The sequence below is a fragment of the Gossypium raimondii genome, chromosome 7, assembly GCF_025698545.1.
Source record: "Gossypium raimondii isolate GPD5lz chromosome 7, ASM2569854v1, whole genome shotgun sequence".
In the NCBI taxonomy this organism is placed as follows: Eukaryota; Viridiplantae; Streptophyta; class Magnoliopsida; order Malvales; family Malvaceae; genus Gossypium; species Gossypium raimondii.
The window spans coordinates 30742229-30814317 of NC_068571.1; the positions used below are offsets into that span (position 1 = coordinate 30742229).

Consider the following 72089-nt stretch of genomic DNA (forward strand, 5'->3'; position numbering starts at 1 on the left):
TGGGGCCAAATTATGTTATGAACCTGAGACATAGATCCCCTCGAAGGCTGTGTTTAGTAATATTTTTTAAAAGCACTTTTGATATAAAAAATACTTTTGAACCAAAAATAATGCTAAATAAGTAATTTTTGAAGGAAATTTTTGGTTGTTTAAAAGCACTTTTTCAAAATAGGGAAGTTAAAATTTTTAGTTTTTTTCTCCCAAAAGCACTATTGATAGTTTAATTACGTTTTCATCCCTCCAACACCTCTCTGGTTAATTACTTAAAAATATTTAAAATTAAATTTTCATATATTAAAATATTAACAACAAATTATAATAAATTATTTTTTTATATTTTTATTAAAATATTAATAAAATATTATTTAAATACTTATTTATTGCTATAAAACACTATTCTTTTTTAGAGTATTACTAAATACATTTAAAAAAATATTCCCGAAATCACTTTTCCAGAGAAGTTTTAAACTCAGTTTTCAAAAACAATCCTAAAGAGTCTGATTTTTAATTCATCCCACTTAAATCCCGTAAATGTTTGGTGTTTCCTCCAGATCCTTACTTTTAGCGCCATCTTTCGTCTCAAAATCTCGTGTGTTTGTGCTAGGGTTTGAAGTTCACAGTTCTTCAGAAAGAAAAATATAAAGCAGGTACGAGTTTTGATATTCTTTCTGTTTTATTGTTTTCCTTATACGAACCCATCTCTAATTTGAATAAAACCTCTAGCTATCCTGTTATTAATTCACAATGTTTATCTAATCATTGAATCCAATTTTTTAATCATATTTAGCAATGAATCCGGTTCACTTCCAACCCGCGCCGCCTCCACCTTGGTTCCCAATGTTACCGCCGGAACCACCGAATTCGAGTACATTTTGGGAGACCAGAAATGTGCGTGATCGCCTTAGAGAATTGCAAGATACCCTCAATCTTGCCAACGCCGTGTACGCTAGTTTTGTTTTCTTATATAGTTCGCTAATATCAACTATAAGTGCCGTATGCCTTTGAATTTCCTTTTAACTGTGAGTAAAATCGATTGGTTCCTTAGGCAAAAGGAGTTGGAAATACTGACGATGATAAAAGATGGGTCGATGGACCCTTCAGTTTCTGAGTTCTTGAAGTATCTAGAAGATAGGAGGATTGATTTGGAAACTCAAGAGCTACTGTCTGTGGAAGCGGCGAATGCATTGATGTCAAAGCTAAGAGCTCAGTTAGAGCCCTTTAGATATGTTGCAGATGAAGGGATCCCGTGGGAGGAGAAATCAGCAGTAGCTAGACTGACCAATAAAATTAAGAAGTCTAAAAGGAATAACCTTTGGAGGAAAAGAAAGCGGAAACGAATTGCAGAATTGCTTGCAAAGGTTGTTTTTCTTGGTTTCTCATTGTAAGCTTTCTCCTTATCTTTCTTTTTTTCCCCTATTGGCCTGTGTGGGAAATAGCTAATATTTTCAGCTTGTTATGCATGTTAGGAGCATGAACAATTTGATCAAGCTGACCGAGAAGCTGATGAGTGGAGAGCTAGGGAGATTGCCAAGGACATTGCGAGCCGCAAGGTACTTGTTGTGTTCTAGGAGGGTTTTCTTGCTATGAACATACTGACAGATTTTCGTTGATTCTTCCATTAGATGCCAAGAACTCAAAAGTCCTTTTTTGTCTTGTTTTTGTAAGCTCACTTGGTAATGACTACTAAGTTGATTTGCAGGTCGAAAAGATGAAGGAAATAGCAAAGCTTAAAGCCAAGGAAGAAAAAAAGAGACTGGAATCTGAGGTAAAGGATTTGAAAAACGACAAGTTTCTTTCATCTATGCTGTTAGTTTATACTTATATTGTCGACTTTACAATTTGGTGGAAACATAACAGTTTGATTGTAAAAACCTCCTTGATGCTTCTCCCATGTACTTCTCATACAATACCATTTTTTGTATTATCTCTTAAACTGTCTTTTCTAGGAAGATTAACATTAGAAAAGTGCTAATTTTAGGGGTTTCTTTTATTTTGATTTTTAGTTATTTCTTTCATTTCTTTTTGTTTATTAATATTGTACGTCTTATGTGTCAGCTTGAACTAGTTTTGATGGTGGAGAAGTTGCAAGAGTTGCGCTCAATGAGGATCCAGAAATTGAAGAAACAAGGTACTGTAACAAAATTATACTCACTTTAATTTGTCAGACTGAATTAGCTACTGTCACTTGTGATAAGATTTTTTGATTCTTTTCTATCTAATTATTCAAGTAGTTTCTAAGTGCAAACAATTAAGATTGATTTTAACTGCTAAATCCAGCAACTAATATGCAGGTTATCATAGATGCTTTCCTTTTATATTTCTCTAGGTTATCATAGATATGGTTGATTGGAAACATCCATCACAAGTATATTAGCAAATAGTCAAGACTTTCACATGCCAAAAAGGAAGGGGGGGCGGGTTGGTTGGCATTACCTTAATTTTCCTGCTGTGTGCAGAATGATTATGTATATGTGACCTCAACAGGTTAAACTGTCCTAGATTCTACTGAAAATTTAAGGTTGCTTTCGACTTGTGCAGGCCATTTTCTTCCAGAGGAGGATGACAAGTTTCTGGAGAAAGTTCGAGCTGCAGTTGAGGAAGAGGAGAGACAAGCTTTGGCTGCGGCAGATACAGATGCTGCTAAAGATGCCATTGCAACTGCTGAGGAAACTAGGAAGGCCACTCAGAATCAGAGACCCCTCTCAAATGATCCTATGACTGATCAACATGAAAACAAGGAGAGAAAAGACCAAATAACACCAAATGAGGACAAAAAGGGCTCTGGTACAGTCACTGATATGGAATCTGGCAAAAATAAATTGGAAGGACATGGTTACACTCGGGCATATGATCCTTTGACTAATTTACCGATTGAGTTCTATCACTATTACCATGGAAGCAATTCTGACATGGGCACACTTATTGAGGTATTTTCAGCTATTTTTCTTCAAATTCTAGATGCTCTGTGCATGGTGCTATGTTTTCCTTTCTAGCGGCATATGTAGTAGCTAGTATTTGCATTGCTTTCTCCACTTGCATGAATGATGCATGTTGGATGGTGATTAATTTACCAGCATCCGTGTTCAGGTGCATTTACTCAAATCTCCTATTAAATCTTCACGTGCAGGTTAGAAGGACATGGGATGCTTATATCAGACCAGGAGGAAGGTAAGTACAGCAAGCCCTTTCTCCAATTGCATTTCATTAACCATGAGCAATTGTATACATATGCAATGCCCCTATCTTTTTTATTTTTGGTGTTATTATCACTGTCAACTGTTGCAACTTTCAGTACCACCACTCTACTAGGTGTCTTTTTCATCAATATGCGCTTATGGTAAACTGCTATTTGACACTGCATTACAAGACAAATTTGCATGATCATTGGCTGCTAGCTGTTTTAGGATGCATCATACAGCATAAGAACATTTGAGTAGCTGACTTATTATACAACTTGAGTGCAGCCGCATTCCAGGCCACTGGGTCCAGCCACCTCCTCCAGCTGATGACATATGGGCATCCTACCTGGTGAGGCCTAAATGACATCTTACTCTGTAAAGTTCTATTAGCACTTTAGATCATAGGGTTAGAGCAGTAGCTATTTTAAACTTCAAAACATCGAATGATGTTTGTTTTCTTTATAGTCTTCCTATTTCCCAACCTTTAGTTCTTTGTCATGGATACTTTTCTGGAACATTGCAGATAAATTAAGTTTAAAGATTCCCGAAAGTCTTGTTTTAGGCTGTCTGTCTATTGAAATTTAACGGTTTAGACTGTGAGGTAAGAATATTTATTTCTAGCATGCATTTTTAGATGTATGGCCATTCCAAATAAATCCTTATTTTTCATAAAAAAAAAAAAAGAAAGAAGAAAGGACCTTGTTAGTTCCAGCATATATATTCTCCAATGTTTAGGGGATGACTTTTGTAGGAGTACTCAGCAAGGGAGCCAACAATCTTCCTGGGAAATTAAATCCTCCAACTTCGTATCTGAAGTATGGCACTAGGAACTGTTGTATGTCCTTTTTTAAGTACAATAGAAACCGAGGCTCCCAATGACATCAATTTCTGGTGGATCCCTCCGACTGATCCACGAAAATTCAGTTTAGTTTAAAGTCCTTTTGTTCAAGTAAAAAGAAAATTGTAGTTTTTAGGTTTAAATCAATGTAGTCGGTCAGTTTCACACTGGTCCGGATCGCACTGATTGGTGCAGACCGTTCTAGTAGAAAATTGGAATAACCAACTCGTTCCGCATTGATGAAAATTTCAATTGTACTGGTTGCATCAACTTATTCCCGGTTGGAACATTGTTCAAGTGGTGTATGAATAATGTTAAAATAATATACTAAAAACCATAAAAATTAGAATTTTTTTTATAAGAATTGTTAGAAAATAATTAAAATAATAAAATTTTATAAGAATTAATTTCTCATTTTTATTAAAGTATAGCCATTGATTATTAATTCAAAAGAAAAAAAAGCCATTCATCATTACTAAGGCTTAACATTTTAGAACTTTCAATAGTTTGAGTGAGAAAACGAATTTCAATGTTTGGTATCTTCATAAAAATAATTTATTTTTATAAAATTTTATGGTTTTTAATTAATTTATAACAATTTTATTATTAATGATATTTTCCTATTTTTCTGGTTTTAAATAAATTATTTTAATTAAATTTTATGGTTTTAATTAATTTATAATAATTATTATAAATTATTATAATATTTAATGTCTTTTTATAATTATAATTATTTTTATTTTTATAAATCTAGAATGAATCTAAGCAAATGCTTGTCCTGATTTAAATGAACATGGACAACCATATGTTCAAATTCATTATGTATTATTTAAAAATAAATTTTCTATTTTTAAAATTTTTATATTTTACTAATATGGCAGTCGATGATGATGTCATACTATCACGTTAGCCTTTGGTGATGATGTGGAAGAACTACATCAATGATTAGTGATGACATGGCACTGTCACATAAATAAATAGTGTTGATGTGGTGTTTGTTAATAGTCATGTCAGTGTTACCATTAATTACTAATGATGAACATTAGTCAAGAACCTATTTGACGGTGTTAGGTCAAGAGTTCAAAAATTTTGTAGGATTTAGTTGATTTTTTTGGAAGAAGTTAGATGGCGAAAATACCATTAAGTCTAAAAAATAGTAAAAAATTCAACCATCCAATACAAACTTTAAAATTGAAAGTAAAAATTAATAAATAATAAAACAAGTTAAGAATTTACCTTTTCTTTTTCTCTTTTGTTTGTTATATAAACACACACGAAGCTGTTTAATTAAGAAACTAATAAATTTATACATTAAACAAGTGTTTTTTGAAGAACATTAAACAAGTTTCAGCTTCATCTGTATGTTTATATGGAATTTCCATTTTATATTAATAATATGAGATAATTTTGTTGTGAATAACCTTTGTTTAATGTATGTAATGATTTATTTATTTGTTTATTTTGAATTTGTTATTAAATTTTTACGAAATTTATTGATGTATATTTTATATAATTGATGAATATTTTATTCATTTTTTATGTATATGTATATTATTTAATATTTTATATGGTGCGAGGGAAGTTGATGAGAATGAACTGAAGTATATGTAGAGAAATGTATGATAAAAACAAAATAAAAGAGTAGTAATTCTTTAAATTTTATAATATTTTAATAATTTCTAGTAATTTTATTAACTATAATTTTCTATAATTTTTATAATGTTAAGGTGATAAAATATTTTTTTATAAATTTAATAAATCTTAAAAACTTAAGATTTAAAAAAATTAAAATTAGCAATTAAGCCGATCATATTATATTTTTAAAATTAGCTGCCACGTTAGTATTTAATTGCTTGTTAAGAACTTCAGCTGAAAATTATATCTTAATGAGAGCCAACCAAAAGGTTTAATTATGTGTTTTCTAAATTAAGGATTGAATTGATTTTCATTATTCTATGAGAGTTTTTATATTATTGATTTTCCTATTATTTTATGATAATTTTTGGTATTCTACTTGGAAAAATATATGAGAAATGAGTAGTTTCTATTCTAATGCATAAAATTAATCATTTCAGAGTGAAGAGAAAATAAAAGATGTATATGAGTTTAAAATCATACATTTTATTTTCTCTTATTTTCAATTTCTACTAAAAGGTAATTTTCTATCTCTACTACCAACCACACACCTATGCAAAATTTTTTACTCCCTTCAATCTTTCATCATTTTAATTTTCTTTCCACCGCAAAACCTTAAGTTTAGGTTTTAAGAGAATAAACTTCTAAAAACAACCATACTAGACAAGTAAAACGTGAGGTGACAACTGTATCTATATTTAAACCCTTGACCGAGTTAGTGTCACGTGTCAACTAGGCATCAACTTAATTAAGGGAATTAAGAAAATATTTTTCTGTATTTAAAATAAATTATATTATTTTAAGGTATTTTATTTTTTATATTTTAAAAAACAACAAATAATTTGCACATGGTGAAATTTAAACCCATAACGTTTGGGTTGATAAAAATTTTACTTTGTCACTCAATCAAAGCTTTATTTTAAAATGTTTTGTATATCTTAATTTTATCATGCACACTTTATTACTTTCATCAATTGTATATATTGATAATGTTATTTATTGGTTTAGTGTCACAAGTTAACTCGACAACATCAAGATTGATAACAACACTATGATAAACAATAGTAGTATGTACATTTAATATTCTTAAGCTAACGAATTTAGATGTTTAAATTTCAATTTACTCACTATTTAATCTAATTTTTTATTTTAATATCATACATGTATTATTATTAATTAGTTTCAAGCTATATGTTTCATATGTTGTTTTTTAAACACACCTAAATACGTAGTTTCCACACTTAAATTTTTAGTATAATAAAAAAGCTGATTGTTATTCAAATAAAACAAGTTTTACGAAAAAAAAAAAAAAAACAAACATCACCTTCTGGTGCAACCTGCAAGCTTGGCCTATTGCTAACAACTGATTTGCATTTAGAGATGTAATTTGAAATCAAAACTTTTGTAAACAATTGATTGAGGAGGAAGTGTCTCCAGCTAATGTGAACAGACAACACTACAACAACCAGGACACCCAGAACTACCGAAGAATTTTTAAGGGTTTAAACACCTGAGCCTTCTAAACCTTTTTGCTCTTCAAGGGACCTGTAGGAATTTTACTCAGAACATTGGCATCAAAAACTGCATATTGCTTTTTTATCTCAATCACTGCCTTCTCTGCAAATGGGTCAACCTTGTCCTCATACTTCTCATACAAAACAGGTACCGTATGCAGCAACACGAAAGCTGATTTCCATAGAGAAGATGGATCAAAATTCAGTATGAAATTTGTATAGATAAATGAACTTGGCACTAAAAACAAGAGACCAGTGTCATTACATGTGTAGAACAAGGTCAAGAAATTGCACCAACTCCCCACAACCGAGAGGACCCAAAAAGCTGCTACAACCTGAAATCAAAGAGAAGGATATAGTGACTCCCTAATCAAAATGCAGTTCAGATTAAGACTTAAACCCTAAACACACCACAAGAAACTTCTTCAGATTTCTTCCAGATGCAATATCTCGCAGCAGTTCCAATGCCTGGTTAAGTTCAATTGTCAGAGCAGAGGCGATCTGAAGGAATGGCTCCTCTGGCAAATGAACTTGTGGGATGCGAGGTGGAGTCCTGTGAAGAAAAAGGTCATATTATATTCTTTAAGAAACCATCAATATGTTAAATAGATTAAAGCTCCTGCAAAGACCCCCAGAACTTACTTGTGGATAAAGGTATGGACATTGGACCAGAGGAACAATACTGCAAGAGAGAGTATCGAAATGTGACAGAGCAGAGTAAGTAGGTGGTATTCGATCAACTCAAAAAGGACCCAGATTGCAGTTGCTCCACCAAGAACCCCAGCTGATATCTTCTTGTTCCTCCACAAGAACACATCAGCAGCTGCACCAAATCATTACCCAACAAATGAAATGGAAAGAGAACACCATTATCTAATTCTGACACAAACGAGAACCATTAATCTAAGACTTTTCTTAAACTCCTTGTGTGCTTAAATGATTAGATAATCTTGCTTTTAAAGGACTGGTCTAGAAGATGTTATACTTTGCTCCGTTCCCAGAATGCAAACAATAAAAGGCAAAAGCAAACCCCAAATATTAGTCTGAAGTAGTTTGGTCCTTAAGCAAATTTCAAATTCCACTAACAAATACAAGAACCAATCAAATCGAAAAATGAAATTCATTTTCGTAACTACCAAACAGATCGTGAAGTGGCAAATACTAAAACACAGATGAATTGATCTTCCATAAAATTAACATTTCATTTTTAAATTCACTCTAACAACTGCATTTTTGTATTTTTTACTCGCATTTCCATCAACTTCGTTAAAAACAAACCTAACAATAAAATCCTGATCACACTAACGAAACTTGCAAAAAGAAAAGAAAAGTGAAATGAGAGCTTAGAGGTCGTACGCTTTCCACCACCGAGAACGTGATGAAGAGGTCTCTCCCTACCAAACAACCGATAAATCTTAGCCTTAACGGAGCTAGGGGAAGCTGGTTTCTCATGATCTGAATCCGAATCCGAATCCGAAGAAGACGATGAATCATGGCCGTGGATCTTCTCGCTGATCTTCTCCATCACCGACTCCACCGCCGATTGCATACTCTCCGTTTCCTCCGCCATTGGTTAAAAAAAGTCCGGACCAGTGCCCTAAAAAGACGGATTCTTTATTGACTGTCAGGGTGTCCGAACAGTATACAAGTGAGTGCGAATGCCAGTAGAACTGTAGGGTTTTAATAAAGAAGGGAATGTATAAACCTTAGGCTTAAATTTATCAAAATGGTTATATTTTTTGAGTTTTTTCTATTAACTTTTTTTCAATTTATTTTTAACATATTTAATGAATAAATTCAAATGTTTAAAATTTTTGTTCTTTCAAAATTCCATCTTCTATAGGTTTGTTTATTGATAAATTTTTTATTGAATTATTATTTTAGATAATTATGTTTATTTTCTTTAAATTAAGAGTTATTTTTTATTTAATATATTATTTATTTATTTTATTATTTTTCAGTGTAATTATCTTATTAGATTATCTTAGTAATAAATTATATCTCATTAAAAGTTTTATATATGAAATTCTAAATCAACCCCATTAATTTTTTTAATGATATTTTTATTAAATTTGTTAGGAAAAATAGATTAAAACAAATAAAAATGGATGGATAAAAAAAACTTAAAAATACAATTAAAATAATTTTGATAAAACAGTGGCTAAAAAGCGGTTTGGAGCCAAAGCTGATGGTTGGGGGAGAATTTGAAATGTTGAATGAGGTATGGTACAGTGGGGTCTAGAATAAATTGGATTCTTTCAACTGATTTACTGAGGAGTGATGACGCAGAGAGAGAGAAGGGTGCATTTTGTTCTTTGAAGAGTTCATCCTAATAGGACACGTGGCGACAATTTAATGGGACAATGGGGTGGCATGGACAGCAATCACTTTTCAGTGGTCGTTTTGGAATTTTTACTTTTTTGCATCAGTTGGGCTCCACGTTAGCTTCATATTTGTTTGTTCCGCTAGTGTTTCTTTTTTTTGGAAATAAGTGTTTACCATCATGTGCTTTATTTTTATGAGTGAAGATAAAAATTTAAACTTTATGATTAAAAAATGAGATAAATAATTACTACATTGTATTAATAAATTTTATTTTATTATTTATTTTTAAAACTATTTAAATTTAGGCTTCATTCTCCTTTACTTTTGCAATAAAAATACTTTTTTAAAAGCATTAAAGAACAGATATTATTTCAAAAAATTTCAACTTAAAAAATTCTTTTAGCATATAGAAAAGTTAAAATTTTAATTTTTATTCAGCCAAAAGTACTTTTGACTTCTATTTATCTTTTAACCTTTGTCTTTTCCAAAAAAACTTCTTTCCTCTAGTTCTTTGGAGCTAAATCTATACCCATTTTTTCACATTTTCTCTTTTAAAGAACTTTCCTCTGGTTCTTTGTTCCTCTTATAATTCCTATGGTTCTGGTTCTTTGTTCCCTTACTCGGTTGTTCTTCCCACATACAGGTATGAATCTAGCTATTTATACAGTTATCACAAAAGTGAAGAAACTTTGATTTGTAATAAAATAGTCTATGGGATGGATTTATTGGGTAGCTATAGTAGACCAAACTTTGGCAGTCTGCTGCTATTATGTAGTTAACTGAGATGAATAGATGATGAGAGAATTGAAAGGGGGGAATCATAGTGGAAGAAAGTGATACTGAAACAGAGATCTTGGTTGAGAAATTTGGAAATAATATTGAGGTAGAACAGCAGTGGGGTATGTTTTGTTGGAGGCTTTGGGGATGGTTAATATTGTTTTGTGAGTTTAAAGTATGCGACAGTTTTGGTGTGAATTTGGTTGCTTAGCTGGTCAAGAAAAATTACTTACGGAAACTGTCGATAGGGTTGTGAAAAGTATCTTATTTAATGCAATTGGGTTTTTGTGGTTAAAATACTATTGTTAGGTAATGCTGGCTTGGTGATGGATTGAAAAAGGCTTGATCTAAGATTTAAAGAAATAAATGAGAGCCTTTTGCCAAGTGTGGAATCAACAAGACGGGTTACTGAACTGGATTGCAAAGCAAGAGAAAGAAAATAAGAATTGAATCCCATGTAGTTTTCATGGATGTGATTCCTATGGTTATTTCATTATGAAATTATAATGGCAATCACAACCCACTGAAAAAGCCTTCGAAGATGTGGAGCTCTAAAATATTTTATCCGAACGGAATCTTATCACTCCTACAACACAAAGATCTATCTTATTAACACCTAACACTAAACACGCCTGATATATAAATGAAAGAAAGGTACACTGATCTTTCTCAGCAAACTGCCAATAAATCACCGACTTTTCAAAGACAAAAGCAATACAACTAACACTGCTAAATTTTATTGTAAGTTAGATTATGTATAGATAGGACTCATTTGTGTACTATCAACTATTGAAACTCTTTAACCACTTTTTATTTTAGAAATGTACTTAATTAAATCCTGGTGCTAAGAACAAGCTTTGGCAAACCTTTGAAAGGCCCTTCAAAACCTGCTTTTGAATGCCACTCCAGATTTTATTTACAGAGTAAGGAGCAGTAGATGCCCAAAAGTGGCGTGTATATCTGTTGTCACGATCAAAAATGAAAAATCTACAATGGTGTTGTTTTTGCATTTCTGGACATTGTTTCGGCTGTGAGAATGCTTCTTTTCTAATATATTAATGCCAATTGTTGAAATTGGTGCATGCCAACTTGGTGTCATTTATGGTAAAAACCTGTGACTTTCTTAATCCTGACTTCATAACAACCAAAGGTGCAATGCTTCCATACTTTTGTTTCATGTCTTTTTATAGGACATTTCAAAAATTACATCTATCCTATTTTAATTTTCAAGATTGTTTTCATCTATATTTTAGACAAGTTTTATTGGGTTTATTTTTCAGTCAAGTGGCTGTGTTGGGGTTTAAGTTTATTTATACTTGCATTTTATTTGTGCAGCTCAAGAGATACAATTGTGCTCACCTTGAGATTATTCATCTTACGGGTATTACTCTCCTCTTTCTATACTTTTTTTTCTCTTTGTACTCTGAGAAGTGTGCGACTTTGTTATGCTCACATGCACACATCTACATAGAAACGTAAAACTGATGAAGAGGTTAACTAGTTTCAGAACATGCTGAGTACAGATGGCGACAAAGATTAATCATGGCGACCAAAATTGAAGTAAAAAAAGTTTATGCATTTGTGGAGTTGGCAACCATTGATATAAAACAATGCATTTTCAGTTTTAGAAGTTGACAACTAGTGTCAATCTTATAGTTGCGTTTGGCTATAAATCCACTAAAATAATAAACAATGAAAAATTCACAATATTCATGACTACATATTTTAATTGCTTTGAAAAAATCAATTAGAAAATTGTTTGATTTTTTTGATTGCTTTACTGGCTGAAACGAATCTGTTCGTATACACAATAGATGAGTACTTCGACGGTTGAAGTTGGTGGTGAAAAAGTGAAAGCAATGTTGGATAAGAGATTGATAGAAATATTTTGTGATATTTGTATTAAAAAGATATTGAAAGGCAATAGGCTTGATACTCATTTCACAAAAGATGGATGGTTGAAAATAATGACCAACTTTGAGAAAGAAACGGGCAAGGGTTTTTCACAGAGACAACTTAAAAATAGGTGGGATGCCCTAAAAAAAGAATGGAAAGCTTGGAAGAAACTTAAAGGCGAAGATACTAGTCTAGGGTGGAATCCTATAAAAAGAACTGTTTATGCATCGGATGATTGGTGGGAGAGTAGGCTACAGGTACATTAATAATTTTGAATATTTTTGTTTTTTTCTTATTTATGAGGTTACTGATAATTACTGTTATTAAACTATTATTTTATATGTAGGTTGTGCCTGAAGCTTAAAAATTTAGAGCATCGGGCATTGATCTTGAATTCGAAGGGAAGTTGGACCAAATGTTCATGGGGATAGTTGCAACAGGTGATAAAGCATAGGCACCTTCTTCTGGTACACTCCGTAGTGATTTTTTTGAGGATGTTAACAACGAAATACCTGAAGAGAATGAAGAAGAAAATGTGAGAAATGATGTTCACATTTCAAATGATGTTCAAATTGATGGAAACGATCAAAAAAGAAAAAAATCCTGAGATATCAAGTTCACATTTTAAAACTGGAAGAAAGAAATCCTCAAAGCAAATTGGAGGGGCTGCAAGATTGTCCAGTCAAATAGAAAAATTATGCAATGCAGCTGACAATATGAGTCAAGCCACATCTAGTTTGACTCCTGTTATGGATCCATATGGTATTCTACAAGCAGTCAAAGTGCTTGACAGCATGTTGGGAGAAGTTCCAAAAGCTAGTCCGCTATACTTTTTCGCACTTAAATTATTGCTCAATAAGGACAAGCGAATTATGTTTTTATCAATTAATCCCAAGATTAGAGTTTTGTGGCTTAAGACGGAAATGGAGGATAGTTGAAAATTTTCTGATTTTCTAGGGTTCAGAGATATCTATTATGTGACTAAACAACAATGCTAAACTAGTTTTATCAATAGTTATTTATGTTTGGTTTTTGGATATTGAATTTACGTTTTACTTATTTATGTGTAATCTAGTTTTATCAATGGTCGTTTATGTTTGGTTTTGGATATTGAATTTATGTTCTACTTATTTATGTGTAATCTAGTTTTATTAATAGTTGTTTATGTTTGGTCTTTAGATATTGAATTTATGTTCTACTTATTTATACTAAATTAGTTTTATCAATAGTTGTTTATATATGATTTTGGATATAAAATTTATTCACAGGTGATGAGTATAGTTGAGAATTACAGCGGTGATGAAAGTAATGATGAAAGGGAAGATAAAGAGATTTTACAAAGCATGAAATGTTTTAACCGATTATTTGTTGTTGCATATTCTTCCGTATAATTATATTACGAGAAGTATATATTGAAACAACCATGCATGGATTCAAAACAGTCAGATGAGACATGGATCCGAGAGATCCTTGACGGTCACGAATCACGTTGTATGATTAATTTTAGGATGTCTAAAATGGAATTTGTACAAACCAATTTTTGACCCGGGCCTAGTACCCAAACTAAAGCCCACTAACCTAAAACCAAACTTAAACCCAAACCTACCCCAGCCCACAAACTGAAAAATTTTCAGTAAGAAAACCCTAAGGCCGCCGCTCCTATCTCTGCCCAGATCCAGCACCTCCAAACGCCACCGTCGCAACTCCGAATGGCCGATTTCGTGTCTGTTACGTCTTGTCAGCACCTGCAAAGATGCAATAGACAATATGCAACCAAACAAGGCACAAAACGACAACAATAGAGGAGAAATATAAAAACAAAAAAAATGATTATGAATCGTTTTTTTTTGAAGTCGGCTATAAAGGCCAAAGTCTTGAACATGTATTTCTTCGGCTTGGACATTTTCACGAGCATTCAGAAATAAATAAAAAACAGAATAGAAGTTTTAAAGGTTGAATTTTTACTGTTTATTTTTATTTTTATTTATTTATTTATTTTACAATTTCGTTTTAACGAAAATAGCAAAAAAAGGAAGGAGCTCACCTGAATCGTTCTGTGGCTCCGTCGACGGAGGTCCTCTCGCCGTCGTCGAAATCGGGTCTAAATGGGGTGCAAGGCTCTTCGTTCCCTCCGTCCAAGCCTGACCCCATAGCCCGCCTAGAACCGGGCTTTAAAAGACCTTCATCACGCTTCGTCGACCGTCGGTTTAGTGGCGGTGCGGTGGACGGATGAACGGCGGTGTGAAGCCCAACCGTCGGAAGGCATGGGGGAGGCTTTGAAAGGGTTGCTGCAGTTTTTTTAGTGTGAAGGGTGGGAAAATAAAAAAAATAAAAAAAGGGTTGTTTAAATAAAGACATTAAAACGGCGCCGTTTGGAGGAGGAAGACCTGTGCATGCTTGCCTTGATGGGTAATTTACGCCTTTGGTCCCTCCGATCCTGCGGCACATTCAATGCTGCCTTTTGTTTCATTTTAATTTTGGCCACATAATTTCTCGCTTGTTCCAATCTAGTCCTGCGCAAGGTGATGCACATAAGGGACGGGGAATTCTCACAGTCAGTCCCTCGTTTCCTCAGCGCGTTTCATTTCGGTCCCTCGCTCCATTTTTTTTAAATTTTCAATTATGCCTCTCAATTTTATTCTGATTCCAATCGTGCCCTTGACCTTTTAGCCCTATCTTTTTTTTATTATATATATTCTTAACTGTTTCTTTTGTTATTTAGGATTTTTTTACATACATTATTTTATTTCAAATTGTTTAGATCAATTAGTATTTATATTTATTTCAAATATATGTGTATGCACTACCCATTTTAAATTTATATATACTATGTAATTTAAATTGTTTCTTATGCTATTTATTTTGATATTCTTTATATTGTTCATTTCAAACTGCTTTATTTTTATTTATTTCAAGTTTTTGTAAATTAAGAACTTTATACATGAAATATGTTATATATTATATATATGTTAATTATTTTGAAATTGTTTTATCCTTTTTTTACTCTATTTTTTCCTTTAAATGTTTTATTTATTATCCATTTTAAGATTATTTGTCCTTATTTCACGATTTTTGCATGTACATATGCATTATTCATTTTAAAATTTTTCATATATAATATTTTTGAATTATTTTATATATAGTTGATTCTCAAAATTTCCTTTTTACAATATTTATTTAAAACTCGTTTATTATTATTTTAAAATTGTTCTACATTTTATTTATTTTAATTTGTTCTATACCACTCATTTTGAAATTGTTATATATGTTATTGAATTCATTCGTCTTTAATTATTAATACTAGTATTCAAATAATGTATGTTGAGTGTGTATTGTCATTGTGTGTACCATAATTAGTTTACTCGTATTTTCATATTATTGTCATACATTTGTGTAATTATCCATGTATCATTATTCCATGTTTATTATTATATTGTTATTTCACGTCATCATATTGTAAATTAAACTCCGACATAGTTATCCAACTTAGGTTACTTTATTTTATTCCAAACAAAATAAATGCTTACCTTCAAATAGATTACTCGCTATTATTCAAATGGAATTTTGCTAAATAAGACAATATTTTGAATTTTGGAAATTTGAGAAATTGTACCCTAACTTACTGGGTCTCGATTTTCTTGTTAAACCTAAATAGAAAAATATCCTTTTAAATTTCCAAACACATAAAATTTCAAAAATAAAGGTAATATTCTATATTTAGAAAATTCGAGAAATCGTGCCCTAACTTACTGGGCTTCGATTTTTCTCGTTGATTATAAGTAACCGAATATCCTTTTAAAATTAAAATAAATGAGGTTTAAACAAAAAAAATAAAGGCAAGCTTACTCTCGAAAATACGAGGTGTTGTGTCCTAACTTACTGGACGTGACATCTTGTTACTTCGAGATAAGGAGGCACTTTCCATTTTGATTTATTCGAGTAATTTTAAAATAACACAATATAAAGAGGGATCGTATTTTTAAATTTTTTTCGAGTTCTTAATTTTTGACACCAAGACATTAATTAATCAACTAGGTACCAATTTTGGGCGTTACGAGGGTGCTAATCCTTCCTCGTACGTAATCGACTCCCGAACCCGTTTTTCTGAATTTCGTAGACCAAAAGCATTGTTTTAATAAATCTAAACCGTTTATTAAAAACAACCGTTTTACGAGGTGACCCGATCACACCTTATAAAAAAGATTGGTGGCGACTCCCATTTTTGTTTTCATTTTTAAAATCCAAGTTGACCCCGTTTCACAAAAAAATGGTGTCAGCAGTATTCACAAGTTTGTTGAGAGTTTTGGAGACAAGATACAACTTGCAAACTTCAAGAAACATATCTTCTAGTGAAATGTTGAGAATTTTTTTATACATCTTGGGCACCGGTGCAAAAGTGTCCCAATGTCGAGAAAGATTTCAAAGGTCTAGATCAACAATAAGTCGACACTTTGCAATTGTGCTTGAGAAAGTTTCAAGGATGGCCACTGATCTAATTGCATCCAAAGATCCTTTTTTAGCTCAATATCCGAACAAATACGTAATGATTCTAGATATATGCCGCATTTTAAGGTTAAAATTTAATTTTATATTATTATATTTTAATATATTTGGTCGACTAAAAATATGCACAAGACTAATATGATTATTTGTTCAGGATTGCATAGGTGCACTTGATGGTACTCACATTGCCGCTATTCTTCCACCAAATGAACAAATTCCATATATTGGAAGAAAATGTATCTCGACTCAAAATGTTATGGCAGTATGTGATTTTAATATGTGTTTCACCTTTGTCATGGCTGGATGGGAAGGATCGGCACATGACACTAGAATATTTCTTGATGCAATTCGAGATCCAAAATACAAATTTCCGCACCCACCAAATGGTTAGATATTTTATTTATATGTGATTTTTTAAATAATAAAGTATCTTTAATTGATAATTTTTATAAAAAAAATTCTTGAATTAATTGTTTGTTATATTATGACTTGTAGGAAAATATTATCTTGTTGATTTTGGGTATCCTCAAATGAAAGGTTATCTTGGACCATATAGAGGTCAGCGATATCATTTACCTGACTTTCGTAGAGGTAGACCGGTATCTAGTGAAGAAGGGATATTCAATCATTCACATTCATCATTACGTAGTGTGATTGAACGAACTTTTGGTGTTTTGAAAAAAATGGGCCATTTTAAGGGATATGCCAAGTTATAGTTTTGAAAAGCAAACGATGATCATTGTTGCTACAATGACGATACACAATTTTATCCGAAAACATGTCGGTCGAAATGATGCAGATTTTATGGAATACGAAGATTTAACTGGGCATATGAGAATATTATTGATTAAGAAAATGCGCATGGTCGAGAAAGTGATGATGACAACGACGAAGATGATGATGGTGATGATGACGGTGAATCAAACAATTCAAGTGGTTTTGAAATGAAATTAACAAGAGATGCTATAGCTTCTAGTTTAATGAATTCACTTTAAATTGTAAATGCTATTGTAAAATTTTTAGTATTTATATTTGGTGTATAAATATTATCCCTTTTTAAAACTTTAATCCAAATATATGTAATATTTTAATTTGTTAGGTTTATGTTTTCTATGTTATGTTAATATCTAATATGAGTTATATATTCAAATACATTTTAAAATAAAATAATACAAATTTGTTAAAAGCAATAATTTTAAAATAATACAATTGTGTCAATATCTAATTACAAATATTTAATTATTATATTTAAATATTTAAATATAGTTTATATATTCTAATTAAATTTAATAAATAATTAATATTAATTACTTAGAAATATTTAAAATTAATAATATATATTAAAATATTAACGATAAGTTATAATAAATTATTTTTATATTTTGCTAAAATATCATAATATTAACTAATTTGAACATTATTTAAATACATATTTGTTAATTTATAATATCATGTCTAAAATGGACATTTTATTTCTCAAAAGTACTTTTTGACAGCAATACCAAACACTCAAAATTTTCAAAAACACTTTTCAAAAGAATGAAGAACTGGCCCTTAGATTCTGAGCTGGCTGAATGTGATAATATTATTTTTTTAAATTTTATTATCGTGTATTTTGTAGTATACTTATCATTAACATCGTAAAATACTAGTAAAATATTTCTTTTTAATTGTTAGTTACATTGTATTGCAATTAAATCTAGTCAAGTCAGTGAAATGCTTAAATATAATATCTTGTAAAAATTAAATTTGTAGTTAAATCAACTAATTTGGTTAAATAATTATAAAAAAATATATAAAAAAATCATAAATGGTTGATGCTAAAAGTGTTGGAGATGACTAGTAATTGATGAACTACAAAGCTAGACTAGTATTGAATCTGAATGAAAATATATTGCAACACACTTAAATTACAATAGCAAAGTGTTTTTATAGATTGTGTTCAACTAACTGCTAACTGCTAACTAATCTAACTACTACTAAAAACTTTCTTTTATTAGCCAACTACCAGTATCTTTAACACTCTCCCTCAAGTTGGAGGGTGATAAGATCTTTGACCCCCAACTTGGACAACAAATACTCATGCTAATGCACCCCCAGGGCTTTTGTCATCAAGTCTACTATTTGCTCACTGGATATGTGTCGTGTTTTAACCAACCCCTTTTTTATTTTCTCCCAAACAAAATGACAATAAATTTCTATGTGCTTAATTCATTCATGGAATACTGGATTGGTTGCAATTTGAAGGGTTGCTTGATTATCACAAAACAATATTGTTGGTTTCAGTTTGTCGAGACTAACTTCTCCCAACAGACCACTTAACCAGATTATCTCTGTAACTGTCAAGGCTATGTTTTGATATTCTACTTCCGCAGATGATTGAGAGACTGTGTTTTGTTTTGTTTTTTACTTCCACAAAATGAGTGAATCTCCAAGTTTGATGCAGTATCCTGTAATCGACTTCCTAGTCATTGGGCATGTTCCCCAATTTGAGTCACAATAAGCAACAATCTGAAGCTTGGTTGAAGCTGCCAACCAAACACCTTGTCCAGGGTCCTTTTTAATATATCTAACAATCTTGATCGCAGCATCAAAGTGTGATTTTTTCGGCTTGTGCATGAATTGACTCAAGTGTTGCACTGTATATGATATAACTGACCACGTATTTGTCAAGTAAAGCAACCGCTCCATAAGTCGTTGATATTTTGACACACCCAAGTACAACTCATCATCATTACACCCACGTGATATGAACTCATCATATTCTACAAAAGTAAGCCTCTGATTTTTCTCCAATAGCATACTCGCTGGCCTTGCATCCTCTAGAACAATGTCTTGAAGTAATTCCAACACATATTTTTCTTTGATTTAGCACAAACCCTTCGCTTGAACACATGACCTCAATCCCCAAAAAATATTTCAACTCACCTAAGTCTTTCATTTTGAAATTTTGATGAATAACCTTTTTTAACTCTGTTATCATCTCTAAGTTATTACCCGTAATCAACAAATCATCCATGTAGACTAGTAAGACAACAATCTGACCATCATGTCTTTTGGTAAACAAGGAGTAATCATACCGACTTTGCTCATAACCTACTTGAAGAAGAGCCTCGGTAAGTTTCAAGTTCCATTGGCAAGAAGCATGTTTTAACCTATAAAGAGATTTGAGTAAACAACACACCCGGTTCTCCCCCTTTTTACAAAACCCATCTGGAAGGTCCATGTAGACTTTTTCATACAAGTCACCCTATAGAAAAGTGTTATAAACATCCATCTAGAAGAGTGGCCAATCAAGCATAACAACCACACTGATGACAGTCCGTAATATGAAGTAGAGGAAACAGAAGAATGATTGAATTCAAGTTGTTCGACTCAAGAAGAAAAGATTTATATGTGACTTGAAAGGAAGAAACCAAATAAATTTAGAAAATAACAAAGGAAATAAGAAGAATAAGAAAAATAAAAAAAAACTAAAAGGATAAATATTCAAAATAATAACTAAATAGCAAAAAAAAAATAGATTAAATCAAAGTGGAAGGTGAAACGATAAACTGATGGATATGATGGATAAAAGGATAAATATCCAATTGAACTTTTTAAGATATAAATCCCAACAAACTCAACTAATGGCTTTAATCAACACTCCAAGAAATAATCCTTGGCAAATTGAAGGGTGAAGAATGAATTCCTACAACTCTTTGAAGAAAATTGAGAAGAAAACTACTTCTAAAAAATCGCAAGAAAGAAATTTTGCACAAGAAACAAACTCGCAGAGTTGAAAACTTTATTAATGAAAAAAATTGTTTGATTTGTGTACAATGCAAATGCCTATATATAGGCTAGCTAAATAAATCTAAATAAAACTCTTAAGTATACTAGAACTCTAATTAATCTTAACAAGAAGTAGTTTTAAACTAAACCTTCTTGTTGACATAAAACTCCTAAATAACTTAAACTACTTAATAATTATTAAAAATTCAGAATAATAAAATAATAAGAGCTAATAAATACAATACTAGGCTCATATATAATAAAAATTAAGCTTCAAACCCAAACCCAATATGATTTAAAATTGAGTTAAAAGCACAAAACTCGTAATTCCAGTCATAATCCCATCCAAAAATTCTACTCAAGCAATCTTCACTAAAACGATTATAACTTGAGCCCCCGAACTCCAAATCGAGTGATTTAAAGTACATTTCAAAGCTAAGAGATAAATATTCGAACGCCATGAAGACATCTCAACCCAGAAATACCAAGATCCCATCTAAAAAGTCATTGCAAGTTTACTGATTTCCCAAGCTTGAAAATTGGCAGCTTTGGTGAATGAAATTTAATAAATTTCACCCAATCCGTGCACGTATCAGTTTGAACTGTAACTTTCTTTGCAACCGGGGAAAATGTCTCCTGAAAATCCACCCCAGCTTGTTGTTTGTACCCCTTGCCCACTACTCTGGCCTTAAAACATTCAACAAACCCATCCAAGTTATATTTGATTTTATAAACCCATTTGCAACTAATGGGAACCTTATCACGGGGCAACATAACCACCTCCCACGTGCCATTATCCTCCAACATATGCATTTCCAATTGCATGGCTTCAACCCACTTAGTATCCAACCAAGCCTCCTCATAGGTTTGAGGTTTAGAAAGAGCAAAAATGCTAGCAGCAAAATCTTGAGAATGTAAAGGTAAATGGGAAATAGGATAAAGATTCATATCAAGTGGCACAAGTGAAGCGGAAGGTTGATGGGAACATACATAATCACGAAGCCAAGCTGGTTGTTTAGTGGCCCGAGAGGTTCGACAAACAGGGAAAACATCACGAGTGGTAGGAATAACATCGCAAAAAAGGTGATGTGGTGGATGGGGCAAGGGTGAGTGATCAAGGTCAAGAAAATCGGTGTTATCATGAATGAGAAAGAAGGGGGAAGAGGTTGCAAGAAATATAAAAGGAAAAATTGTCTCATGAAAAACAACATCTCAATTAACAAAGAATGTTTTGGACACCCTAATAGCCCATAAAAACAGTAGGAATAACCTTAGGCAAGAACTTATCAGTGTAATGTGGTTTATTAGCATAGCATAAACACTCAAAAATGCGAAGGATAGATAAATAAGGGGATTTGTTATACAGAAGTTCAAACAGACTTTTCCACTATAACAAGGAAGTAGGTAAACGATTAACAAAAAAACACAAGGTTAACATACACTTTCCCAGAATTTGCTTGGGACATGGGACTGGAATTTCAAAGACCGAGCAACTTCAAATAAGTGATGATGTTTACATTTAGCTACCCCATTTTGTTGAGGGGTATGAGTACATGAATTTTGATGAATGATGCCTAACGAATCAAAGTAAGTATTACATTCTGTACTAAAAAACTTATACCTATTGTCACCGTGTATACTTTTGACATTAGTGGAAAATTGAGTGTTAACCATAATAAAAAACTGTTTAAGAGAAAAAATAGCATCACTTTTTAACCGTAATAGGTACAACGAAGTCATTTGGGAATAATCGTATACAATAGTTAAGAAAAAATGATGCCCATTATGTGTCAAGACCTTATAGGAACCCCATAGATCAATATGTATAAGTAAAAAAAATAAAAGTTTCACGTGTGGAACTCAAGGGAAATGGCAGCCTGGTTTTCTTTGCAAGAGGACATACAATACACTGATGAATAGAGTCATTATTAGACCAAGTACAAGGAATATTCATCTTCTTTAACCTTGATAAAGGAGCATGGCCGAGTCGCGCATGCTAAATAAAAGAACGATTGAGAGTTGTATGAAAAGAAGTAGCTGTTAGCGAAGGTACGAAAGGTGAAGATGATTGAGCTGGGGAAGAATGGAGAATATAAAGTGTGACACCCCAAACTTGACCAGGACGGATCGACCCAAATTTGAAGTGTTGCATTAGCCACCTAAGTGACTCTCTGGCTAACCACCACCCAAGACACATCCCAACCTTATAACACCTCAATCGTATCTGAATGTTAGTTATCTATTATCGTGGAAGGTAATTATGAGCCAACTTTAAACTTTTCTTAGGTAATTTAACCTAAGGGCATTTTTGTCATTTTATCACCTATGGTAAAACTAACCCAATTTTAGATCTAAATGTTTACCGACCTTCTTTTAGTCAAAATTATACAAGCCTAAAAATTTCAGCTTAAATTGAGTTCGTTTGCTATGCCTAATTCAAGTTTTACTATTAGGGACTAAATTGTAACAAATACAAGCTATCAGGATCTATTCTGAGTTACAAATTATGTGTGTTTTTATTGAATTTTACCCATTACGAGACCAATCCTAAATTATTACTAAGTTTCCTTATCATCTAGGGATCTACTTAGACTAATAAAATTTTAGGACTAAATCATAACTTAAACAAATTAAAATACCAATTTAAAAATACAAAAATTCAACCCCAAAAAACCCACACGGCCGTGTCGCCCAGACTGTATGTCATTAAATGCCTGTGTTCATGTCATGAAAAGCTTTTTGACAGATTGCACATGCCTGTGTGGAAATCCCACACGCTCGTGTGTGATAGCTCTAGTTTCCACACGCCCGTGTCACTTACCCACATGCCCGTGTGCAACCCCTCACACGCCCGTATGGACAGGCACACACCTGTATGAAAACCACTACACCTATTTTTGTAAAAAACTTGATTTAAAACTCGATTTTGCATTTTTAAATGGCCAATTTAACCCGATTTAACTAACATACATATACACACAACTTCAATTGAATTTATTGACATCAATTAAGCCTCAAATAATTAGAATTAGGCAGTTATTTTCATGCACATCAAACATCAAATAAATCAAACAAGTGGCGTACCTTAGTCGCTAGTAAACCACTCCATGGAAGTTTCAATTAAACAATCGTTAGTATAAATTTCATGCTTCACACACTGTGTTATCAATCACCGTGTTATCAAGCAACAATACACTGTAAATCATTCAATAATTAATCTCAAACATGCCTCAAAATTATTATAAAACCATCTAAAATAAATGTCCAATGTCCAAAGTCCAATTACAACCGAAATTAACTAATTCTCTAGAATTCCACAATGCCCGACTACAGTCTCTAAAATGACTAATAAAGTCTCTACCAAGCTTAGATCTCTTGGAACTCTCTTGCTCGACTCCTCAGCTCCTCAATCCTGATGATTATCTGCACGAATGTGAGGGTGTAAGCTTTAAAAAGCTCAGTGAATGTTAATAAAAATAAGTAAAGTAACATCCAATTGTCAGCCAAAAATAATTAATCATGTCAATTTAATTTCCAGAAGCATTTCCAGTACTAAAAATCAATTATTTGTGGCTTACAATTACCAAAGGATATAGCAATAATCACACAAAAATATATTGGCATACATTTCTCATGGCTTAATCGGGTGATCATACATCGGATAAACGAATCTTCGAACTCACACAAATATCAAATACAGTCCATCGAGTTAAGCGGGTAAAAGCACACGCTCCCTTATAGCGCCTCAAATAATCCATTGAGTGGAGACTTATGCTCAACACTCCCTTATTTACTCCAAACAAATCAGTCCACCTAGAGCCATATGCTCACAATGTCACAAATAAAGGTAAGTACCCACTAATCTTATGGCATGCCAACTATATCTAATGGATCCACCATGCATGTTGCCAATATATTCAATCAAACATAGCATATAAATCAATCATTAGTGTGCTCAATTTAATGTGACAAGATGCTTATGTGTAACATGTAACATAGCATTTAATATCCAATTAAATCAATCAATTCATTTGCCAATTTCTAACAATCAATTGCCAATTGTAACTTCAACATGACATGATAAAAAATTTCAGTACAAATGCTTTAAATTATCCATAAGATTAATCTAATTAAATAGTACAACACCACCCAAAAGCTTACTTACCATTTTTTTTCCAACATAAATTCAATTTTTGCACATATAATACCAATCTTGCAAAATTAGCCATTCAACCATAATTAATTAATGAATTTATTAATTAAGCTACTAATTAAACATAATTGAGGGTAAATTTACCAAATTGCCCCTAGAAATACTCACCACACAATTTTATTCTATCACAACAAGTGATCAACTAGGCAATTTCTAACTTTAATTTCGGTTATCTCGGTCCTCTTCAAGATTTGAAGCTTCAACAGAGGTAAAGTAGACATTACCACCTTTCCAAAGCTATATTAAACACAATTTTTAATTAACTATGCTAATCGAAATTCACTCACAAAGATACCTTACCGAATTTGTAACATCAAGTCAAAAACTCAATTCCTCACAAAATCGATCTCTCCAGCCCTCCTAATCACTTCCAAAAATCAATACTAAACCACATATACATAAACTAAGCATAAATTCCACATTTAAATCAATTTCACAAAAATTCAACAAATTAATTCAACAAGATGATGAAATTCAGATTTCTTCAAATTACCTCACAAATCATGTTTAATCTTGATAAATAAGACCAAAAACCTTCTAATAGATCCATCTTGAGTTGGAACATCCATTGATTTGTGGATTTCCTCTCAAAATTGAAAATCCACCATTAAAGTACCTTAAGCTTTTGAAGAAGATAACATTGATAAAAAAAATCCTTTAATTGACTCTCAAATCATGTAAAAATGTTTCTAATCTTCATAAAAACAAGTTTAGGAATAATAATTACCTTTGATTGAAAATATTTACATCAGAGAATAATTTCGGGTGAATTGAGAGAGTATTTTGAGAAGAAAATTAGTTGGATCTATTCTCTGATGATAGATCTTTAAAACTATGCAAAGAAAATGAATTTTATAGCTCTCCAATATGATGTAAATGATTTGTAAAGTAGGCTAGATGCATTGTGTTTAAAATTGAAACAACCCACCAGAATTTAAAAATTGGGGAATTTGCCTAATGGCCACTCCCACATTTCCCTTGTTTTACCAATTAATCCTTTCCCTCCAAAATTCTAAATTTTAAGCTTTATTTGCCAAATAAATACTCTAAATTTTCCCTTGTTTTACAATTAAGCCCAATTTAATTAATATTTAAATTTAACTCTAATTAACCCCGATAAAAATTATTTTAAATTCTCTTTCGACCCAAATTAATTATTTTCATTTATAATTATCTAATTAATTTAAAATTAATTTTGCAAAAGTATTTTTATTTTTCCAAATTATTGTTTAATTGATTTTAGACGAAATTAACCACTTAAATTAAATTAAAAATTACTAGAAACCCCATAATTTCCTAGTTTTACACTAAGAACTCAAAAAAAATACCTGAAACTACTATACTGATTTAGGGATATTACATAAAGGTTGCAATGCTCCCTATCAATCCCCTTCATCATGCCACTTGAGAGGTCCTAGAGAATACAAAAGTGTGGGTAAAATGTAACAACATAATGCAAGTCTTTGGTGAGTTTTGAAACAGAAACGAGATTACATTGAAAATAAGGTATATATAACACATATTGAAGAGTTACACCGGGATAAAAGGTATACGATCTTGTATGTGTTATGGGTGTGGAGGAGCCATTCGGTAAATGGACACACAGTGAATTAGAAGCACATGCAACAGGAAATTCAAGGTGTTGGAAGCTAGAAAGCATGTGATTAGTAGTACTAGTATCTAAAATCCATTCACAAGATGTACTCATACCTGCTAAATTTGCCCCAGTTGCCATATTTGCAATCGTTGAGACCAAGGATTCTTTGTTCAACAAGCTTAATATTTACTGATATTATTCCTGTGTGAACCTAGGAGCTTGAACCACATTAGGAGAACTTTGAATGTTGTTGGGCACACTGCTATCAGCCACTATCCCCTCATCTACTACTACGTTTTTAGCACTAGTCCTAGACATAGAACATTTTTTAATGAATTTGAAATCGAGGAGATATCCAATTAGTCTATAACAACTTTCTCTCTTATGGCCCTTAACTTTACAATGATCGCATACACCATTAAATCGCTTTTTATGTGGATTGACATTTGCTGAATATGAAGAGGTAGGGTCAACAACAATTGGACTTGATACATTCTACCTCTGTGAGTTTTCTTGCACAAGCATGGAATATGCTTGATTGATCATAGGCAAGGGGTTCATTACAAAAATTTGACTCTGAACAGCACCATAAGTTTCATTTAAACCCATAAAAAATTGAAACAAATGCTTCTGCACAATATAATCAACAACCTATTTAGTCTGCACACAACCACAAAAAGAAATATGAACTAAAGAATCATACTCATCCCACAACAACTTGAGCTTGGTGAAATAGGTTGAAATCGAAGCAGTTCATTGAAGATGAAAAGAAATTTCTCGATGCAAAAAGTAAACTCTTGAACCATCAATCTTGTTGAATTGCTCACTAAGATCCTGCCAAACCACTATTGCATTTAAAGTAAAAACTATACCTACAGAGAGCTATTTACTAACCGTGTTCAAAATCCAAGATAACACGATAACGTTGCATTGTTCTCACTGTGAATACAAATCTTCTACAGCAAATCTTTAGAACAAATACCGTCAATGAAACCCAATTTATTTTTGGCAATCAACGCAATTCGCATCACACAACTCTAGATATTATAGTTTTCAAATCCAACAAGCTAATGAGAAACTAACAAAGTGCTAGGTGTATCGGATGGATGTAGATTGAGATAATGGTTATAATCAATGGGACCTTTAAAACGATTTGTCATTACAACAAAGACTAAAAAAACAGAGACAAAATGATAAAGAAAACACAAGAAACAGATGCCAAAAAAACTCAAAGAAAAATAAAGGAAAAATACTCAACTCGCCGTCGCCAGAATAAGACAATCGACGCTGGCTCTGATACGATGTTGAAAGTGCCGGAGATAACCAACAATTAATGAACTACAAAGCTAGACTAGTATTGAATCTGAATGAAAATATATTGCAACACACTTAAATTACAATATCAATGTGTTTTTATAGCCTATGTTCAACTAGCTACTAACTAATAAGTAATCTAACTACTACTAACAGCTTTCTGTTATTCAACCAACTACTAGTATCTTTAACAGTTGAATCATTAGTTTTCTGTTTTGATTCTTGATTTTTATCGGTTCTACAACGATTAGTTTATTTTTGGTTATTTATCACCAATTGGACTACCTGTTTTCAATTCAATTGGTTGGTTTAGTTATATTATGACAAAACTGTCTAAATGAAAAGCAAGCGCTCTCAATGTTATTTTCTATCTATAAGACTCGAATTGAAATTCAAGAGCTTTTTACATCAATAATTCAAAAGGAATTACAAAAATGAGGTGTAAAACAAATTATTTACGAGAATAGGTCGTTTTGAACAGTAGAAAACGATGTTGCCATGTTGTTAGATGACACCACCCTAAAAAGTACACCCATCATGAGTCTATGATTTCAACTGATTTTTTTAAACTACTGTCGCCACCCTAATTAGCAACACCAAAAATTTTAATTTCTTAATATATTTCCCAATTTCCCTGGCCGTATATTGTGGTGGAAAATACTAGTGTCATCGAATGGGTGGTGACACCACTTTTTGACCCTGACCCTCCTACATGTGTAACAGCCCGATTTTGAGTCGAGTCGGAATAGTGGTTTTTGGACCACAAATCCGACGAGGAAAAATGTAATGGCCTAAATTTTTAGAGGTGTCGGAACGGTGATTCCAGATCACTAAATTCGACAAATGAATAGAAAATATTATTAATTTAGTGAGTATAAGTTAAATGTGAAGTTAGGAAAATTTTTGAAATGGTGAATAGTGCACTAGAAATAAATATTAAAATAATTAGAATAAAAAACGAGATATCGAGACCTCAGAGATTTTAAACCGAGCCATAAATATTTTTATAAATATTTATGGAGTGTTAAAAAATTAGTATTAAAGTTTTGTTAAGAAATTTTAAAGTTCCAATAATTAATTGAACAAAAAGGACTAAATTGTAATAATGCAAGATTATGGGAAATGATTAAATAGCTTAAATGATAAAAGGAAGAGAGCTTAAAAGGAAAATAGACCCAAGGTCTATTTGGGCTGGACGGCAAAGGTACAAAATCAGCAAGAAAATAAGGAGAATTAAGGGCAAAATTGGAATATTGCAAAATTTACTTAATAAAGCTAGGATTGAAGTGGAATTATCTAGATTTCTCTTTATTTTTCTGCATTCTCATCAGCTAAAACACCATAGAAACGTTTCCTTAAGCTGTTTCTTCATATTTTTACTACAAGTAAGTTCAATTCTTGATTATTTCTTGGAATTTTTGTGTTTTTGTGACTTTTACAACTAGGCCCACTTGTTGTATTCATTAATTTTTGATTCTATGAAAGAATTTGAAAGTTTCTATGAATACATGCTGGAAGTATATGATTATTTAGCATGGAATTAGAGCTTTAAATTGTTCATATGCTGATTTTATTGAAAGAATTGAATAGAAAGTGAATGTTTGAGACCTAATAGTAAAAGAGTTTGAAGTTAGGGTTATATGTGGAAATTCTGAATTTCAATAGTTTTGAAATAACTTATAATGTCTAGGTAAAGTAATAATTGAGAAAAATTAGCTTAATTGAGCAAGGACTGAATTGTATGAACTGTGAAATTTGGGGCAAAATGGAAATCAGCATTTTGCACTAAAACAGTTTTGGACAGCAGCAGTGGTTTAACTTTGAAAAATCACCAAAAATTGTGGGAAGTGAATTATAGGGTGAATAAAATATGAAATTTAAGCTTATTGAGTCTAGTTTCTCATAGAAGAAACGGTGTAAGTAATGGAATTGTAAATTATGAGATATTATAAATTTTGTGAGACAATGTCAGAATGATTTTGGGTTCCCCTGTTCTGACTTTGGAAAATTATAAAAAATTTAAAAAAAACAATTATGAGTTATAATTTATATTTTAGAATCCTTATTGAATCTATTTTCAAAGGAAACAAACAGAAACATCATCCAAATTATGTACAATTAGATAATTCATTTTTAGTGAAGAGTGGTCGGAACTATCTGATAGCGAAACAGTGGAAACTTTAAAAAATAAACTGTAATATTTGGCTAAACCAAAATTCTAAAAATTTTATGGTAAGAAGATATATGAGTCTAATTTCATGGAAAATTAACGGATCTTAATTTGGAGCTCTGTAGCTTCGGATAAAAATAATTTAGTGACTTTGACTCGGATAAATAGCTTTGAATATACATGTGAGTGAATAGTAAAATTATAGTTAATGTTGTTTAAGTTTGTTATACACATTAAGGATGTGGAATGGAGAGGAGGAGGAGGAAAATTGGGAAATATATGAATGATTTATGTATAATTGGTCATATGCTTGATTATAATTGATAAACGATGAAATAAAAATGATGCTTATATTTATGCATTATTGGTCATGGTTTAAGCTCATGTGTGAAAATAAAGTTTCATAGTATGTGTGTATGGTATATTCGGTATATGATTTGGCATGAAATAATGTCATGAATGGTTTATGAATTAACATATGTTGGTAAGTGTGATACATGAATAAATGTTGTGCTCATCCATGCTTATAATGCTTATGCTATATGTGTATTTGGCTAACATATTTGGTGTACATGCTTAGGCTTTGGCTAAGTAGTGGCTAGATTATGCCACGTTAAATTTATAAGTTATGCATTGAAATGGTAAGTGCCTAATTGAAAATATGCTTGTGATCATGAAAAGGGTGGTAAGTTTTAAATTATGTAATCTCTAGTGAAATGGTTTATCATGTGGTTAGTTCAAAAAAAGAATTATGTTTAAATACACTAGCTTGCGACTATGGTTGAATGATATGTTTATATCTTGTGTGATGTGCATAGGAAACGAGTGTGGAAAGGTAATGAAATAGTAAGTTCATATGGCTAAAATTTAATGATTAAATGTTAATTTCACGAATTATATAGTATATGATGATATATATTTGTTGATAGATTGAGAATAAAATAACAGTACGAAAAACCGAATAAATGATCAAATTGAACGGAACATCGGATTTGAGTACTTCTAATCAGTGACAAGTGATAAGTGGTAGCTTTAGCTACACTTATCTAATCAGTGACAAGTGACAAGTGATAAGTGGTAGCTTTAAATTGATGCTTCTATGTTAAGACAAGAACGATTCATCTTGAACTGTCATCTTCATTCCTATTAGTATGCTAGTTGATCTTTGGCTAGAGAGGCATTTCATTTCATTTTCATTTGTGAATTCTGGAAAATGTTTTATCTTATTTCTTTTTTAGAATTTGAAACGTGTTGGAAACACCACACAAATTGGGTTGTTCTCTTTCGGTGCTGCTAAAGAATTGACACATCCTCACAGTTTTGTCCCCTGGTTCTAAAGAGAGCCTAGGGGTGTCTCTTAGGTTGCTAAAGAGCAAATCCAACCTCTATATCATAGAAGTCATGGTTTTTATCCATGCCTTGCACTCTTCAGCACCATAGATTTCCATCATACATCAGTTCTTCAGTAGTTTGAGATTCCAAAAAGATAAGCATGTTTGATTGTAAAAAATAGTTTTAGAAATAAAATCAAAATTTAACATTTCTCAAACTCTGTAATTACACAGCTCTTACATGTCTGCTTGAGATCTAGTGGATAATGTTTTATGGGAAGCAGGACTTTTAAATTGTAATTGCTCACATTTTCTATTATTTACAGTTGTTGTTAATAAAAGAAGTTGGAACTAGTTTATCCATCTACTAGCACGTTTAGAGAATTAGAGCTATTACATGTGGAAGTTTGAAGTTTCAAATGTTTTCTAAATGATAAAAGTAAAAGTTTAAAGTTTCAAATGTTTTCTGAATGATTGTATTGCCTTAGTACTATCTGTTGTGGCTAAATAGTAATATCCATGCAATTTGATTTACAGGTGTTGATGGTGGATTTGACAACAATGAACTAGAATATGAAGAAACTCACAAAATAGTCATTTTGCCTAGCTATGAAAATCTTCCTTTTCCATCTGTGGAGTTGCCTGAGAAGGTATGGATTGTTTCATTTTTTATTTTTAAAGAATTTTAAAATCAGAAGGCTGGCAGTTGATGCTATTTTAATGGCTGAGAGTGCTGAACGGAAAGAGCATATGGGTATTAAGGTGATTTTTTTTAAGTGTTTCTAACTTTTTTTGAATAATTAAATTGGGGTTTTCTTTTATTTGAAATATTGATCGATGTTTTGGCATTTGAATTTCATGATTAGGGTTTAACGAAGCTTCTAGCAGACAATGCGCCAAAGGCCATGAAGGAACAGAAATTAGAGAGCTATTTGCCATAAGATTGCCATTGACGCCTTGACATGAGCATTTACCAATTTCTCGTTTGTATATTGTTCCCTCGAAAAGAAAAAAAATGAAAGTTTTCTCTTTTATATCCATTTGAGAGCTAAGACTAACTACTAATGTTTTTTTTTAAATTTTGGGTTGACTGTAGATTGTGGTGGGTCGTATAGGGACTGAAATGCTCACTAATGAAGCCGGTGAAGTTACCAAGTTTTTAATATATTTTTCTCTTCATTCATTATTTCTTTTTTATCTTAAAGAACTATCGTTAGCTGATTCTTATTTTATTTTTTTACCTTTTCAATTAAATTTTCATTATTTGGTTCATAAAATGTTTACATGGGTTCTGCTGGCCTAATCCTTAGTCATTTGCAAAGGCATGTTTACTCGGACAATTCGGCTGCTTGAAGCTGGGCTTAAACCTGTGTAATGTATTTCTTTCCCTTTTCTTTTCATTTTCCTTAGAAGTTAATTAGTCAGTCATTTTAACACAGATATTTTCTGCCTTATGTTGCCTATACGGTACCACATCCCAAAGGCCTTTTATTTGCTAATTCTTGTGGTATTTTCTTTCAGCTATGTTTTTTATGGGTAGCCTCCAGATTTGAAAAAAACAAGAGCTTGCTAAGCGGTACTTTATTGCAAATTATTCAAATTGTCTTTTGTTGGTTTCCTTCAATATGACCTGAGCTTGAGGAGTAGAATGTTGCTTTTTCATAATTTTATACTAATTTTGTCATGTAGTTACTCAAAGAGGGCAGATGCTACGGAGGATTTGCAAGAAGCCGTGGAGGTATTTTTCTTTGGTCACACATGGAGTGATAAGTAAAGTTTTCTTTTGTTGTTTCACCACTACGGAAAATTAAGGTGCTGTTGTTTTTAAATAAGGACGACATTGAGAAATTAAATATGTAGCCAAAATTTTGTCACCTGTCAGTAATAGATACTCGTAGAGTTCAATCAATTCAACGCTGTAAGAAAAGGGAAGCATATGTATAATAACCGTGTATTGTAGTACTGATTTTTGTTATATATTATTGAAAAGAATATATGTTCTTTTCCCGTATAATGAAATTTATTTATTTATATATTGTTAGGAAATTTAATTGTTTATGTTAACATTATATGCTATATACATTATTTTTATATACTAATGATCTATAATTAATTAAATAATATAATCAATTTAAAATAAGGTTAAAGTGTAAATTTGTTGCCATATTATAGGTGAATGATGAAATTTATTACTATAATTTATTTTACTTTTATTGTTAATGAAAAGTAATACATTCAAAATAAAAATTGACCTTTCTATTTGTTATTATAAAAATTCATTTAATAAAAATGCTTTTAGTGGCTTTTTTCATAAACGCCACTAAAGAACGGTACTTTTAGTGGCGTTTGCGATAAAAGCGCCACTAAAGGTCATGCTTTTTAGCAGCGTTTGTGAAAAAAGCGTCGCGAAAGATCATGTCTTTAGCGACGTTTTTTGGGTAAAGCGCCGCTAAAGGTCATGTTCTTTAGCGGCAATTTTTATAAAAACGTCGCTAAAGGTCTTTTTCTTTAGCAGCGTTTTTATAAAAGCGCCGCTAAAGGTCTTGTTCTTTAGCGGCGTTTTTTGCGGCGCTTGTGGAAGTGACACAAATACTTTTAGCGCCGCTAAAGGCCTAAAAAATGCTGCTAAAAACCTATTTTGGTGTAGTGGTGGTAGCTTTAGCTACACTTATCTGATCAGTGACAAGTAACAAGTGATAAGTGGTAGCTTTAGCAACACTTATCTGATTAAGGACAAGTGAGAAGTGATAAATGTGATCTGTGTAAGACCGTGGCAGTGCTAAGGCTCCGAAAAGTGATAAGTGATCATATGCAAGGCCATAGTTATACTATGGCAAAGTGGAAGTGAAGTACTCAATTTTCCATAACCGTTCCCTAATTTGATTAAGGATGGTAAGTGACAAATGGGCCCAAAAGAATTAAAGTAAATGGATAAGTGGTAGTGTATTTATACCAGAATGATGTTGTTATTTAAGCTAAAGTGATATTTTCATTGCAAAATTGAGAATTTCATAAATGTGTTAATGAATGGTATAATCGATAAACGTTGAGTTAAATGGTAAATCCGTATTAGTGTTAAACTTAGTGACATTGAATTGTAAGTGAATTAAATGGAAATTGCTAGTGATATGATTTAAATTGTGAGCATGAGCAATTGCGGATTGAATGAAATGGAAATGAAGCATTGAATTGCATGAGTATGTATCGGGTCTCGTAGGCCCTATTTATTAATATTATAATATTTTGAGGATATATTGTGAAGAGTTATAAAAGCATGTTAATAATTTTGAAAGTTTTAATTTAGATGAAATTTTATAACTCGGTTAAATATGTTCACAAGTGTATGTGTTTTGGTAATGCCTCGTACCCTATTCCGGTGTTGGATACGGGTAAGGGGTGTTACAACATGCGTGCTTGAGCAACAATCAATAAAATTTGAATGGTGTCGCCAACAAGGAAGGTGTCATTGAATTAATATTTTAACCCTCTTTCTCAGCAAAAAACAAAAACTTCGATTGTTTTGGATTTTTGAAACAAACAAAGAGAGAACAAAATTGAGTTCTTAAGAAATACTAGGTTCTAAATAGTTGCAGATGTCTTAAACTTGGGTTCCTACACCTATTTGAAACCATGGTTGAAGATAAAAAATAATTGTTTTTCATTTCAGAAATCAAGTTTGAGTTGATAAGGTTAGTTTCTAATTGATTTTTATGTTATTTCATTTATTTTTACTAGTATGTATAGTTATGTTACTATATGGTGATAACGTTGGAAAAAATTAGATTTGAAAACGGTTTTCTTGTAGAGCGGAAAAATAAAAAGTTTGAAAATCGAACTAATTTGTGATATTTATAGAAATAAACTTTTTCTCAAAATAATACTTGTGTTTTGAGCAAGACTGATCCTAGACGTTCTTATCTTTCAACTGAACAATTTCCTCCGCTATTCTCATACCACAAACTGCTTCGAGTGTTGGCTTGAACAATTACGAATCAAACACGGAACAAAATAACTTTCTTACTTTCAGTAGGAAAGTAAATCTCTTTCTCTTATAGAAAACAATAGAACTGTTATTCCTAGGGGTGAACGTTCGATCGAATCAAGTGAAAAAATTTTGAGTTCATGAGTCCTACTTTATCATCCTAACTCAATTTGAATTTTTTTTAATCAAGTCGAGTGAAATGAAATTTGAGTCGAGTCGAATTGAGTAAAATTGTTCAAGTTAAATTAAAAAATTAAACATGTCAAATAAAAATATTGTTATAGTATAACTAGTTCAATGTTTGAGCACATAAATTTTAAACCATATATATTTGAAAAAGATTTCAAAGGAGAATAACAATAAAAATAAGATACTTGAGTATGATAAATTTGAATAATTAATTAGGCCCCAAAAATATTATTTTAGAAATGTTTTAAAATTTGAACTTTTAAAATATTTTAGAATTTTTAGAATTTCTTTTAAAAATATAAAATTTCAAATTTTTATTAATATTTTGAACTTTAAAAATTATTTTAAATTTTTGAGTTTTTTTTTGTAATTTTTGTTGAGAGAGAGACCAATTTGCTTATTTTCAAAGTTGACAGGGATCAAAAGATTATTTAAACCAATCTGTTATTAGAATTATTCGAGTTATTCAAATTGTGAAATTCAACTCGACTTGAACTCAAAACTCGAATTGACTCGAATAATTCAAATAACTCGATTCGATTAACTCGAAATTCAATTTTTTTCGATTTTTTTGAATCGAATCAAGTTTTGCTCACCCTAGTTATTTCTGAAAATATAATTTATACTTAGAAATAAATTCTGACAATTTTTGGGCTGAATAACAATATCTCAAAATTGTATTTTTAGCCTTATCGGTGCCATCTATTTATAAGAAGAAGAAGTAAAACCCTAGTAAAATTAGTAGAATGCAATTAATGCTTATTTCATAGAAAAACAATCCCCTAATTGAACTGGAAGAGAGAGGGGTTTTGGGCCTATTTTGTATCAGGTCCAATTATACGTGCTTCCCTGACTTTTAACCCAACACTTTATAATTTAATCCAACCCAATATATATTTTTCTATTTCCCAAAATATACATTATTTATTAAATTAATTTTAATTAATTAAATTTTCCATTTAATAATTTTATTTACTCAATTCTATTTCCATCATGGTAACTTTACCTTTAGAGAATCTATGAAAAATATATTTAATTTATACATTCAACGGATTCACAATGACAAATTAATTTAATTCTATTTTCGAAATTCAATTATTTACTTAAATAATAAGTCGAAAAACTTAAAATTAACCCTCAAGTCATTTCCATACTTAGTGAGAAACCATATTTATTTCCAAATGTAACTCATTTTTCTAGCTATATCATTTCGATCAATTTCTGTTCATTTGATTCAACATGCAATTCATTTATGCTTTCAATGAGTTAGCAAAGGGACCAATTAGACATATGTAATTAGGGCTCAAATGATTTATAATTAAGTTTTAGCTTTTCACCTATTAATTATAAACTCAAGTAGTCACGAAGTCATTCTTGTATAGTATCGTGACTAAGCTCTCCTAAATAACATACCATTACGAAAGCTACTCGATCAGTGCTCGTCTAATGACCTTGTCATAAGTGTGCTACCCTCATAGGATATCCTTAATATCTTTGGGATCAATCTGCTCTCTCAATATGATATTATTTTATATCATGGTAACCATTACATCTTCCTTTATGAAAAGTCAATTACTATCAAATAGTAATTAAGTTATTCATCACAAAGAAAAATTATCTCTGGCCACATTTACTTTTCATTTATCATGTAATACCAATGAGAGGATATCATTTACCAATATTCTTTATCTATTTGAACCCAGGCTTTTACTTACATCAAAGTATATGAGTCACGCATACATAGTCCATCCTCAACTCAGGATTAATATATGCCACACTATGAACGTTAGAAGTGAATAAATCTGTAAACAAATTTAAGATCTATTCTACTTGGGTCTTGTCCAATGTACTTTCAGTCTAGTCAGTCATATGTATGTCTCTATCTTCTAGGAGTCATCCGTTCAAATGCTTAAGACAAAGCATCTCCCCAAATAAGACTTGATAGACGAAATATTAGCCCTTCAATCGGTTTGCTCATTTTCGATTAGACTACAGACATGTTTAAGTTCATCTAATAATATAAGTTATTTTTCTTTATTATGATCCGACTACATAATACCGCTTAGTATTAGTTAAATATTAGATAACCAGTGAGCCAATATTTGCTTCCATTTTTCTTTGTTTTTGAAAACCATTGAGGACAATATACAAATGATGTAATTTATAGATAATTTTGTCAAACCAATTTGTTCGAGAAAATATAAGTATCCGAAATGAATATACTACACTTAGGGCACTAGATCCAATAATAGAAATGAGGTTTAACGATGGAGTAAAACTTGATGAAATCAAAGAAAAGATTGGTGCAAAAATCACTTGACGTTTTAGGAGGAAAATGTTCAGACTATTCTACAAATTTTTAGTTTTGTAACACTCGGTTTCCAATTAACCTAGAAACTTGAAATAATTGAAGAACTAAATTAAAAGAGATCGCAAGTTAGTGGCCTCTATTGAAAGAAATGGGAAAGTTGGAAACTGAATGGACATGGTTGAGAACCAGACTTGGTTTGGTTAGAATGGAACCAACCGGTTCCTTTGTGAGGGACAAAATGATTTGAAATGAATGGTTCTCATAAGGTTAGTAATAGCGCGGGAAGGGCTATAAATAGTTAGGGAATGACTTTTTAGAGATGATTTTCATTCCCGAATCTGTTTCATTTTCTTTCGTTCTTCATCTTCTTCGGTAGCTTGAAGAAAGAATAGCCATGGAAGGTTCTGCATAGAGCAGACTTCATGAGGATTAAGATGGAAAAGTAGGGAAACCAGTAAGCTGGTAAAGTTCTTAGCCCTTTTGTGTACATAAAAGTTAAAGAAATGAAGTTATAGACTTTAGAACCATTTTAAGGGTTCTACATTTTTATGGAAAAAAATGGGTTTAAGCTGAGAATATCGAGTATAACCCATGATTCTGGTTGGAATGTTTAACTGCTAGGAGAATGGAAGCTTTGGCGTTCGATAAGGCTAAGCTATGGAGATGATGAAGCTTCAGGTAAGTTTCTAAACTTCAACCATAGCTGTTTTGATTGATGTTATCTAAGTATGCCATGAAAAGCATATTCACATGAATGTTCACAGTCTGCATGACAATATGCATGAGGTAGATGTGTGCATGATTGTATGATAATTGTGAAAAAAAACCTCCATTGGATAGGTAAAGTTAGGAAGGGAAATGGGGAGTGATCCTGTTATATACCACAACGGGCAAAGCTTTTGGCCTTGCGGAGTGGACATTGTGATATTCGAACATCAATGTTAGGTGGTGTAAAGGAGGAAATGGGAGAAGGATTTAGGAAATAAGAATTATGAAATGGTGTTTACTACGACGGTGGTATCGATTGGTCGTTCAGGACGACACCGTGACGGCGGTATGTGGTGTAAAAAATAAATTAAAGATGTTATGATAGTCTAGTATGAGGTACGCAGCGTAAGACCATGGATGAAAGATGCCATGGTAATATGGTACAAGGTATAAGGTGTACGGTGTAAGACTATAGATGAAAGATGCTACGACAACCAGTTATAATGAGTAAGACCATGGATATGAAAGACTTCATGACATCGTAAGATAGTACGCCAGGATGACAAATCGATGTAAGATCATAGATGAAAGACTCCATGGCATCTATAGAGATAGTTTGCTAAGACAATAAACACAGAACAAAGATAGTTCACTGGGACAGTAAACACAAAACATAGACAATCTACTGGGACAGTAAACACAGAATAGAGATAATCCGCTGGAATAGTAAACACAGAACAAAGATAGTCCACTGGATATTAAACATGGGGTAAGTTTAATGGGACGCAAAAAATAAGGTAAAAAGGGTGTAAAACCACAGCTCGGCTGTGGCATCCAACAAGGAGTCTGCCAAAGTAATAAACACAGAGTATTCCACCAGGATGTTCCAATGATGCAAACCCCAAAGACGGTAAGTGTGAGTTATGATACACAGGGCGACAAGTAAAACTCGAGGAGTTTGCCAAAAAAGGACAAACAAAATTAGAAAAGGAAAAATTTGTCAGAGGATTGACATAAATGACGATAAGGCAGGTGGGTAAGGACCCAGTAAGAATCAGAGAAAGAATCGGGGACTTGTGAATGACCTGTACATAAGCAGTGCTGATGAGAAGCCTCCAAGGATCACAAGAAAGGATCCACAATCAAGAGCCACCAGGGAGTGCTCAATAAAGGTGTACACAAAAAGCAAATCTCGTGGGAGGGATGGGAATTCCACTCCTAAGATAAGGATTTTGTCCAACGAAAAATATGTCTGTCAAGACTATTCCTTTTTAAGGAAGACCTATCATGGGTACATTGCCACGGTGTTAGCACCGTCGGGAAGAATCAAGCAAGTGGGTTGACAAACTTGTATAGTGGCACGAGTGATAACCTTTTGGTTCAACAAGTCAGATCGACCTTCACTTATCAGACAAGTGAGTTTCCAAGTAAGGGCTAGAGTGATCGGCAGATTACTTAGAGTAATTCCCCCCACTCTTACCAATAGGGTGGAACGTGAATAGGTTCGTTAGAGTGGTGGGGACTGTTGTGAGTTTTCCCAATATGGAAATGTCAACGAGTTCTTCAAGATTATGGTATGGAAAGAGGGGAGTCTGCCAAGGAAGGTATAACCTAAGGATCCTTGGACGGGAAGCAAGGAAAGTTACCATAGAGGCCATCGAACACCCTGTATGTAGGGTGTATGAATGGAAGGAAAAACGAGAAGTAAGGATAGGACTCGCTGGTATAGTGAGGTGTCTAGATTATGGGAAAGTGGAGAGTTCGAGTAAAGGAATGTCTTATAGAGTTTAAGTTTTTATTTTATTTTATCTGATATTCATGTCATCAATATGGTTGAATTAGCCTTTAAATGTCATCAAAACAAATCCATAAACATGGAAATTGGAATTCTTGTATCTTTCTTTTGTTCTGCTAGACTTTAGGGGTTCTGATTCTAGCTGTTACTGAATCTGATTGATGATAAAAGTACTATAACAGTCCCTATACCATACCTTAAATTACATATTGATCCCCTATTGAAAAATGTTGATATTAGAGGAAGGGGCAAATTTAGTATTATAACAGCCCCTATTATTTTTCAATAAGAAATTATAAGGTTTTAAAAAAATAGAAATGACAGATTTTTATTTTTATTTTAAAAAAATCAAAATATTTTTTTTCAAAGCTATAACTTTTAGCTTTTAGATTTGAATAATAATAATAATAATAATAATAATAATAATAATAATAATAATAATAATAATAATAATAATAATAATAATAATAATAATAAGCTCGATAAAGTTTAAAAGTTTTTAAATTTTAGACAAAAAATCTTTAAAATTCTATTTTTTAAATTTCAAAAATTATGAAAAAGTTATTCAAATTTTAATAAAATTATGTAAAAATACATTATAAATTATAGAAATTTTTTTGAATTTTCAATAAGAATTCTAAAATTTTCTAAAATAAAAAATTATGAAAATAATCAAACTTAAAATTGGAAAAAGTATTATTTTGATAAAATTAATGTCTTTATGAGAAATATGAAAAGAAGGTAAAGAATCATTAATATTTTAATACTAATTTCATAATTAAGTTAATTTTAAAGGTTTTGTTATTTTTGTTTTGAATTTTAAAGAGTTTTCAATTTTTTCAAAATTATTTGGAAATTTTAAAATTTTATTTTTAAAAAATAAATTCTTTTTCATTTTTAAATGTGTAAAAATTTTATTGAAAATTTGAAAGTGTTTACAATATTTTGGTGAAGGATCTACTTACAACCTTCCGTACTTCGTACTTCTTTGTACATTTAATATTTTAATGATCTAATTTTGAATTTACATAATTATACTTGTCAAGCATGTAAGTTTTTGAATTAATCGATATTTCTATCACGTCGATCTAACATTATATATAAATATTTATCAAATGGTTAGAATTTTTTAAAATAAAAACTAGTTGGAAATTTTTAAAATAAAAAATAGTTAAAAATTTTAATTTTAATTTTAATTTAAGTTTTACACCGATACAAGTGAATTTCTCTCTTAATAATTTACATTTTATACTTTTTTTAATTTTAAATTTTTTTCATAAATTTTACAATTACTAAATTATTTGTTAACCCAACTAACCTTATGAAAATTATTTAACGGCCAATTTACTCCAAATAGAAGCCAAATTGAATGAAGATTTAAAAGTCAGAAATTAAATTTTTATACCTTAATATATAAATAAATATTTAATTGCACAATTTCCACAAACGAAATATTATGTTCTTTCATCTAATTTATAAAATAGTTGGGTTTTTTTTTTTTTTTTTAGCTTTTCATTAGAGACTAAAATGCAATTTGAGAAACAAAGCCATTGTTTGGCGGAGAAGTGAAGTTGTTGACTTCTTGCATCCGAAATTCCGGATGCATTCCATCGAACATTGCGAAGCGTCAACATGGACTCCGTAACGGGTAACGGCAGGCAGGCAGGCTCTACTTTCCAATCATCACCATTGACAAAATTGGCTCTGCACTTCACAACCCAATAGTAAAGTAAACTGCACTTCCTTCGTTGGCAGTTTTATGTACAGTACAAAAAACAGATAGGACCATAACATTTGAAAAGACTGAAACAAGACACCATTCCCATGAAAAAAATTTAAGTTAGTGTTTACAAAATTTGGTACAAATTTCAAAAATAAGTTAGGAGAAATGAATTCCATGGCTCTCTAATTGATTTCATGCTCAGAACTGAGCCTCTTCTCCCCTAAAGAATCAAAATCACAATCCATTGACCAACCTCCATCGAAACTGAGAGAGATGTATTTTAAAAAAACTCAAAAAAAAGTCACCTCATCCTCCTCCGGTCCGCAGCGTGCTGAGACAAAGGCACGATTTCCGACAAAGGCGTAGAAAGCGGAGTTGGAAGCGGCGAGTTCCGACAAATGGGACAAGACCCATTAAGTTTCAACCAAGCATCCAGACAAGAAACATGGAAATAATGCCTACACTCAGGCATCATCCTCAACATCTCCAAATCCCTATACTCGCATAAACAAATCGAACACGTCGTGTTAACGTTAGTAGAACCCACAGCAGCAGCCTCTTTAGTGAACTGGAACTTGGGGTATGAGTTTATAACGGCTTGATCGAGCCCAACGACGACGTTCTCATCGTCCTCATCTTCAGCAACGAAAACAACCCGGGGAAGGATGATTCCATCGGAGACGGGGGTAGGGTTGGGAGAAAAAGAGGAAGAAGGACGGCAGCATATGTAGGAAGCGAGGAGGACGATGGAGAGGAGGACAAGGAAAGCAAGGGCAATGGCGATGGAGTAGCCGAGGCCTAAGTTGGTGAAATAGAGAGGGGAAGAATGGGAATGGGTGGACATTTGAGGAGAGGAATAAGAGAATCCATTTGATTAAGGAAAAAGAAGAAAAAGAAAACGGAAAAGAAGGTGGGGGAGATTTAATGCTCCAGCTGCAGCATTTATTTACTCACTTTCCAACATTTATTTCTGCGTTCTAAATTACAGAGGGTTCAAATAACTTCAATTTTAAATTACCAACTGACGTATATTAGCCATTTCCTTTTATCATTTAACGGCATGTTTGGTTGGGGGAATGTTGGGGGAATAGGAATGCATTCCCCCAATTCTGTGGCCCATCCTATTCTATTGTTTGGTTGGCTATAATGGGCTATTACAGCCCTATTCCATACAGCCTTATTCAAGGTAAAATTGCCGTTTACCATTCGGCTCTCTACCTATGGAATACCCATTTAGCGTGTCTGAGTTTCAACTTTACCCTTCTCTCTCTTTTTCATTCTCACGTCTGAACCACTCTCCCCATAGGTCTGAGTTTCAATTTTACCCTTCTCATTTCTTTCTCACGTCTGAAGCATCTTTTCTTTTTTTTTTTCATTCTTCTTCCCATTTCCTTCCAACCTTCTCCCTCTTTTTCATGCTTTTATCCTGACCAACTCTTTGACAAACCCTAACAACCCTCAACAAGACATATTACAATTATAGATGTACTACGTGTTACGAGGCCAAGCATCCATTACCAAAATAAGAGAATCAAATTTCATTAAATTATGATAATGTATGCTCCATGTTTTAGCAAAAGCAGAATGTGTTGTCAAATATTCAATTTGTTTTTTTAGAATAATGATTTTTATGATACGCATGTAGTACACTTCTATATTACTTATATTGTCTAATTAAAATTATAATTAAACAATATTTTATATTACTTATATTATTTGATTAAAAATTATAATTAACACTACAAAAATTATCTCAACAAACGAAACAAAAAAAAAGTAAAATGCTACAAACAAATCATTTTAAAAAAAAGGAAGATATTTAACACACTATATTAATCAAATGGGTATTTTTTAAAAAGTAATTATTAAGTCATCAATTAATCAAATCCACAAAAATACATTCTTTTCTTTTCTTTTTTTTTTTTTTTGGTGATTGATAAAGAAATGAATTTCAAGTTTTTATAGTATTATATATTATAAAGTAGATTATATATTATTTTTATAGTATTATATATTATGATTTTAGTAAATTTATATAAGAATAATTTTATTAAGAATTTTATTAAATTATATATTTTATTAAATTATATTTAATAATAATTATGTTAAAATATGATTAAATTATTTATTATTTATATTAATAATCTTATTAAAATTTAATAATAATAACAATAATCATCAACCTAAAAAAATTTCTGCTAAGGGTATTCTAGTCATTTTAGTTTTTTTCTCATGCTAACCAAACACAAGAATACTATTACAGTTCTATTCCATTCCATTCAACCAAACAATTGAATTACTATTACAGTTATATTCCATTACAGCTCTATTCCATTACAGTGAACCAAACGTGGCCTTAAAGTTTTACTCGTTATAAGATTCGATTTTTTATATTTTATTTTAAATTTTTATAACAACAATTTTCATAGTTATGAATTTCGCTATTTATTGAATTAATTTTTTATATGGTTTAAATTTTTAAGTAAAATTATAGTAGATAGTAGATTTGGATCAGTTTTCATGTTTTCAGGTTAGGTAAATAGTAGATTTGGACTCAGCATCTTACAAGAATCTCGTACTCAACGTCGGTGATGTTCCCTTTTGTGTTTTTGGCATGTACCTAAGGGGTATTAGTTGATTAAAATCTTTTGATTATAGATTGTTGTATAGGATGTTTTGTAGTAGTATCTTGTGAATATGTTATTGGTGTTTTGGTATATATATATGTTTTGAAGTTTGTATTTGGTTTGGTGAACCTTAACACTTCACTAAGTTATGTCATTTTGGTACTTTAAAATGCTTGTAAATAAGATACTCTTGGTATGTTGATGATAGTTTGGAAATGGTCATTTATGGCATAATTGGCACATAATTGAACTAGGTTATCATGCATGAATTGAGACAATATTGGTATGTTTTGATGGTTGAAGTGTAATAGCCCGATTTTAGGCTTAGTCGGAACAGTGGTTTCGGGACCACAAATCCGACGAAAAAAAAAATGTAATGGCTTGAATTTTCAGAGGTGTCGGAACGGTGATTCGAGATCACTAAATTCAAAAAATGGGTAGAAAATATTATTAATTTAGTAAGTAAAAGTTAAATATGAAGTTAGGAAAATTTTTGAAATAGTGAATAGTGCACTAGAAATAAATATTAAAATAATTAGAATCGAAATGAGGTATCAAGACCTCGGGATTTTAAACTGAGCCATAAATATTTTTATAAATATTTATGGAGTGTTAAAAGTTAGTATTAAAGTTTCGTTAAGAAATTTTAAAGTTCCGATAATTAATTGAACAAAAAGGACTAAATTGTAACAAATGCAAAATTTTGGGAAATGATTAAATAGCTTAAATGATAAAAGGAAGAGGGCTTAAAAGGCAAATAGACCCAAGGTCTATTTGGGCTGGACAACAGAGGCATGAAATCAGCAAGAAAGTAAGGAGAATTAAGGGCAAAATTGGAAAATTGCAAAATTTGCTTAATAAAGTTAGGACCCAAGTGGAATTATCTAGATTTCTCTTCATTTTTCTGAATTCTCATCAGCTAAAACACCATGGAAGGGCTTCTTCAAGCTGGTTCTTCATATTTTTATTACAAGTAAGTTCAATTCTTGACTATTTCTTGAAATTTTTGTATTTTTATGACTTTTACAACTAGGCCCACTTGTTAAATTCATTAGTTTTTGATTTTATGAAAGAAGTTGAAAGTTGATATGAATATGTGCTGGAAGTATATGATGATTTAGCATGAAATTAGAGCTTTAAATTGTTCATATGCTGATTTTATTGAAAGAATTGAATAGAAAGTGAATGTTTGGGACCTAATAGTAAAAGAGTTTGAAGATAGAGTTATATGTGGAAATTCTGAATTTCAATAGTTGCGTAACAACTTATAATGTCTAGTAAAGTACTAATTGAGAAAATTAGATTAATTGAGGGTTAATTGAGAAAGGACCGAATTGTATAAACTGTGAAATTTGGGGCAAAATGGAAATCAACATTTTGCACTAAAGCAGTTTTGGACAGCAGCAGTAGTGTAACTTTGAAAATCACTAAAAATTATAGAGATTGAATTAGAGGATGAATAAAATATGAAACTAAAGCTTATTGAGTCTAGTTTCTTATAAAAGAAATGATGTGAGCAATGGAATTGTAAATCATGAGATATAATAGATTTTGTGAGACAAGGTCAGAATGAATTCAGGTTCCCTGTTCTGACTTTGGAAAATCATTAAAATTGTAAAAAATGATTATGAGTTATAGTTTATATGGTTAGAATCCTTAATGAGTCTATTTTTATAAGAAACAAGCTAAAACATCATCTGAATTCTGTACAATGAGATAATTAATTTTTAGTGAAGAGTGGTCGGAACTGTCAGACAGCGAAACAGGGGAAACTTTAAAGAATAAACTGTACTATTTGGCTGAACCAAAAATTATGAAAATTTTATGGTATAAAGATATGTGAGTCTAATTTCAGGGAAAATTAACGGATCTTAATTTGGAGCTCTGTAGCTCTGGATAAAAATAATTTAGTGACTCTGACTCGGATAAACAGCTTTGAATATACATGTTAGTGAATATTGAAATTATGGTTAATGTTGTTTAAGTGTGTTATACACATTAAGGATGTGGAATGGAGAGGAGGAGGAGGAAAATTGGGAAATATATGAATGATTCGTGTATAAATGGTCATATGTTTGATTATAACTCATAAACGATGAAATATGAATGATGCTTATTTTTGTGCATTATTGGTCATGGTTTAAGCTCATGTGTGAAAATAAAGTTTCATAGTATGTGTGTATGGTATATTCAGTATATGATTTGGCATGAAATAATACCATGAATGGTTTATGAATTAACACATGTTGGTAAGCCCGATATATGAATAAATGATCAAATTGAGCGGAACGCGGATTTAAGTACTTCGATCAAGTGACAAAGTGATAAGTGGTAGCTTTAGCTACACTTATCTGATCAAGTGACAAGTGGAAAGTGATAAGTAATAGCTTCGGCTATACTTATCTGATCAAGTGACAAAGTGATAAGTGATAGCTTCGGCTATACTTATCTGATCAAGTGACAAAGTGATAAGTGATAGCTTCAGCTACACTTATCTGATCAAGTGACAAGTGGAAAGTGGAAAGTGATAAGTGATAGCTTCGGCTACACTTATCTGATCAAGTGACAAGTGAAAAGTGATAAGTGATAGCTTCGGCTATACTTATCTGATCAAGAGACAAAGTGATAAGTAATAGCTTTAGCTACACTTATCTGATCAAGAGACAAAGTGATAAGTGGCTACACTTATCTGATCAAGAAACAAAGTGATAAGTGGCTACACTTATCTGATCAAGAGACAAAGTGATAAGTGGCTACACTTATCTGATCAAGAAACAAAGTGATAAGTGGCTACACTTATCTGATCAAGAAACAAAGTGATAGGTGGCTACACTTATCTGATCAGGGACAAGTGATAAGTGATCATACGTAAGACCATAGTTATACTATGGCAAAGTGAAAGTGAAGTACTCAATTTTCCGTGACTGCTCCCTAATTTGATTAAGGATGGTAAGTGACAAATGGGCCGAAAGAATTAAAGTAAATGGATAAGTGGTAGTGTATTTATATCGGACGATGTTGTTATTCAAACTAAAGTGATATTTTCATTGCTAAATTGAGAATTTCATAAATGTGTTATTGAATGGTATAATCAATAAACATTGAGTTAAATGGTAAATACGTATTAGTTTTGAATTTGATGTCATTGAATTGTACGTGAATTAAATGGAAATTGCTAGTGATATGATTTAAATTATGAGCATGAGAAATTGCGAATTGAATGAAATGGAAATGAAGCATTAAATTGCATGAGTATGTATCGGGTCTCGCAGGCCCTAATTATTATGATTATAATATTTTGAGGATATATTGTGAAAAGTTATAGAAACATGTTAATTATTTTGAAAGTTTTAATTTTGATGAAATTTTATAACTCGGTTAAATACGTTTACAAGTGTATGTGTTTTGGTAATGCCTCGTACCCTATTCCGGTGTTGGATACGATTAAGGGGTGTTACATTTAGTGGTATCAGAGCTACGGTTTAGTCGGTTCTCGGACCAAACGTAGCATATGTGAGCCTAGCTATACATGCCACGTTATTACTCTTGATGATGTGATATCTCCGGGCTCTAACGAAATTGATTTGTTAAGACAGAGATGATTTTCAATCGAGCTATTTTCGATAATGCTAAAAATGATATTGAGATAAATGAAATATGCTCACGTTATGTTGGAATTTGGAAAGGTAAGTATAAAAATTTGTGATATAGATGTGTTCATGTATGAAAAGAGATGACTATAAGTTAAAAAAAAAAGTTTATGTTGTGATAAGCTCATCCAAGTATGTTGGTGATTATATAATGCTATGTGCTCAACATATTTGATTAAGTGAATATGATAAGCAAATTTACTTAAATAGATGGAACGTGTGTATGTACATCCGCTTGAATAAGTGAAATTAGTATGTTCATATGATAGAATCTTATGTTTAATTGTTAAATTAAAGATAATAAGATATTTTGTTTTATGTCTAAACCATGAATATTATAATAGTATGAAAAATTGAATTGGAAGTCAAATTGAGTAGAACGCAGAATGAGTACTTTCGCTCGTTGATATGTGATGAATTGATTGGAAAAGACCATGGTTTGACCATGGCAACATGTGAACATGTGATTATGTGATTCGTGTAAGACCATAGTGGGCTATGGCATCGGTAAGTGATATGTGATTCCGTGTAAGACCATAGTTGGGCTATGGCATCTGTAAGTGATATGTGATTTGTGTAAGACCATAGTGGGCTATGGCATCGGTATGTGATTTGTGATTACGTGTAAGACCATAGTTGGACTATGGCATCGAGAAAACAAGTACTCAATTCCGTAAGACGTTCTCTAATTTGGCAAATGTCGGTAAGTAAAATAGAAGCCAAGTATTGGAATTTAATTAGATATTAACATTGAGCTTGAGTAAGTAAATTGTTGTGTGAAATTGTGAGTGATGAAAACATTTGTAATAAATAGATGTGTTAATTTGCTTGGAATGAATTACGTGGTTATGATGGTATTACATTGATGATGAATACAAAATCATATATATATATGTATCTATGAGAGCAAGTTGAAAGATTTATGACTTCACCATCACCCCTTATCAAGATTGTTCTATGACTAAAATTATCTTGATGAGAGATATGTTTTTCAACCTGAGTTAATTCTAATAGTATAGAAATAAATACTAAAATGTTTGAGTGAAAATGTATTGATTATGAGTTGAAACTCATAAAGGTATGGATCAAAGAATAAAACATTTTTTTATTGATGAATGTTATAATTATACAAGCATATGAGTTATGATATTTGGATTATGATGCTATATAGAAATTTTGATTGTGAATTAGTGATTTGAGTTAGAATTTTGTGTTGAGAACAAAAGTGATTAAAAGCAAATGTTTATTAAATGCTTTGAGAATGTGAACTTAGTAATGAATTGGCTATTTGTGATGGTATGTGTTATGCGATTTATGTGTAAGATAAATTTGAGGCTTTACTACACTCACCCCCATATTAGTAAAATGTTACAATGAAATTTGTGAGATTTTGGTTGAATAAGCTTACGAGTGTAGTGTTACGAAGTTCGTAATGGAGAATAATAATGTGGTCGGAAAAGTGAATGAATTAGAAAATGAGGACAATATAAAAGAGAGAAATATTTGATAGTTCGAAAACTACTCAGATTATCAAAATGGATATCATTCTATATGGATTGTAATTTTCGATACTTTGTGTAGCTTCAGATGTTGAAATATCGCTATCCCGATTTTCTTATGAATCTATGTGATTATCTCAAAAGATATGAAAATCCAAAATCATGTGTGAATTTGAAATATACGTGGAAGTAAATCATTAACCTACCATCTGGTAAGATTTTCGGGACGAAAATCCCTAAAGGGGGAGAGTTGTAATAGCCCGATTTTAGGCTTAGTCGAACAAATGGTTTCGGACCACAAATCAAGCGAAAAAAAAATGTAATGGCTTGAATTTTCAGAGGTGTCGAACGGTGATTCGAGATCACTAAATTCGACAAATGGGTAGAAAATATTATTAATTTAGTAAGTATAAGTTAAATATGAAGTTAGGAAAATTTTTGAAATAGTGAATAGTGCACTAGAAATAAATATTAAAATAATTAGAATCGAAATGAGGTATCAAGACCTCGGGGATTTTAAACTGAGCCATAAATATTTTTATAAATATTTATGGAGTGTTAAAAAGTTAGTATTAAAGTTTCGTTAAGAAATTTTAAAGTTCCGATAATTAATTGAACAAAAAGGACTAAATTGTAACAAATGCAAAATTTTGGGAAATGATTAAATAGCTTAAATGATAAAAGGAAGAGGGCTTAAAAGACAAATAGACCCAAGGTCTATTTGGGCTGGACGGCAGAGGCATGAAATCAGCAAGAAAGTAAGGAGAATTAAGGGCAAAATTGGAAAATTGCAAAATTTGCTTAATAAAGTTAGGACCCAAGTGGAATTATCTAGATTTCTCTTCATTTTTCTGAATTCTCATCAGCTAAAACACCATGGAAGGGCTTCTTCAAGCTGGTTTTCATATTTTTATTACAAGTAAGTTCAATTCTTGACTATTTCTTGAAATTTTGTATTTTTATGACTTTTACAACTAGGCCCACTTGTTAAATTCATTAGTTTTTGATTTTATGAAAGAAGTTGAAAGTTTATATGAATATGTGCTGGAAGTATATGATGATTTAGCATGAAATTAGAGCTTTAAATTGTTCATATGCTGATTTTATTGAAAGAATTGAATAGAAAGTGAATGTTTGGGACCTAATAGTAAAAGAGTTTGAAGATAGAGTTATATGTGGAAATTCTGAATTTCAATAGTTGTGTAACAACTTATAATGTCTAGTAAAGTACTAATTGAGAAAATTAGATTAATTGAGGGTTAATTGAGAAAGGACCGAATTGTATAAACTGTGAAATTTGGGGCAAAATGGAAATCAACATTTTGCACTAAAGCAGTTTTGGACAGCAGCAGTAGTGTAACTTTGAAAAATCACCAAAATTGTAGAGATTGAATTAGAGGATGAATAAAATATGAAACTAAAGCTTATTGAGTCTAATTTCTTATAAAAGAAATGATGTGAGCAATGGAATTGTAAATCATGAGATATAATAGATTTTGTGAGACAAGGTCAGAATGAATTCGGGTTCCCTGTTCTGACTTTGGAAAATCATTAAAATTGTAAAAAATGATTATGAGTTATAGTTTATATGGTTATAATCCTTAATGAGTCTATTTTAGAATAAACAAGCTAAAACATCATCCGAATTCTGTACAATGAGATAATTAATTTTAGTGAAGAGTGGTCGGAACTGTCAGACAGCGAAACAGGGAAACTTTAAAGAATAAACTGTACTATTTGGCTGAACCAAAATTATGAAAATTTTATGGTATGAATATATGTGAGTCTAGTTTCAGGAAAATTAACGGATCTTAATTTGGAGCTCTGTAGCCCGGATAAAAATAATTTAGTGACTCTGACTCGGATAAACAGCTTTGAATATACATGTTAGTGAATATTGAAATTATGGTTAATGTTGTTTAAGTGTGTTATACACATTAAGGATGTGGAATGGAGAGGAGGAGGAGGAAAATTGGGAAATATATGAATGATTCGTGTATAAATGGTCATATGTTTGATTATAACTCATAAACGATGAAATATGAATGATGCTTATTTTGTGCATTATTGGTCATGGTTTAAGCTCATGTGTGAAAATAAAGTTTCATAGTATGTGTGTATGGTATATTCAGTATATGATTTGGCATGAAATAATACCATGAATGGTTTATGAATTAACACATGTTGGTAAGCCCGATATATGAATAAATGATCAAATTGAGCGAACGCCGGATTTGAGTACTTCGATCAAGTGACAAAGTGATAAGTGGTAGCTTTAGCTACACTTATCCGATCAAGTGACAAGTGGAAAGTGATAAGTAATAGCTTGGCTATACTTATCCGATCAAGGACAAAGTGATAAGTGATAGCTTCGCTATACTTATCCGATCAAGTGACAAAGTGATAAATGATAGCTTCACTACACTTATCCGATCAAGTGACAAGTGGAAAGTGGAAAGTGATAAGTGATAGCTTGGCTACACTTATCCGATCAAGTGACAAGTGAAAAGTGATAAGTGATAGCTTCGCTATACTTATCGATCAAGAGACAAAGTGATAAGTAATAGCTTTAGCTACACTTATCGATCAAGAGACAAAGTGATAAGTGGCTACACTTATCCGATCAAGAAACAAAGTGATAAGTGGCTACACTTATCCGATCAAGAAACAAAGTGATAAGTGGCTACACTTATCCGATCAAGAAACAAAGTGATAAGTGGCTACACTTATCCGATCGTAAACAAAGTGATAGGTGGCTACACTTATCCGATCGGGGGACAAGTGATAAGTGATCATACGTAAGACCATAGTTATACTATGGCAAAGTGAAAGTGAAGTACTCAATTTTCCGTGACTGCTCCCTAATTTGATTAAGGATGGTAAGTGACAAATGGGCCGAAAGAATTAAAGTAAATGGATAAGTGGTAGTGTATTTATATCGACGATGTTGTTATTCAAACTAAAGTGATATTTTCATTGCTAAATTGAGAATTTCATAAATGTGTTATTGAATGGTATAATCAATAAACATTGAGTTAAATGGTAAATACGTATTAGTTTTGAATTTGATGTCATTGAATTGTACGTGAATTAAATGGAAATTGCTAGTGATATGATTTAAATTATGAGCATGAGAAATTGCGAATTGAATGAAATGGAAATGAAGCATTAAATTGCATGAGTATGTATCGGGTCTCGCAGGCCCTAATTATTATGATTATAATATTTTGAGGATATATTGTGAAAAGTTATAGAAACATGTTAATTATTTTGAAAGTTTTAATTTTGATGAAATTTTATAACTCGGTTAAATACGTTTACAAGTGTATGTGTTTTGGTAATGCCTCGTACCCTATTCCGGTGTTGGATACGGGTAAGGGGTGTTACATGAAGTTTTGGTACAATTGTGGTGCCTTTGAATGACATATTGGTTAGGTGATTTAGGTTGTTTGAAATGGCATGTTTAAGTATGTTTGGATGATATTTGAACCCCTTGAAGGTGTGCCCAAATGGTATGAATGGCTAGATAGGAGTTGGTTTTGAAATGGCTTGATTTTAGGTAAATTTTGGGTTCACACGGCCTAGGACATGGGCTGTCACATCGGCTCGGTCAGAATAACACCCTTACCCGTATCCAACACGGAATAGGGTACGAGGCATTACCAAAACACATACACTTGTAAACGATTTAACCGAAAGTTATAAACTTTCATCAAAATTAAAACTTTCAAAATAATTAACATGTTTCTATAACTTTTCACAATATATCCTCAAAATATTATAATCATAATAATTAGGGCCTCATGAGACCCGATACATACTCATGCAATTTAATGCTTCATTTCCATTTCATTCAATTTGCAATTTCTCATGCTCATAATTTAAATCATATCACTAGCAATTTCCATTTAATTCACGCATAATTCAATGACATCAAGTTCAAAACTAATAATGATTTACCATTTAACTCAATGTTTATTGATTATACCATTCAATAACACATTTATGAAATTCTCAATTTTGCAATGAAAATATCACTTTAGTTTGAATAACAACATCGCCCCGATATAAATACAAGCATCACTTATCCATTTACTTTAATTCTTTTGGGCCCATTTGTCACTTACCATCCTTAATCAAATTAGGAACGGTCACGGAAAATTGAGTACTTCACTTTCACTTTGCCATAGTATAACTATGGTCTTACATATGATCACTTATCACTTGTCTCGATCGATAAGTGTAGCTAGGCTACCACTTATCACTTTGTCACTTGATCGATAAGTGTAGCTAAGGCTACCACTTATCACTTTGTCACTTGATCAGATAAGTATAGCACTTATCACTTTTTCACTTGATCAGATAAGTATAGCACTTATCACTTTCTCACTTGATCAGATAAGTACTCAAACCTGCCCGCCAGCTTTGATCATTTATTCATATATCAGCTTACCAACATGTGTTAATTCATAAACCATTCATGACATTATTTCATGCCACATCATATATTGAATATACCATACACACATACTATGAAACTTTCTTTTCACACATGCCATGACCAATAATGCACAAATATAAGTATAATTCATATTTCATCGTTTATCAATTAAAATCAAGCATATGACCAATTATACACAAATCATTCATATATTTCCCAATTTTCCTCCTCCACCTCTCCATTCCACATCCTTAATGTGTATAACACACTTAAACAACATTAACCATAATTTCAATATTCACTAACATGTATATTCAAAGCTGTTTATCCGAGTCAGAGTCACTAAATTATTTTTATCCGGAGCTACAGAGCTCCAAATTAAGATTCGTTAATTTTCCCTGAAACTAGACTCACATATCTTCATACCATAAAATTTTCAGAATTTTTGGTTCAGCCAAATAGTACAGTTTATTCTTTAAAGTTTCTCCTGTTTCGCTGTCTGACAGTTCCGACCACTCTTCACTAAAAATTAATTATCTCATTGTACAGAATTCGGATGATGTTTCAGCTTGTTTCTTATAAAAATAGACTCATTAAGGATTCTAACGATATAAGTTATAACTCATAATCATTTTTTTACAATTTTTAATGATTTTTCAAAGTCAGAACAGGGGAACCCGAATTCATTCTGACCTTGTCTCACAAAATCTATTATATCTCATGATTTACAATTCCATTGCTCACACCATTTATTTTATAAGAAACTAGACTCAATAAGCTTTAGTTTCATATTTTATTCATCCTCTAATTCAATTTCTAAAATTTTGGTGATTTTTCAAAGTTACACTACTGTTGCTGTCCAAACTGCTTTAGTGCAAAATGTTGATTTCCATTTTGCCCCAAATTTCACAGTTTATACAATTCGGTCCTTTCTAAATTAACCCTCAATTAATCTAATTTTCTCAATTAATACTTTACCTAGACATTATAAGTTGTTACTCAACTATTGAAAACCAGAATTTCCACATATAACTCTATCTTCAAACTCTTTTACTATTAGGTCCCAAACATTCACTTTCTATTCAATTCTTTCAATAAAATCAGCATATGAACAATTTAAAGCTCTAATTTCATGATAAATCATCATATAATTCCAGCACATATTCATATAAACTTTCAACTTCTTTCATAAAATCAAAACTAATGAATTTAACAAGTGGGCCTAGTTGTAAAAGTCATAAAATACAAAAATTTCAAGAAATAGTCAAGAGTTGAACTTACTTGTAATAAAAATATGAAGAACCAGCTTGACTAAGCCTTTCCATGGTGTTTTAGCTGATGAGAATTCAGAAAATGAAGAGAAATCTAGATAATTCCACTTTGGTCCTAACTTTATTAAGCAAATTTTGCAATATTCCAATTTTTCCCTTAATTCTCTTTACTTTCTGCTGATTTCATGCCCTGCCGTCCAGCCAAATAGGCCTTGGGTCTATTTTCCTTTAAGCCCTCTTCCTTTTATCATTTAAGCTATTTAATCATTTCCTATAATTTTGCATTTGTTACAATTTAGTCCTTTTGTTCAATTAATTATCGAACTTTAAAATTTCTTAACGAAACTTTAATACTAACTTTTAACACTCCATAAAAATTTTGTAAAAATATTTATGGCTCGGTTTAAAATCCCCGAGGTCTTGATACCTCATTTCGATTCTAAGTATTTTAATATTTATTTCTAGTGCACTATTCACTATTTCAAAAATTTTCCTAACTTCACATTTAACTTATACTTACTAAATTAATAATATTTTCACCCATTTGTCGAATTTAGTGATCTCAATCATCGTTCCGACACCTCTGAAAATTCAAGCCATTACATTTTTTTTTCGTCGGATTTGTGGTCCCGAAACCACTGTTCCGACTAGGCCTAAAATCGGGCTATTACACTGGCGACACGGTCGTGTGTCATCTAGGAGTTTCTTAGGGTTCAAGTCAGTGAGTTACACGGCCTACCACACAGGCGTGTGGGGCATCTCAGTGAGTTGCACAGGTGAGGACACGGGCTGGGACACGGTCGTGTGTCCCTTGTTTGAAAGTTACATGGTCTGGGGCGATGTCACTCGGCCTGGACACACGGCCATGTGACCCCTGTTTTTCAATTTTTGCATCTTTTTCTTAAAACTTTTGATTTATTTCAGATTAGTCCCGAAGTGTCTCAAAGTTATTTTTAGGGCCTCGAGGGCTCGATTTAGGGTCAGAATGCATGTGATTGAATGGATTACGATATGCGTAATTTACTTAAATATTGTGGTGTTAAATGTTTCTGATTGTTCGGTAATGCTTCGTAACCCTAATTCGACAATGGAGACAGGTTAGGGGTGTTACACTATCTGTTTCAATTTACTCCCGAACCTTCATTAATTTTTCAAACCTTAATGAAAACCGAGTGTGACATGTAATTAATCAAAAGTTATATCTTTTGTTTATTGGTAAATAGTTATATCACTTGATTTTTGACAAAAGATTATAACTATTCAAATAATATTAGATGAATGATTATGTCTCTTTTATATGTGATTATTCAAAAAAGCTAATTATTGTAATATTTCTTTATGAAGAGACATGAAAATTCATATAAATAAGAGAGTAAGATTTTATTTAGAAAATATACAAAAAATTATTCTATTATAAACCAACATTTTGGAGCCTTGTCCTATTTCTTCATTTTTTGTTTGAGTTTGGTTCATATTCTTTGAAATTTTTGTCACCAAAATTGGGTTCTAACATAAACATCCTTGAATTGGGGAGATGAGGTTGTACAGTAGTGGATGAATGTTAGTGATGATTTTGTAAGTAGTATTACAGAAGGATGGGTCTAAACAATGTGATTGAGAAACTTGTTATAAGAGTTTCATTCAAATTGTTAATTCTTTTAGTTTTAAATTAATGTTTTAGAAATGAGATTAGATACCTTTTTAATTTAATTTACTTTATATTTAACTAAAAATATCTTTTAAACTGTTTTCCAATAACAATAAAAATAGATAAATAATTATAGAAATAAATATTTAAATTATTGAATTGGAATCGTTTATAATATGATTTGTTTTATTTATATATGGTAAATCATATGTTTAAATTTTACTTTGAATGAACCCTATTGCTTCCTTTGATTCATGAAATTATTTATATTGATACGGACTGTTATATAATCATATTTATTAAATTATTCTAAATTCTTAATTAATTAATAATTACACATGTCAATTTTTATATTGATTCAATCGATTAACCGATCAATTAATTCAACCGAACCAGCATTACTCGAATTAACCAAAAAATTTAAACTCTTAACCATTAACCGAAATTTTTTCAAAACAAATTAAACGAACCGAACTATTTCGGTTAATTCAGTCGGTTAACCGAAATTTTCATTTTTTGTTTTTTTGTTAAAATAAATATAAAACATATCAAAAAATAAACTGGTAATGTTCATTTAACCAAATTAACCAAAATTAACCTAATTGGTAATATATAATATTGGTTTTTTGAAAGTTCAGTTATTCCGATTAATTATCCGATTTCAAACCAAATTAACCAATAGCCAAACTTTCAAAAAATCATTAACCGACCTCCGACCGAATTAGATCAGTTAACTAACCGATTAACCGAATTAGTTCGATTTGATCGGTTAATTTGATTTTGACCGAAATTTAAACACCCCTACTGACAAACAACATATCCTAAATATGTTACATAGGAATATTTCCTTATATTGAAACATCAAATAGCTATTGTGTTATATATATAATTTGTATATTATTTTAATAGTTTTACGTATTAATTCAACTTTTATATTTTTCATTAATTAAAATTTCAAAACTAAAGTCTATTCTATTGAATTAATTTAATATTAACATTTAATTCAATTAAATAATTAAGGTACTATTTAAATTATTAAATTAGATTTTTAGTCAATTTGAATATCTAAATAGTAAAAATATTAATTTAATTTGAATGGTTAATTGTGTAGTGATTTGTTTTGTTGGACCCATAGGTCAAAGAAAACGGATCATTTCTCTTTCCGAAAAAACCAATCAAAGAATTTCATTATATCCTTTCTCAAATCATTCTATTTTGAATGATATTTTATAAGAATAAGTACATGGATATAATAACAAAATAAAAATATATATCTTATTTTCTACTTCTATTAAAACTAAAATTAATAAAAGCTCCTCAAATGACTAAATACTGATATTGGAATATTCCGTGATAATGAATGCACACGTGATTTGGGATAGAGTAAACTTTTAATATAAATTAAACTAATCCGCATTTAATTATCACAAATACGTATTTTTAAAATTTTGAAATTATAAAATATATTATTTAATAAATTAAAAATGGTATAAAATTATAATCCTACATCATTTACTTTCTATAATATTTAAAATTAAATTTATGATATATTTAAATTTGATATTATTCTACAAACCCTATAAATTGGAATGAACAAAAACCCAACCATCCCCGTAAGTTGAATGAATACTCAAAAATAAAACAGAGCGAATGGAGATGCGGGGTATCGATCCCCGTACCTCTCGCATGCTAAGCGAGCGCTCTACCATCTGAGCTACATCCCCGGACGACTTTAGGTCTTAGAAACAAATTTTAGTATATTTAATTTTGTATTTTGACCATGTTACAAATCTTGATAGTTTGCCTCGAACTGACCCAAGCCATTTCATCGACGGTGGAGATGTTACTTCAGTTGAGGGAAAGTCATCATTTTATCCCATCTGAGAAAGGAAGTTCATGTTGAAGGTGTCCACCGTGATGGTAATGAAATGTGTTCTATTTTAATGAACCTCTAAACTCATAATTAAAGGATCTCATGATTATATCCCTTCTCTTTTGATCAAAGGTAAACTCAAAAACTTTAATAATAAAAAAAAAGATCTAAAATTACCTCGGATCGGTAAAAACAATTTATTCAACTTAAAGCACATATCGTATTTTTAACATACAATTCAAGTTTCAGAAAAGAAAGAATACATGAGGGATGAATAGAAGTCAAAAGAAGAGGTCTTTGAAAGTAGGAAGCTTGATCTCTCCTTTCTGAGAGAGAGGGATGGTCAGGTCTCCAAAGAGAGGAAGATCCACGGTGAGTCCCACTTCCAATTCATAGTCAATATCCCAGTCTGCACCGATGTCCTTTATCAAGCTTACCAATACGCTATGCGGTACCTTCACTGCCACGTCCAACATCGTCGAGTCGCTTGCCTTCAGTGAACCCGGGTCTGGTACTTTCCCCGATGCAATCACCCTGTCGCAATTTCACAAATCATCAATAACTAAATCAAACGCCCAACATAATCCCAATTTCCAATGTCTAAGACGGTCCATTATTGGAATATCCGCTAGGAAGAATCTGTCAAAAGCGCCATTATAATTCTTGTGTTGTTTTTTCTTTTCAGATTTCAAACCCCAAAGCCATTTAAACAGATCAGTATGAATAGAAAAATGTGTCAAACATGAAATGGTGCAACTTCAAAAACGAATCCCAGAAATCAAATATTTATAAAAGAAAACGAAAAGGAATAGTGAACAGAAGATTGATGATAAGCGGAGAGGAGTGGAGGGGGATCAAACCTGCCAGCACTTTTGAGAGTGTAAGAGATCTCGCAGATGGGGATGGGAGCGCTATAGGGGTTGGTGACGGAGACTTTAGCGTCATACTGGATGCCGTCACGGCCCACATGGCTCAGATCAACATCCGTGATGCTAGCCTCAGGCTTCTTCATATTGGCCACCTTATCGGCCACAAAGTTCTTCGCCTTGTCCAACAACTCCGCCATCGTGTAAAAACTGACTATTAGATTTGGGGGATGGCTCGATATCTTAGGATGCTGTCTGTTTTGACGTTAGAGACCCCTCAGGTTTGGGTTTCCATTTTATAGGGGAGCGGGGGAATCTGTGTAGGTGACACGTGTAAATTAGACATGCTTGATGGGAGATGATGGCACGTGAGAATAAACGCGTAGAGCTGTCGGTTAGTTTTTCCGTAGAGGGAGATCTGTGCTTTAATTTTGGCAACTTTCTCCTCTCCACGTTTTAAGTAGTCGCAACTCGCAACTTCAAAACAGATTTTTAGATTCTTTATTGAGGGACCTTTAATTTTTATTTTTATTGAATTGGTTTGATAAAGGTAATTGTGTACAGAAAATGGGGATTTACGGCAGTAAATATAAGTTATTAGGTTGGGACATACTGTAGATAAATTTTAAAGTTTATAATTGATTTCACGCAACTTTATGGTAAAAGTATTTTATGTTTTTTAATATATCTTAAACTATAATTTTAAAAATCTGTGGTAAAAATCTTTTGACCGGATTCAATTAATTTTAATTTTGGTGTTATTTTTATATAATTTTTCACCAATATCACTTTTAAATATAAAAATATGTAAATGATATTAATTTTCTACTTAACTTTGTAAGTCATTTTTGTAAAATTTTAATATGAATTAAAGTTTTAATGTTAAAAGATTATACTCTAACTAAACTAAACTAATAAAAATAGTTATAGAATTATTCTGTATTATAAAAAATAGGATTGCATACATTAAAGAATGTAAATAATATGATTGATAAAAGACATTATTAAATTTATCGTATTAAATTATTTTAAAAAAGGAAATGTTAAATTAAAATTTTATATATTCTCGATTAGCATGAGTATTGTTGTCAATACAAGAGGACTGAGTTTGAGTGCAATATCTTCCTATTTATGGGTTGATGAGAGGTTATGGTATAATGATAACTTATTTAAAAATTTATAAAAAAAACTGGGAGAATATGTGGGAAGCCCCTGTCCAGTGCCCACCCCTATAAACTCGCCCCTAATTATGTGTGATTCATGTGGGAATCGAGATGGATGAAGCGTTTTCAAGTTTCAACCCCACTTTTTCCAATTTGTTATGCTGCTTTAATGAATGATTCCTCTTTATATATATATATATACTATATTTCTTTGCATGATCTTCTAGGGTGTTCAATCGGTTAACCGACTAGTTAATCGACCCGAACTACCATTAACCGAATTAACCGACCCTTTTAAACCTTTAACCGTTAACTAAACTGAATTTTTTTCAAAAAAAATTAACTGAACCAAATTTTTTCGGTTAATTCAGTAGGTTAACCGAATTAACCGAAATTTATATATATTTTTATTTTTGGTTAAAACTAGTATATAACATATAAAAAAATTAACCAACTTAACCGACCAATTAATTTATATTTTCAAAAAATTAACTAAACCGACCGAATACTTATATATTATAATATTATTTATTAAATTCGGTTAATTCAGTTAACCGACCGATTTCGAACCGAATTAATTTTTAACCAAATTTCTAAAAAATTATTAACCGACCCCGACCAAATTAATTTGGTTAACCGATCGATTAACCGAATTCAATCGGTTAACCGAATTAATTCGGATTTACCCGAAATTTGCACACCCCTATGTTCTCCATACATTTTTAAATGAGTGAAGTATAGAAATGACATTCTAATCTGTTCATTAGACTTTTATTTATTTATTTTATTTTTTACTAAATTATACAAAATCAAATATTTTAATCACCAAATGGTAATGTTTGAAATTTGACGAAAGTGCTAAAGTAGACCTTTTATTGGTTTAATAATAAATTTAGTCCTCTAATATTTACACATTCTATCAATTTAATCCTAAATATAAAAAAATTCAACAGCTAAATTTGTTATTAGAACAATAAAAAAGTGTGCATTAGCACTTCATCAAATTTCAAACGATTGTTAACATGACTAAAATATTTAATTTTGTATAATTTAATGATCAAAATAGAATGCAAACATTATTTTTATGATAATTTCTATACTTTACTTTTAAATTTTATGTGATCTTTACTCAAATCATATATGTTATCGTATATCTTATATAGTATTTGAAACTAAAGGCTATAAAATATGAAATTATTCCATAATGGAAGTCTAATTTTTGATACATGGATCTATTGAAATTTGGTTGTGTGTCATATCATATAATTAATCAACTTTAAATTTTTATTATATATTTTACGATTCATATCTACTAGTAAGAACAAATCTTTGCCAACACATGCACTGTAACACCCCTTACCCGTATTCCTTACCGGAACAGAGTATGAGGTATTACTAAATTTTTAAAAATTTTCGACAAAGATTCCTACTTATTTTTGCTTAAACCTCCCGCAAATTTAGAACACATTCCAATATACCAACCAATTTCATTTGTATAAACACACATATAGTTTAACTATTAATAAACACTACATTTAAAAGGAACCATAACATATATTTACATGATGATCCCACATTACATAAAGTGTCTATACATGCCATAAAATTTCGAACACTAGTAGTAAAATACCCCAAATGTGAAGGATAGTGTAGATGATTGTCCGACTTGCTCCAATTTCCGAGTTGTTGGAAGTCACTATAACCAAGAGAAAAATAAAATCGAGTAAGCATATAGCTTAGTAAGTAAACACATGATAAATAAGTAATTACTCCCATAACTACACCAAAATATAAATTTATTCATGAATAACTTTATTGTTTAGGCAATTTCCAGCAAGCTGTTTTTCTGCGTCATAGTCGCTAATTTATTTTTATCTGGAGCTACAGGGCTCCAAATTGAGTTCCGTAAATTTTCCCTGAAACTAGACTCATATACCATTTCACCATAAAAATTTCAGAATTTTTAACCCAGCAAATTAGTACAGTTTATTCATTAAACCTTCCCCTGTTTCACTGCCCAACGGTTCTGACCCTTCCTCACTAAAATTTACTTAACTCTCTGTACAAAATTTGAAAAATGGTTTCGCTTGTTTCTAATAAAAATAGACTCAATAAGGATTCCAGGGATATAAATTTCATGCCATAATTATTTTTTTACAATTTTTGGTAATTTTCCAAAGTTAGAACAGGAGATCTCGAAATCAATCCAGCCCTATTTCAGTAAAATTCAGATATCTCCAAAATACAACTCCTTTGCTTATTCTATTTCTTTCATATGAGAATAGATACATTCAACTTCAATTTCATATATTATTCAGCTTCCCATTCATTTTCCACCATTTATGGTGATTTTTCAAAGTTACCCAATTGCTGTTGTTCAACACAGTTTATAATTAAATCGTTCCTTTTATGCTTTTTGATATTTTCTCCCATCTCATACATGGGTCGATTTAGTATTCAACTCAATATTTACCCCATAAAATTTTCCACCATATGGCAATATTCATCTTCCACACTTTTTCGTTGAACACTGAATGTTAGCCGTTATTGGTGGATCCCGACTTAGCACCACCACCGAATCGGGAATCAAGACTTAGCAACCCCTGGGAATCAAAGACATAGCAACCCCTTTTATTTCAAAGATATGGTGGATATCGCACTTAGCACCACCAATGAATCGGGAATCAGCACTTAGCAATCCCTCGGGGAATCAGACATAGCAACCCCTTTTCATTTCAAAGATATGGTGGATATCGACTTAGCACCACCAATGAAATCGGGAATCAAGACTTAGCAACCCCTGGGAATCAGCACATAGCAACCCCTTTCACATTTCAAAGATATGGTGGATCACGACATAGCACCACCCATAAATCGGGAATCAGCACACAAGAACCCTTTTATATACAACATACTACGGCTTATTCCGAGTGTTCAACCCATAACCCATATATTGCAACCCTTTATCACCTTTCCGATTTAACAACATTTTTAGGATATTGCCAAACATTTATTTTAATTCCAAATAAATCTCAACATATATCAAATAATATCAAAATAATACATTAAGTCACGTGTTTACTTACCTCGGTGCAAAATATCGTAATTTTGCACTTTACTCCACTATCTTTCCTTTTCCCCGTTTGATATACTCTTCACGTCTTTCTTGATCTATAATAGCAAATTTAACTCGTTTAATATTCACATTTATTAAAATAATCCACCACCCAACTTTTGAAAATTACAATTTTGCCCCAAACTTTTGCATAATTACACTTTTGTCCCCAAGCTTGGAAATTAAACTTCATCACTTATTCTTAAGTTTTATAACATGCTGAACATTTTTCCTTCTATGGCAACATCAAATTCCACTCCAACACATACTTTTGAATATTAATTATTTTTACCGATTATGTCTATTTACCCGTTTTCGCTTAAAATTGCTTAGCAAAAGTTGTTTAACAAAATCTCTAGCTTCATATTCCACCATAAAACAGCAAAATAAACACATTTCACCTATGGATATTTTTCCAAATATGAACCCTAACACTAATTAATGGTAGAATAAGCTAAACCAAGTTACGGACTCCAAAAATACAAAGAACATTAAAAACGGGCTTAGAATCACTTACTATGGAGCTTGAAAGCTTAAAACCCTAAATATGGCTTCCCTTGCTGATTTCGTTCACCATGAAGAAGATGAGCATATTTTGCCATCTTTTTCCCATTTAATTCTATTTAATAACCAAATGACTAAAATGCCCCATTTAAAAAAAATCTATTTCACCCATTTCTTATGTCTATTTTTGTCCATCAACTAACTAATGGTCTAATTACCACATAAAGACCTCCAATTTAAAATTTCATAACAATTAGACACCTCTAAGATGTAGAACTCAACTTTTGACTATTTACAATTTAGTCCTTTTGACTAAATTGAATGCCCAAACGTCGAAATTTTCGAACGAAATTTTTACGAAAATTTTCCGTGAAATTGTAGACCATAAAATATAATATTAACCATATTTTCCTCGTCGGATTTGTGGTCCCAAACCACTATTCCGACTAGGCCCAACCAGTCATATAACTCTCCCCTTAGGGATTTTCGTCCCCGAAAATCTTACCGAAAAAGAGGTTTGGGTACTGTTTCCTCATAATTTCCTCCGGTTCCCACGTAGCCTCTTCCATTCCATGTTTTTGCCATAACACTTTCACTAAGGCTACACTTTTATTTCTTAACTGTTTGACCTCCCGAGCCAAAATCTTTATGGGTTCTTCTTCATAAGTCATATCCGGTCTAACCTCAATCTCTCAGAGGAGAAACTATATGTGAAGGATCCGAACGATAACGTCGCAACATCGACACATGAAATACATTATGTATCTTTTCCAACTCTGGCGGTAAAGCTAACCGATATGCTACAGGCCAACTCTCTCAGAACTTCATATGGTCCAATAAAACGTGGACTTAGTTTGCCTTTACGACCAAATCTCGTAATCTTCTTCCATGGGGATACTTTCAAGAACACTTTATCACCCACTTGAAACTCAATTTCTTTTTCTTTAAATCCGATACGACTTTTGCCGATCCGAGGCGACTTTTAGGCAATCACGGATTATTTTCACCTTTTCTTCGCTTTCTTTCACCGTGTCGACTCCATGAATCCGATTCTCACCGAGTTCAGTCCAATATAAAGGGTTCTACATTTACGCCCATATAATGCTTCATACGGTGCCATTTGTATACTTGATCGATAACTATTATTATAAGCAAATTCAACCAATGGTAGATATTTCTCCCAACTATCCTTCATTTCTAAAATACAACACCGAGCATGTCTTCAAGAACTTGAATCACCCTTTCGATTGCCCGTCATTATGGATGAAATGCGATCGAAATTCAATTTCGCACCCAAAGCTTCCTGTAACTTTATCCAAAACCTCAAGTAAATCTCGGATCTCTATCCGATATAATAGATTTAGGCACCCCATGTAGTCTCACTATTTCAAAGAACATATAATTCCGCCAACCTGTCAAGTGAATAATCAATGCGATCGAATAAAATGGGTGACTTTGTCAATCTATCCACAATTACCCAAATAGCATCTTTCTTCTTTGGAGTTAAAAGCAATCTCGTCACGAAATCCATCGTGATATCGTCCCACTTCCATTCTCGAATCGTTATCGGTTGAAGTAAACCCGATGGCACTTGATGCTCACCTTCACTTGTTGATGATTAAACATTTTGTTACAAATTCGAGATATCCTTTTCATGCCCTACCACCAATACAACTTCCTCAAATCATTGTACATTTTCACACTACCCGGATGGATCGATAAATCACCACTGTGCCTCACCTAAAATAGTCCGAATTAGCTCATCATTTCTCGGTACACATATTCTCCCCTCGAACATCGTGCAATCATCCGAACCAATTTGAAAATCGAGTCAACACCGCTTCACATCGAGCTCTCTTGGCTTGCAATTTCATCGTCATTCTTTTGAGATTCTCGAATTTGTGAAGAAATAACGGTCTAGCTCTCAATTCAACCAACATTGAGCCATCATCGATAAAGTTAACATCGCATCCATAGCTCTCAAAGCAAATAAAGATTTTCTCGCTCAAGGCATCAAGAACCACATTAGCTTTCCGGGTGATAATCAATCACTAGCTCATAGTCTTTGATTAGCTCGAGCCATCTTCGTTGCCGCAAATTCAAGTCTTTTGACTCATCAAATATTTCAAACTCTTATGATCGGTGAAGATTCGCACTTTTCACCATACAAATAATGACGCCAAATTTTTAAAGCAAAAACAATGGCGACCAATTCTAAATCATGCGTCGGATAATTCTTCTCATGCGGTTTCAACTGCCTCAAGCATAAGCTATTACTTTGCCCTCTTGCATTAACACACACCCAAGGCCATTCAACGATGCATCATCAGAATTACAAACTCCTTCCGGACTCAAAGTTGCACCAACACTGGCGCCTCACCAATAATGCCTTCAACTTTTCAAAACTCGTTGACATTTATCGGTCCATTCAAACTTGACATTCTTCTGCAAGAACTTAGTCATAGGAGAAGCAATCATCGAGAATCCTTGACAAACCGTCTGTAATACCCACTAAGCCTGTGAAGCTTCTAACTTCACCACATTCTTTGGTGGCTCCCAATCAACAATTGCTGAAATTTTGCTTGGATCAACCCGAATACCTTCACTTGAAACTATATGTCCCAAGAATCCAACCTCACGAAGCCAAAACTCACTTTTGTGAATTTAGCATACAATTTCTTTTCTCTCGAATCTGCAACACGCTTCTCAAATGTTTCGCATGTTCCGATTCATCCCGAGAATAGATTAAAATATCATCTATGAACACCACCACGAACTTGTCTAAGTACAGTACCAAAAATTCGGTTCATCAAGTCCATAAAATAGTGGAGCATTAGTCAACCCAAAAGGCATTACCGAAATTCATAGTGTCCATACCTCGTTCTAAAGGCGTTTTCGCACATCGACTCTTTAACTCTCAACCGATAGTAACCGGACCTCGATCGATCTTGAGAACATCATGTTCTTTTAATTGATCAAACAAATCATCAATTCTCGGCAAAGGATACTTGTTCTTTATGGTCACCTTATTGAGTGACGATAGTCAATACAAAGTCTCATAGAGCCGCCCTTCTTTTCACAAATAACACAGAGCACCCCAAGGAGAAAAACTCGGTCTCACAAATCCTTTATCATCAACTCTTGTAATCGAGCTTTTAATTCCTTCAACTCACGGAGCCATTCGATACGGTGCAATAGAAATCGGTGCATGCAGTGTAATGATCAATAGAAAACTCAACTTCTCTAATCGGAGGTAACCTGCAATTCCTCCGAAATACATCCGAAATTCACAGACTACCAAGACCGATTCAAGCTTCACCCGCTTATATCAAGATTCAACACATAAGCAAGATAAACTTCACATCCCTTTCTCAAGTATTTCGAGTAGACATGTGCGAAATCACCATAGGCAACTTATTCGCTCCTCTGTTTCAATCCGAGAATTTCACCATTTTCACACTTTAATTCAAGAATTTTCGTCTACAATTCACCTTGGCATCATGCAATATCAACCAATCCATCCCCAAAATAACATCGAACTCATCAAATGGTAACAACATCAAATTAGCCAGAAACAAAGGACCTTGAATCATCGGGGCAATTCTTGCAAATCTTATCAACTAAGACATACTTGCCTAATGGATTTGATACTTTAACTACATATTCAAGTGTTTTCAATAGGCAATTTCTTACTAGATACCAATTTCATGCATACATATGAATGAGTAGAGCCGGATCAATCAAAGCAATAACATCTATATCATGAAGAGAAAATGTACCAAGAATCACATCGGAGATGAGGCATCCTCTCGAGCACGTATGGCATAAGTCCCGGCAGCGCCTAATTTCGATCCTCCAATGCATCTTTCATCACACTTTTACCATCGACTTTGCTTCCCACATTTCTGCGGTCTCCTCTACTAACAATATCACCCGATCCACTCTTGGCAAATTTTCTTCCTCTCTTCTCTCGTGGCAATCTCTTACATAATGCTCTTGGGAACCACACCAAACAAGCTCGTTTAAATCCCCAACACTCACCAATATGTCGCCCGCCACACCGCTGACATTCAGCCGGTGTTTCCTACATTGCCCACACTTGCTACAGAGGTAGCTCGAGTTGTAGCTCCGCATCACGACCTCCCTCGGTCTCTGCGTGAATACCCAATCGAACCAGTTGGTCGTGGATCCATCCCTTTAAACTTCTTGAATGAGATTGAAATGTTCGCCCATTGTCCTCTTCCTTACATCTCGAGATTCCATCTCCGCTTCTTCTCTTCTCTACTCGGTTCTTCACTTTACAGCCCGATCAACTAACACCACAAATTCTTTTAACTCTAAAATCCCAACATGCAACTGATGTCTTCATTTAGCCCTCTTCAAATCTTTTACACATAATAGCCTCCGTGAGGCACACATTCTTGGGCATATTTACTAAGCCGAACAAACTCCCGCTCATATTCTCGCTACGGACATTCTACTGTTTCAACCCGAGAAACTCTTTGCGCTTTTGATCAATAAATCGTTGGCTTACATATTTCTTTCTAAATTCTTCCGAAAGAAGTCCCAAGTAACTCTTTCTTTTGGAACCACCGATATCAATGTTTTCCACCAACGATATGTGAATCCTTCAATAAAGACACAAGACATTTCAAACATTCTTCAGGGTGCAAGATAATTCATCAAATACCGAATAGTATTTTCAAGCCAAAACTCGGCTTTTTCCGGATCATCATCAACATTGGCCTCAAATCTTCAGCCCCATGCTTTCAATTCTATCAACAGTGGCTTACTTGATCTCACCAATTCGGCACTCAGTGGAGCTACGGGACCGGTTGAGGAATAGGAGGGGTGGAGGAGGAGGAACATTCTGATTTACGGACATATTCTATATACCAATCACTCATCATTCGGAGGAAGGCTTCCGAGCCTCATCCCGTCCATGTGTCTCATGTCTACTCTCTTCCCTGCGCGGTCCCTTGCGCGAGAGTCGGCGCGTTACTTTCAACATCATCTGCCACACTTCGATCAGGATCCATTTACTATATAAAACAAAATTTTAAATTGTCAGAAATCATCACACTATCACAATAATTTTATGGCATGTATAGATCGACTTCCACACGTATTTTATTGGTCCGAGAACCGACTAAACCGTAGCTCGATACCACTAAAATGTAACACCCTTACCCGTATTCCTTACCGAATGAGTATGAGGTATTACTAAATTTTAAAAATTTTCGACAAAGATTCCTACCTATTTTTGCTTAAACCTCCCGCAAATTTAGAACACATTCCAATATACCAACCAATTTCATTTGTATAAACACACATATAGTTTAACTATTAATAAACACTACATTTAAAAGGAACCATAACATATATTTACATGATGATCCCACATTAGATAAAGTGTCTATACATGCCATAAAATTTCGGAACACTAGTAGTAAAATACCCCAAATGTGAAGGATAGTGTAGATGATTGTCTGACTTCGTTCCAATTTCCGAGTTGTTGGAAGTCACTATAACCAAGAGAAAAATAAAATCGAGTAAGCATATAGCTTAGTAAGTAAACACACGATAAATAAGTAATTACTCCCATAACTACACCAAAATATAAATTTATTCATGAATAACTTTATTGTTTAGGCAATTTCCAGCAAGCTGTTTTTCTGCGTCATAGTCGCTAATTTATTTTTATCTGGAGCTACAGTGCTCCAAATTGAGTTCCGTAAATTTTCCCTGAAACTAGACTCATATAACATTTCACCATAAAAATTTCAGAATTTTTAACCCAGCAAATTAGTACAGTTTATTCATTAAACCTTCCCCTGTTTCACTGCCCAACGGTTCTGACCCTTCCTCACTAAAATTTACTTAACTCTCTGTAAAAATTTTAAAATGGTTTCGCTTGTTTCTAATAAAATAGACTCAATAAGGATTCCAGGGATATAAATTTCATGCCATAATTATTTTTTACAATTTTGGTAATTTTCCAAAGTTAGAACAGGAGATCTCGAAATCAATCCAGCCCTGTTTCAGTAAAATTCAGATATCTCCAAAAATACAACTCCTTTGCTTATTCTATTTCTTTCATATGAGAATAGATACATTCAACTTCAATTTCATATATTATTCAGCTTCCCATTCATTTTCCACCATTTATGGTGATTTTTCAAAGTTACCCAATTGCTGTTGTTCAACACAGTTTATAATTAAATCGTTCCTTTATGCTTTTTGATATTTTCTCCCATCTCATACATGGGTCGATTTAGTATTCAACTCAATATTTACCCCATAAAATTTTCCACCATATGGCAATATTCATCTTCCACACTTTTTCGTTGAACACTGAATGTTAGCCGTTATTGGTGGATCCCGACTTAGCACCACCACCTGAATCGGGAATCAAGACTTAGCAACCCCTGGGAATCAGACATAGCAACCCCTTTTATTTCAAAGATATGGTGGATATCGACTTAGCACCACCAATGAATCGGGAATCAGCACTTAGCAACCCCTCGGGGAATCAGACATAGCAACCCCTTTTCATTTCAAAGATATGGTGGATATCGACTTAGCACCACCAATGAAATCGGGAATCAAGACTTAGCAACCCCTCGGGGGAATCAGCACATAGCAACCCCCTTTCACATTTCAAAGATATGGTGGATCACGCACATAGCACCACCCATAAATCGGGGAATCAGCACACAGCAACCCCTTTTATATACAACATACTACGGCTTATTCCGAGTGTTCAACCCATAACCCATATATTGCAACCCTTTATCACCTTTCCGATTTAACAACATTTTAGGATATTGCCAAACATTTATTTTAATTCCAAATAAATCTCAACATATATCAAATAATATCAAAATAATACATTAAGTCACGTGTTTACTTACCTCGGTGCAAAATATCGTAATTTTGCACTTTACTCCACTATCTTTCCTTTTCCCGCTTGATATACTCTTCACGCCTTTCTTGATCTATAATAGCAAATTTAACTCGTTTAATATTCACATTTATTAAAATAATCCACCACCCAACTTTTTGAAAATTACAATTTTGCCCCAAACTTTTGCATAATTACACTTTTGTCCCCAAGCTCGAAATTAAACTTCATCACTTATTCTTAAGTTTTATAACATGCTGAACATTTTTCCCTTCTATGGCAACATCAAATTCCCACTCCAACACATACTTTTGAATATTAATTATTTTTACCGATTATGTCTATTTACCCGTTTTCGCTTAAAATTGCTTAGCAAAAGTTGTTTAACAAAATCTCTAGCTTCATATTCCACCATAAAACAGCAAAATAAACACATTTCACCTATGGATATTTTTCCAAATATGAACCCTAACACGAATTAATGGTAGAATAAGCTAAACCAAGTTACCGGGACTCCAAAAATACGAAGAACATTAAAAACGAGGCTTAGAATCACTTACTATGGAGCTTGAAAGCTTAAAAACCCTAAATATGGCTTCCCCCTTGCTAATTTCGTTCACCATGAAGAAGATGAGCATATTTTGCCATCTTTTTCCCATTTAATTCTATTTAATAACCAAATGACTAAAATGCCCCCATTTAAAAAAAATCTATTTCACCCATTTCTTATGTCTATTTTTGTCCATCAACTAAC

At 32.2% G+C, this 72089-nt stretch overlaps 4 protein-coding genes, 3 long non-coding RNA genes and 2 other non-coding genes across 10 annotated transcripts; 4 read left to right on the forward strand and 5 right to left on the reverse strand.

Moving 5' to 3' along the window:
* The first annotated feature begins 424 nt into the window (after positions 1 to 424).
* Positions 425 to 3729, forward strand: LOC105796480 (U11/U12 small nuclear ribonucleoprotein 59 kDa protein). Its single transcript, XM_012626219.2, has 9 exons — positions 425 to 647; positions 788 to 941; positions 1046 to 1358; positions 1467 to 1550; positions 1700 to 1765; positions 2056 to 2128; positions 2539 to 2927; positions 3128 to 3168; positions 3465 to 3729. The coding sequence occupies exons 2-9, from the start codon at positions 790 to 792 to the stop codon at positions 3541 to 3543; spliced, it is 1197 nt and encodes a 398-aa protein (XP_012481673.1). The 5' UTR covers positions 425 to 647; positions 788 to 789; the 3' UTR covers positions 3544 to 3729.
* A 3248-nt stretch (positions 3730 to 6977) lies between these two features.
* On the reverse strand, positions 6978 to 8853 carry LOC105796504 (reticulon-like protein B5). Its single transcript, XM_012626231.2, has 5 exons — positions 8523 to 8853; positions 7809 to 7989; positions 7578 to 7719; positions 7432 to 7501; positions 6978 to 7338 (listed from the first exon to the last, which is right to left on the reverse strand). Exons 1-5 carry the CDS (start codon positions 8734 to 8736, stop codon positions 7172 to 7174), a joined length of 774 nt encoding a protein of 257 aa, XP_012481685.1. The 5' UTR covers positions 8737 to 8853; the 3' UTR covers positions 6978 to 7171.
* A 1140-nt stretch (positions 8854 to 9993) lies between these two features.
* LOC105796526 (uncharacterized) lies at positions 9994 to 13248 on the forward strand. 2 transcript variants are annotated; one of them, XR_008197925.1, is made up of 4 exons: positions 9994 to 10134; positions 11604 to 11649; positions 12083 to 12421; positions 12511 to 13248. It is a non-coding gene; the product is annotated as an uncharacterized LOC105796526 (long non-coding RNA). The 2 variants fall into 2 exon arrangements; XR_008197924.1 differs by having other exon boundaries at positions 11604 to 12421.
* A 326-nt stretch (positions 13249 to 13574) lies between these two features.
* On the reverse strand, positions 13575 to 14529 carry LOC105796519 (uncharacterized). The gene is made up of 2 exons (XR_008197923.1): positions 14209 to 14529; positions 13575 to 13909 (listed from the first exon to the last, which is right to left on the reverse strand). It is a non-coding gene; the product is annotated as an uncharacterized LOC105796519 (long non-coding RNA).
* A 14346-nt stretch (positions 14530 to 28875) lies between these two features.
* On the forward strand, positions 28876 to 32000 carry LOC105796465 (uncharacterized). The gene is made up of 3 exons (XR_008197530.1): positions 28876 to 28950; positions 31604 to 31828; positions 31933 to 32000. It is a non-coding gene; the product is annotated as an uncharacterized LOC105796465 (long non-coding RNA).
* Positions 32001 to 32033: 33 nt separating this feature from the next.
* On the forward strand, positions 32034 to 33020 carry LOC105796446 (uncharacterized). Its single transcript, XR_008197461.1, has 3 exons — positions 32034 to 32437; positions 32588 to 32642; positions 32756 to 33020. It is a non-coding gene; the product is annotated as an uncharacterized LOC105796446 (transcript).
* An 8850-nt stretch (positions 33021 to 41870) lies between these two features.
* Positions 41871 to 42693, reverse strand: LOC105796437 (RING-H2 finger protein ATL67). The gene has a single exon (XM_012626157.2). It carries the CDS (start codon positions 42616 to 42618, stop codon positions 42076 to 42078), a length of 543 nt encoding a protein of 180 aa, XP_012481611.1. The 5' UTR covers positions 42619 to 42693; the 3' UTR covers positions 41871 to 42075.
* Positions 42694 to 58561: 15868 nt separating this feature from the next.
* On the reverse strand, positions 58562 to 58634 carry TRNAA-AGC (transfer RNA alanine (anticodon AGC)). The gene has a single exon. It is a non-coding gene; the product is annotated as a tRNA-Ala (tRNA).
* Positions 58635 to 58947: 313 nt separating this feature from the next.
* Positions 58948 to 59915, reverse strand: LOC105796427 (late embryogenesis abundant protein Lea14-A). The gene is made up of 2 exons (XM_012626146.2): positions 59644 to 59915; positions 58948 to 59317 (listed from the first exon to the last, which is right to left on the reverse strand). The coding sequence occupies exons 1-2, from the start codon at positions 59847 to 59849 to the stop codon at positions 59065 to 59067; spliced, it is 459 nt and encodes a 152-aa protein (XP_012481600.1). The 5' UTR covers positions 59850 to 59915; the 3' UTR covers positions 58948 to 59064.
* Positions 59916 to 72089: the final 12174 nt, after the last annotated feature.

Coding starts and splice junctions, on each gene's coding strand:
- LOC105796427 (XM_012626146.2), bottom strand. CDS start 59,849: ATGGCGGAGTTGTTGGACAAGGCGAAGAACTTTGTGGCCGATAAGGTG. Junction 59,318..59,643: donor ACTCTCAAAAGTGCTGGCAG/GTTTGATCCCCC, acceptor AAATTGCGACAG/GGTGATTGCATCGGGGAAAG.
- LOC105796437 (XM_012626157.2), bottom strand. CDS start 42,618: ATGTCCACCCATTCCCATTCTTCCCCTCTCTATTTCACCAACTTAGGC.
- LOC105796504 (XM_012626231.2), bottom strand. CDS start 8,736: ATGGCGGAGGAAACGGAGAGTATGCAATCGGCGGTGGAGTCGGTGATG. Junction 7,990..8,522: donor CGTTCTCGGTGGTGGAAAGC/GTACGACCTCTA, acceptor GATTTGGTGCAG/CTGCTGATGTGTTCTTGTGG. Junction 7,339..7,431: donor CTTGACCTTGTTCTACACAT/GTAATGACACTG, acceptor TATGGAAATCAG/CTTTCGTGTTGCTGCATACG.
- LOC105796480 (XM_012626219.2), top strand. CDS start 790: ATGAATCCGGTTCACTTCCAACCCGCGCCGCCTCCACCTTGGTTCCCA. Junction 1,551..1,699: donor AGGACATTGCGAGCCGCAAG/GTACTTGTTGTG, acceptor GTTGATTTGCAG/GTCGAAAAGATGAAGGAAAT. Junction 2,928..3,127: donor ACATGGGCACACTTATTGAG/GTATTTTCAGCT, acceptor CTTCACGTGCAG/GTTAGAAGGACATGGGATGC.